General features: G+C 41.9%; 3 protein-coding genes across 5 annotated transcripts in view; 1 reads left to right on the top strand and 2 right to left on the bottom strand.

Annotated features, from left to right (window-relative positions):
- The window catches only part of KIF3A (kinesin family member 3A), a 20,888-nt gene extending 1,038 nt beyond the window's left edge, over window positions 1-19,850 (top strand). Inside the window, exons 2-19 of one of the 2 annotated variants that reach the window (XM_062587325.1) lie at window positions 197-479; window positions 1,858-2,002; window positions 2,242-2,326; window positions 2,831-2,936; window positions 3,737-3,876; window positions 3,992-4,189; window positions 4,578-4,752; window positions 6,044-6,151; window positions 7,780-7,851; window positions 9,781-9,789; window positions 12,054-12,210; window positions 13,104-13,284; window positions 13,619-13,729; window positions 14,513-14,638; window positions 15,816-15,869; window positions 16,013-16,081; window positions 16,277-16,401; window positions 16,915-19,850. In XM_062587325.1, the coding sequence (XP_062443309.1) occupies window positions 197-479; window positions 1,858-2,002; window positions 2,242-2,326; window positions 2,831-2,936; window positions 3,737-3,876; window positions 3,992-4,189; window positions 4,578-4,752; window positions 6,044-6,151; window positions 7,780-7,851; window positions 9,781-9,789; window positions 12,054-12,210; window positions 13,104-13,284; window positions 13,619-13,729; window positions 14,513-14,638; window positions 15,816-15,869; window positions 16,013-16,081; window positions 16,277-16,401; window positions 16,915-16,963 (2,193 nt within the window). In that variant the 3' untranslated portion in view covers window positions 16,964-19,850. The remainder of the gene's footprint in view (window positions 1-196; window positions 480-1,857; window positions 2,003-2,241; window positions 2,327-2,830; window positions 2,937-3,736; window positions 3,877-3,991; window positions 4,190-4,577; window positions 4,753-6,043; window positions 6,152-7,779; window positions 7,852-9,780; window positions 9,790-12,053; window positions 12,211-13,103; window positions 13,285-13,618; window positions 13,730-14,512; window positions 14,639-15,815; window positions 15,870-16,012; window positions 16,082-16,276; window positions 16,402-16,914) is intronic. The other variant, XM_062587324.1, reaches the window with a different exon arrangement.
- Window positions 19,851-22,099: 2,249 nt separating this feature from the next.
- IL4 (interleukin 4) lies at window positions 22,100-25,676 on the bottom strand. Its single transcript, XM_062587733.1, has 4 exons — window positions 25,542-25,676; window positions 25,218-25,265; window positions 22,641-22,772; window positions 22,100-22,201 (listed from the first exon to the last, which is right to left on the bottom strand). The coding sequence occupies exons 1-4, from the start codon at window positions 25,674-25,676 to the stop codon at window positions 22,100-22,102; spliced, it is 417 nt and encodes a 138-aa protein (XP_062443717.1).
- An 18,555-nt stretch (window positions 25,677-44,231) lies between these two features.
- On the bottom strand, window positions 44,232-69,202 carry RAD50 (RAD50 double strand break repair protein). 2 transcript variants are annotated; one of them, XM_062587442.1, is made up of 27 exons: window positions 69,184-69,202; window positions 68,379-68,452; window positions 67,634-67,817; window positions 67,159-67,242; window positions 66,778-66,929; window positions 65,901-66,086; window positions 65,543-65,747; window positions 64,998-65,126; window positions 64,067-64,232; window positions 62,132-62,325; window positions 61,344-61,550; window positions 59,703-59,885; window positions 59,345-59,502; window positions 58,070-58,245; window positions 57,125-57,362; window positions 55,489-55,678; window positions 54,397-54,523; window positions 53,955-54,148; window positions 53,554-53,664; window positions 52,944-53,036; window positions 52,753-52,866; window positions 51,830-51,957; window positions 50,797-51,021; window positions 47,564-47,649; window positions 46,996-47,138; window positions 45,032-45,165; window positions 44,232-44,701 (listed from the first exon to the last, which is right to left on the bottom strand). In XM_062587442.1, exons 3-27 carry the CDS (start codon window positions 67,760-67,762, stop codon window positions 44,515-44,517), a joined length of 3,939 nt encoding a protein of 1,312 aa, XP_062443426.1. In that variant the 5' UTR covers window positions 67,763-67,817; window positions 68,379-68,452; window positions 69,184-69,202; the 3' UTR covers window positions 44,232-44,514. The 2 variants fall into 2 exon arrangements, with proteins under 2 accessions (XP_062443426.1, XP_062443427.1); XM_062587443.1 differs by lacking the exon at window positions 69,184-69,202 and adding an exon at window positions 68,748-68,768.
- Between the last annotated feature and the right edge of the window lie 880 nt (window positions 69,203-70,082).

Here is a 70,082-nt window from a genome sequence, read left to right as displayed (position 1 = left end):
AAATGAATAAATACATGCTATTCCCTCTGATTTAATTATAAACCAGTTCTAAGTCCCTGCATTCATGATTTTTTGGGGAGATGTGCATGTCTATTTAAGTTGACACAAGTGTGCATGCATGAACACATACATAAGTCGAATGCAGTGCCAGGTATGACAGTCTGTGTGTGCATGTGTGTGTGTTTAATAATTGTAGATCAACAAGCCTGAGAAGCTGGACAAGCCGGAGAGCTGTGATAATGTGAAGGTTGTTGTCCGGTGCCGGCCTCTGAATGAACGAGAAAAAACTACAGGCTACAAAATGGCAGTCAACGTAGATGAAATGAGAGGAACTATAACGGTTCATAAAACAGACTCATCCAATGAGCCTCCCAAGACGTTCACATTTGACACGGTTTTTGGACCAGAGAGTAAACAGCTGGATGTCTATAATTTAACTGCAAGACCTATTATTGACTCTGTCCTAGAAGGATACAATGGTAAGTCCTGTGTAGTTTTAAGTCAAGGATCCCATCTTGTATTCTTTCTATTGTTAGAGTTCCTGCTGATCTTACTGGAAACTTCCCCAAGTGAAGGCTGTAGGCCCTGTGTTGTTTCTGTTGCAGCCTTAACTTAAAATAGCCTGACTGCTGAAGGTACTTGCAGGTCTCCACCCACAATGGTTGTGCATACTATAATTGTTAAAAGTGGGAGATCAGTGATGAGCGAGACTCAGCTAAGGTTGGTTAGCTATGTTTTTTCATTTTTTTTAATCCACTTGAATCTTTGCAAAAGATACGTTTTGTTTCATTATGGGAATTATTGAGGGCATTTAAGTTTCAGTAGCCAAGCAGCTGCTGTGGTCCTGCAATAACAAGGTGTACGTACCAGACTTGTGCATATATAATAACTGCGTTTTCTTCTCTAAGCTTTGCTGTCTCTGGCTAAGATGACTAGTTAGATAAATCTGCTCTACCTCACAAATAATCGGTTGCTTATCACCACTGGGAAGAGTGTGACCACTGCGTGTGTGTGTGTTGTCTGTCTGTTATGCATGTACAAGTAAATGTACTTTGTAAGGGAAAGCAGATGGTGGTAAGGAAGTAAATTACTACTTTTCATAACAGTATGCTGTGAGCAATGATAAGTTACAAAGTTTTAAAAGGTTTGTGTAAGATGCATAATCTGCTCTTAATATGCTCATAATATGCTCAGATTTCAGCTGATTTAGAATTCAACTTCTTTGAATCATAGATGCATGTGCTTCATGAGCTGTGCATAGATTTGCCAATCAAAAGAAAAGTCTGCTTGGAGTTTTCAGCAGTGCAAGGCCAAGTTTAAGAAGCAGTGTATTTCTGGAGTACTGGAATCTCAGATTTTCTTGATGTCTTCCTATGCAGACTGACTATCTGGTCTGAGTTGTAGCTGCACCAGCAGGTTTAGAACTGGGCTTGTATTGGGGCCTGCATTATAGAAGCCTCACTTTGTTTCCACTGTGGCTTAGTATGCTAGAAATAGTTGAGTTTTGCATTTGGTGCATAATTCCTCTAATTGAGTGTTATTAATTGGTCTTGTCTTAATTATTTATGTGTGAAACCTAAGTGTACTTGCACTCTGTTTTTTAATCACTCTGCACAGTTTTAAAATGAGCAGACTTTGTTTTGTAGATATCTTGCAGGCTGGATAAAGCAGTGGCTCAACTCTGCTTGCTGTGGTTGTCCAGCATTTTTTATTTCTCGTAGGCTTTGTACAATATCTCCTAGAGAAGCTGCCAGGTTTTAACTCTAATACGAGAGGTTTAAGTGGTATCAGGCAAAGAAGTGATGAGGTACAACAGCAAAGTTAGCAGCTTCTAAGTTTTACTTTTCTGTACTTCAGGCACTATTTTTGCATATGGGCAGACTGGAACAGGCAAAACTTTCACCATGGAAGGGGTCCGAGCAGTTCCTGAGCTTAGAGGAATTATTCCCAATTCTTTTGCCCATATATTTGGTCACATTGCCAAGGCAGAGGGGGATACGAGGTAAATATTATCTCTTTATTGCTTCTGTCTTTTTGTTCATGCGCTTGTGGTAGAATCCCTGAGCATGGCAACAGCAACTGAAATGCTCCTCTGCCCTAGCTGAAAGACTCTTACTTCAGCAATTCTTATCTGATTAGCAGCACTGCATCAGTATACTGCTGCTTTTTCTTTGCACTGTGTTTGTGTGCGTTCGGCTTCAACAAATGCTGAAGGTCTCTAACCCACCTATTCATCTTCAGGTTTTTGGTTCGTGTGTCTTACCTGGAAATTTACAATGAAGAAGTGCGAGATCTGCTAGGAAAAGACCAGACACAGAGGTTAGAGGTGAGCCTGCTGCTGTCAGCCTCTGATGCTTGTCTGTTTTAAATCAGTGAGTGATCTTACATCTTTTTTTTTTAAGATCAGAGACACTCCTTGAAGGGGGAGTGGAAGGCGGAGCTCCTCAGCACATCAGCACTTTTTTAGATATACAGTTGTTGGATCTGTAAAAGTCAAGTCTCTTGACTTCTCTGAATCCTTTCCCTTTGGTCAGTTGTGCAGCGAGAAACTGTCTCTCATTTGAGCACATGCAGTTCCAACTCAGATGTCCCTGGCAATATTTCTAGAAATTAGAGGGTGTGATTTGAAGTCACTGTTCCCCACCAGGGGGAAACTGGTGGAATACTGTCCTGCATGATTCTTCCTTAGCCACTCTGATTCAGAGCACTGGAGTATTTTATGTCTAAACAAGAACCTGGAGGAGTAAATTACTGTATTGTTACAGTGCCATTGAAAACCACTATTCAGGGCTCTCCTAGGGATGCTCCATCTAAACTATTTCTCTCTTAGGTTAAAGAGAGACCTGATGTGGGAGTTTATATCAAAGACCTATCAGCCTATGTCGTAAACAATGCAGATGATATGGACAGAATCATGACTCTGGGCCACAAAAACCGTACGTAGCATTGCTGTGGGCAGGGTTTTAGCTCCACTGTGTCAGATTGCATTACAGGGTGAGGAGTTGGTTGTGAGACTCCAGTAAGAAGTTTTGTTCCTAATCCTAATACAGGAAAGCTTTCTCAGCTGAGCAGAACAAGACGGATCTCTTGCTGAACTCTTTCTGTTCAGGGATAGGTAAAGAAGGCTGAGGTCTCCCACATCAGCCAGCCCCAGTGGGGGCATGGCGAAGACGATTGCCTGCCATACAGTGATGTTAGTGAGCAGTGCTGGGCTGATAGCGTCTTGGCTCTTTTCCTCTTCCAGCTCTGATCAAGATGAGCAACAGCTAGCCTAGTGTTGTGCTGTGATTAGGAAGTGGTTTGTGTTTTCTTGAAGACTTCTTAGTTAAGCCCAAATCCTTTTATAGACTAAAGCTCTGACTTACTGTTGCTCCTGGCATGAATTGCTTTGTCTCAATTTTCTCAAAATACAATTGTTCCGAGGGATCAGCTGGGAATCCCTTAGGCTGTTGGTCTTTGCAGTTTAAAAAAGAAAAACAAACAGGAACTCCCACTGCTTTTGTTATGGGAGCTTGCTGTATGCCTGAAGCTACAGCAAGTAACAATGCTGCTAACCCAGACTGGAGATGTGCTACAACTTCAAAGCCCACATACAGTTTGCTGCTGAGTCTGAGCATCCCTTTTCAGTCCTCTGAAAAACGGGGTTGAGCAGAGATATGCAAGTGACTGACAGCAGGAATGTTAGGGAAGTGTGTGATTCTGCAGGCATCATTGCTCTTTTTCTTCCTCTCAAAAGGTTCTGTTGGTGCCACAAACATGAATGAGCACAGCTCCCGTTCACATGCTATCTTCACAATCACCATTGAGTGCAGTGAGAAAGGGGTTGATGGAAACATGCATGTTCGCATGGGCAAACTACACCTTGTTGATCTTGCTGTAAGTAGGAGCAGCCAGATCTGCCATAAGTGTCTAGTGTGACTAGGGCTTTTCCTAATGGGTTAAGGTATCTATTGCATTTTTCTTCATCTGCTTTCTGTTACTCCCATTCCAGGGTTCTGAAAGGCAGGCAAAAACTGGAGCCACAGGACAGCGATTGAAAGAAGCTACTAAGATCAATCTTTCTCTTTCCACCCTGGGAAATGTCATCTCTGCACTCGTGGATGGCAAGAGCACTCACGTACCCTACCGTAACTCCAAACTTACACGGCTCCTTCAGGATTCTCTTGGGGGCAACTCCAAAACCATGATGGTAAGCTGAAATGCCTCTACCATTGTCAGCTGTCAAGCTGTGTTCTTACAGGGAGAATAAGACTAATTTGTCATGAAAACAGCCTGGCATTCACCTGTTTTTTTCAGAGCTCTTCATAGTTTAAAAAACCTTGTATATGCTTTTCCTGTCCTTTTTCTTTGCCTGGGTACAGAAGGGGCTGTTAGCATTGTGCAAATTAATGCATGTGCATGTGATTGAATGGAAACTCTGCTTGGGCAGGCGACAGCAACCTTAGTATGGAGGCAAGTTTGGGGAAAAAATGGCATTGAGACTTGCAGAGCTAAGGATAGGTCCTTCTGAAATTACTTGTTCTGGGCTCTGACATTCGTGTTGTTTAACAGTATCCTCTAACTCCTGTGTGTGACAGTGTGCAAACATTGGTCCAGCAGACTACAATTATGATGAGACTATCAGCACTCTCAGATACGCAAACAGAGCCAAGAACATCAAGAACAAGGCCAGGATTAACGAAGATCCCAAGGATGCTTTACTCCGCCAGTTTCAAAAAGAAATTGAGGAGCTTAAAAAAAAATTGGAAGAAGGTGAGATTCCCCTTGCTCCTAGTGTTTTGTAGCTGGTAGAGGTCACTCTCCTGACTTCTGTTTTGTGACTCTTCTCCGGAAGAGGTGTTCCTGTAGCTGAAGAACAGCTTCGAGGGGGCGAGTGTGGCTTAGTCCCAGCGGAGCCCCAGGTTTGCCCGCTAGATGGCACTTGGCACTAGGGTAAGGTCATGGCTTCTGGGGTAGTTTAGGTGTGCCTGGGCTTTGCCTTGTGAGCAGGAGGGGTCTAGGCACAGCTGCACACTGTATAGGGTTTTAAAAAGCACAATAATAAAAGGTCAAATGTCTTGTTTGAGGAGGAGAGATGCAGTTTTCAGGAGGAAAAAATGAATCAGGTTTGTGGAGCTGGATGTTTGAAGCACGGCACAGAGGAATAAGAGGGTGCTTTAAGCCCTGGAACTCAGTGGACTTGTGAGACTATTAATCCATCAGCATGCAAAGGCTCTGAGAGAGTTTTTCCTAAACAATGTCCTTGGCACATCACCTCTGTCTGGATTTTACCTCTTTCCTCCAAAAGCTTTCCCTCCCTGCCAACAGTACAGAATAGCTGTAGCAGGAACTCCATATTGATTGCTGCTTAGAATCTCCCCCATTCAGGAGAAGCAGGAAATTATTGGTAACTCTTTATTGTTGGTTAGGAGCTTGGTATAGCAATTTCTATCCTTGGCAGGGGGAGGGTGACTTGTTAATTTTAGATTTCAAACTATAGAACAGACAGCCTAATGTTTGTTAATGACACTGGGAGGCCTGGGTGTTAACTGCTGGACTTTGCTCTGTTTGGCTTCCAAATTCAGCCTGAAACATCTCAGCATCATGTCTGCAGTAGCAACAATGATAAACAATGGTGAAACTGGTCTGTTTCTCAGTTAGCAGCTGTACAGCTTCATGTATGCAGCTGTATGTTTAAGTAGCAAGTCTGAGTGAACTTTGCTCATCTGAGCATTTTCTCTTGCATCTCAGACTGAAATGAAGATATTGGGAGATCTTACTAGGAAGACTTTAGGTCAACCCTTCAGTAGTCCAAGGATGCTTTATTTCCAGCTAAAACTGCCCATTTGAGCTTTCACATAGATATATGCTGACTTCACAGCATTATGTGGCTTGTCTTTTCCTGAGTCATCACAAGCCCTGTGTCCTCAGCAGTTAGTGACTTCTGCAGCTGCTCAACAGCTAATATCAAACTCTGCTGACTTTGGACAAATGCGGCTGTCATAATACTGAGCTGATATATGGTGAAATAAACTGCATCAAAAAACACACTGTTTTGTTTTAGGGGAAGAGATTTCTGGCTCTGAGACCAGTGATTCTGAAGAGGAGGAGGAGGAGGAGGATGATGATGGGGAAATTGGAGAGGATGGGGAAAAGCGGAAGAAACGACGAGGTAAGGCAGTAAACTCCTGGCAGCTCTTGGTGCCGCCAAGCTTCTCTTACCCAGCAGCTGGTGTCAGAAATGGCAGTCAGAGCCAAAGGGACAAAAGTGCAGTTGGAGGGCTGCCCTAGTGCCGCTGCAATTATCATGCCTCTTCTAGAAACGAAGCTATCTGCTGTCACTGTAGATGGGCAGCTCCAAGTCTGCATAGTATCTGCTTCCACTTGGGTAATTGTGCTTGCGGCAGCATCCTCTTACGTGGTGATTCCCTGGTTGCTGCAGGGTGGCTGTGTATGGCTTGTTACTTTGATTTCAAACACTTGTATTATGGAACCTGCCATGCTCACAGAGGTGAGAGGAGGAAGACAGCAAAGACCAATGGTAGGTAGATGCGGTTTTAGTAACTGTGGGAATGGTTGGAGGGGAATTCTAGCTATGGTTTAGGCAAGGGATTCGTTTGTCTCATGGATGCAACTGAGTCTTCATTCTAGAGCAATATTTCATATTGCTAGGGGAAAAACATGACTTTGGAGTGTCTATGTCCTAGCTTAAAAGCCATATGGGAGCTTCATGTACATCTCTTGGGAGCACTCTGAATGTTCCCATGGGAAAGTTTGCTTTGTCCTGCAAGTCCTACCACTGCATAGTGTGTAGACCACAAGGAGTACTGCTGAACGTAGAGCTGCAGATCACTGTGACATGAAAATCTAGGAGAAGCTGTGGCTTCCAGGGAGCCTGCTCTGCCCCTGAAACCTCTGTGGTTTCTCTTTACAGGTGGCAGAGAAGTTGTGCTCAGTGCTAGACCTCAACTTCCAGCTTCTTTAGTATGTTAACTTCAATAAATTGCCTTTCTATCCTGAAACACCTACATTTGTTTAAATAGCATTGCTGTATTAAATGCACTTTCTTCATTTTGATATCTGTCCAAGCAGAGTCTTAAATGACCTCTGTCAGAGGGTCCTTTGCTGGCCACTGCCTTTGGTATAAGCTGTAACACAACTTTTACTATTTCCCTGCCCTCTGTATTTTCTAGTGGCAAGAAGGTTGACCCTTCTCTCCATCAAGAAAACCCACTACCCAGTCCTCCCAAGAGCATCCTCAAAGTGGTACTTGAAATGAGTAGAGGACTGATAGCTCTGACTTACTCAACTTTCAAAAGCTTTTGTAGTTAAGTTTCCCAAGTAAGGGTACTATTCAGCAGAATTGTGCTCAGTAAGTGTTCTTTTGTAAGCTGATTCTGCCTTCTAGAGGGAGAAGTGCATATTGCCATGTATGTAGGACTGGAAAGGACTACAGGTCACCAAATCCTCTGCTGCTGATGTCTGTGGCCTTTTCCAGTATGATTTTGGTTTTCTGTGCTGTTGCTTACAATGCAAACAGCCTTGGCATGTTGTTTTAAGTTATAGGCTGGATAAGAGGGGTTTTAACTGAACTGTCTGAGCATGCTATTTTGTGCTGGTAAATGGTGGCTTTGCAAGCTGAGTCTGGGAGGGATTCTAGCAAATGCTTCCTTATGGAAACATGTGCCTTTTAAAACCAGTTTGCTGCCTTTCTGGGTTTCTTTCCTTTAGAACTAACTTCCATCTGCATGTTTCTTCTTCTCTGGGGGTTTTTCTGTGGGGCTCGTCTCTGTTTTCCAGGCAGTAGCAGCAGCAGTAGTTCAGACTCTACATGCTCTGTCATAGAGAAACCTCTGGATAAATCCTTCACTAGTGAGTGGGAGCTCTTAAGTCCTTTAAGCTTTGGTCTTTTCATAATCTGCACACTCCATTTTGTAATGCCACACTCTTCCCTGCTGTGTCTATTGGAAGGATAAACCTGAATTTATAACTTGGCTAAAGCATGCTTTTCCTTTGCTGCTTCCATGCTTGAAACAATTTAACATGTATATTGTTAGCTAAACACTTGAGAGAATATGAAACAATTTTGGTATGTTGCTTGAACAAGATCTAAAGAAAATTAGGGAAAAGTATGTTTAAAAACAAAAACAATGCACACTGCTTGTAACTGCTGAGTTCTAAACATTCCCTCGTTTAAAATGTCAGGAAAGAAGCCTGAGTGAACTCTTTCAAGGCAGATACTACAATATGAGCACATAAGAAAACACAGCGCATTCTGTATGTCCAGCTGTCAAAGTTGTTAGACTGTTTTCCCAGTTAGATGTGGAAAGAGTAGAACAGTTGACAACAACACTACATTAGCTTTGTTTATGCAAGAAAAACTCAAACATTTTTTTGGTTGGCTTTACTTTGGCAGACTTACCAAAGGAAAAAAAAGTTTAACTGCTCCAGTATATTAAGTGCTTAGCTATTGTCAGGCTTAGTTCACAAGGTCACAAGGAACTGGGATTCTGGGCTGCCTGTGAGGGAAGCCTAGACTGCTTCTCACAGATGAGACCTTGTCCCTTTAAAAGCCCTACAACTGATTAAGGGTGGCTTTTGGAGAGGAGGGAAAAAAAAGGTAAATCAAATCCCAGGCTGTGGCTTGTAGGAACTTAGCCACTGTTGTACTTTCCTTGTATAGGAACTTGTATATTACTGTCCACCCTCTTCACTTTGCTAGATGTGGAGAATCTGGAAAGTCTTGCTATGTAGTTATACTTCTGTTGAAGTTATACTGGCCTCATTAGTGGAAAGTGTGAGCTAAGAGAAAGTATCATAGTAGTCAAGAAGGTTCAGAGCTTTAGGGAGACCTTTGGTGGGTCATATTATTGTAGGCTTGGAATCTTGCTTGCTTCAAACTTGTTATTTCTAAGTTTGCTTGAAACCTGAATATTTGGATGAGGACAGTTAATAGCAAACTGCTGGCCGCTGTGGCACTGGTAGATCAGTCCATCTCTCGTATGCTAAAGTGAGCTCCATTGTGGAAATTGCACTGGGCTCTTGATTAGGAGAAGTATGGCTGTCTTAATGTGCTTTGGGATATTAACTGTCCTCTCGTGTGCCTTTTTTGCATGTGATGTCTTTCATTCTTTCCCTGTCCCTACTGTGTCACTGCACTTGCTTAAATAATGAAAACTTGCTATATACCTCTATGGAAGCATCAGTTACTGCAAATTAACCTACTAATATCCTCCTGTATAATTAAATAGAGAAATCTTGTGCTGAGACTGTGTGTGCAATTGTCATAACTTGTAAAGAATTGGCTCGGAAACTTGGTTGAAACTTAGAACAAGTTCTGTGTATGCTAAGATTTTACAGATAATCTAACAGAATTGGCTACATTGGAAAAAATCCGAAGTCTCCTATTCAAGAAGAAATCTACCATCTTTGATTGTTTCTTAGGGCATGATTGTTGCGGCAGGCTCGAAATGTTACATTTAGGTTCTGCATTGCATTGAATGGACAGGAGAATGCAGGAGTGAACTGAAGATTATCCTGGATATGCAAAGCGTTTTTCTTTAGTGCGGAAAACCTCCCTGCTTGAGCATAGAATCATGATGCATTGTTTGCTGTAATGGACATTTCCTAGTGATGATGATTCTGTGTTTTCTACTCTAGAAATAAGCATATAAGGTAATGCTGTTCTGATGCTGATGATCTTTGTTCAAAGTGATCAAGCAATAACATATTTTCTTTCCTCCCCTTTTCATACATATGCTGCCTCTCTGCGATTTGCTTTCTACTTCCTCTTAATGCAAGATCAAGCAGGTTAGTGTAACCGATTTCCATCTCCATATAATATAGCTACAGAACTTGTTAAAGGGTCTTACAACTATATCTAGTTTACTTTTTCTCTCCCAAAATTGAGAATATATAGGGCTGTGTGCTGACATGTAAGAAGCCTTCATCTAGCTTATCTTTTCATGTGAGAATCTCTGTACAGCTCTTTCTCAGAAAGCAAAGACTTTAGAAGCTTCTTGACCAAAGATGAACTGGTGAGATCTTTGCCACAGATCAAATACACTTTAAGCATGCTGGATGTTTCACTGTGAAAAACAGCCCCTTCATAATAAATGATTTCTCTTAGCTTCTAGACACTTGGATAATATGGGGTGTTTCTTTCATCTGGGAAAGAACAAAACAAACGATTTCTCTCTTTGTAGTGAGTAAAGGGGAATCTGAGAAATCCATATAAGCTGTGCTCTCTTACCCAAAGTAGTCCCCAACGAGCTCTGTGTTCACCTGCCCTGGGGACTTTTGCCATTACAGTAAAAGCTGATTTGAGACTTGTGGGATGATTTCTGAGAGAGGCTGCTTCAATCTTTGTTCCAAAATCCCCATTTGTTTGGAAGCAGTCCTTCAGGCTGATAGGTTCAGTGAGTTGCTCTGGCTGCTTCCACTGTAACTTCTGAGATGTGCTTGATTTGCTTTAATGGTAGTTATCTTTTAAAGACTCAGCTGATAAGTCACAGCAAGTCTCACTACTTTCAAATCTGGGTAGTCACTGTTAAATAGATCAGACACCATCCAAAAGCTTTCTCCTATTGCTTGTCATTTTATAGGGCTGCTCTGAATTTTCCTGGTGTCTGTAATATCACAGTAATATGTTCTTAGAATACCTGCTTTCTGACTGTCCTCCTTACGGGGTTATCTTGCACAATGAGCAAGAGGGGAAGAAAAATGCTTACCTGAAATTTGGAAAGTAACTCTTGCTAGCCTAAATTTTTGTACATGTAACTAAAGGCGATACTCTTTTTTCCTTTCTAAGGAAAAAAGTTTCCATAGTTCTAAACTAGATTAGAACACTTGAGTTTCAAACTCAGGCTTATTTTTAGGCAGACTTCTTTGTAGGCAGTGTTCCTTCTCCACTAGAGTTTGTTCTTCATGTGGCAGTTCTTGGGGTTTCATTTATAGATTTCTGTGTGTGTGTGTGTATATATATATATATAAAAAACTATATATATTATAATATATATGTAAAACTATATTATAATATATATATTTGACCATGAGCCAACAGTGTGCCCTTGTGGCTGAGAAAGCCAATGGTATCCTGGGGTGCATTAGGAAGAGTGTTGCCAGCAGGTTGAGGGAGGTGATCCTGCCTTTTTACTCAGCCCTGGTGAGGCCTCATCTCGAGTACTGCGTCCAGTTCTGGACTCCTCAGTACAAGAGAGACATGGAGCTACTGGAGAGAGTCCAGCGTAGAGCTACAAAGATGATCAGAGGGCTGGAGCATCTGCCCTACGAGGAACAGCTGTGAGAGCTGGGCCTCTTCAGCCTGGGGAAGAGCAGACTGAGGGGGGATCTGATCAATGTGTACAAGTCCCTGAAGGGAGGGTGTCAAGGGGACGGGGACAAGCACTTTTCAGTTGCCCCGTGTGACAGGACGAGAGGCAATGGGCAGAAATTGAAGCACAGGAAGTTCTACTTGAACGTGAGGGGGAATTTCTTCCCTGTGAGAGTGATGGAGCACTGGACCAGGTTGTCCAGAGAGGTGGTGGAGTCTTCCTCTCTGGAGATCTTCAAGGCCTGCCTGGATGCAACCCTGTGTACCATGCTCTAGGTGACCTTGCAGAGCAGGGAGGTTGGACTGGATGATCTCCAGAGGTCCCTTCCAACCTTACTGATTCTACGATACATATATATATATATATATGTGTGTGTGTGTGTATATATATGTGTGTGTGTGTATATATATATATATAATTTCTATTACTAATTAGATTACTTTCTAGTTATTGTTTTATGTGAAATCAATATATAACTTTCTGCTATATAATAATTTTGTATGTTTATATATTAATGTATAAAAGTTATATACTGTTACTCTTGTATAGGAACTGGTGTCAATTGGGCAGAGTTATAAAGGCATTTGAAAAACGTGGGGGCTCCAAGCTGGGCATAACTCTTGAGTCCTGACAACTGAATTGTTGTTAAATATAGTTATCAACTGAGGAATAAAAGAAAAGTTACTGTGATGCAGAGACTGTTTTTATCTGTGAAATTTATTTTCCCTGTCTCTTTCAAAGGCAAAAAGAAAGTTTCCCCTGATAAGATGGTAGAGATGCAAGCAAAGATTGAAGAGGAGAGAAAAGCTCTTGAAACCAAACTTGATATGGAAGAAGAAGAAAGAAATAAAGCCAGAGCTGAACTGGAGAAGAGAGAAAAAGATTTGCTTAAAGCTCAGTGAGTATCTTGCTGTGAGCAGTTTGTGCAGCACTGTGGATTTTTTCCTTAATCTACAACTTAGCTGTGGATATGGGGAGATGCCTGTAATAAATAGTTCTTATAAACTGAACATCAACACTTGCTGTTATCGGAGTGAAAGAAGGGTTTCCTTTTTGCTTTCAGAGGTTAGAGCAGATGTGAAAGACAAACTTTATTCTTCTACTACAGACTTCATCTAGTAGAGAGAAATGGCCTAGAAACTTAAATGAACCCCTTTAACTCTGGAGACTTGGAAAGAGTAGCGAGTTTTATTGCTCGATTAATGGACAGCAGCTCTGTAGCTAGTCAGTGTGCTTCCAGCAGCACTCTTGCAAGAGGAGATTTGTTTTGTATGTAGGAGTTCTCCACACTGAAGCTGAAAAGGTGCTGAGATCCTGCTGTGACCCATGCAGATGGGGCAGTCCTGTCGAGAGAAGTTCCTCAAACAACAGCCAGCATTCCTGCCCTGACCCCTTCTTGCTTGCTTCCCTGCTACTAAGTCCTGATGGAGCCTGTGCTCCTGCCTCTGGGCTTTACTGTGCTGGCTGGGCCCTGGCAGAAGAAGTCTTGGGGAGGAGGCACCCTAGGTATCCTGACAGTAATGCTGGTGCCTGGTAGTTCCTCACAGAGGGGAATTACTGCAGGAGAGACTTGTCTGCTAACCTGGCTCCATAGAAGTGATGGGAGCTGGAGCTCAGGGAGCTTCCTGCACTTGCTTGCACTGCATTGTTCCACTTAAACCCTTAGCATTCACAGGGCTGGAAAAGCTTGTCTTGTTGCCATCTCCAGTGTAAAATTGATTTGGGCCTGGCTGTCTTGGAAGCACCATAGAACAGGATACGTTTGGCTTTAACATACCTTTCTCTCTCCAGACAAGAGCACCAGTCCCTGTTGGAGAAACTGTCTGCATTGGAGAAGAAGGTGATTGTAGGAGGTGTGGACTTACTGGCAAAAGCAGAGGAACAAGAGAAACTTCTAGAAGAATCAAATATGGAGCTGGAAGAACGACGGAAGAGAGCAGAGCAGCTTCGCAGGGAGCTTGAGGAAAAGGAGGTGGGATGAATACTGTAGCTGTTTAGAAACAGCAATGATGGCAGGGCATGCCACCTTGTGTCAGCATTTTTTCATATGGGCAAACATGGCTCTGCTCTGCAAGCGTAGCAGAAGCTAACCACTTTGGAGGGCACAGACGTCTGGGAGGGCATTGGCAGCGCTCACATGTAGGTCAGTGACTTGTAGCAGTGAGATTGCTGTGGGTGTGAACCAGCCTGGCTAAGCCTGGTCTCCCTGCTTTGGCAAAGGCTTTTTCTCCTCCTGTTTATACTATTGCGTATAGCTTCTTAGATTATGTTAATGTGTGGATGTCTGTGCTAAATCTTGCACACAGCAAGAACGCTTGGACATAGAGGAGAAGTACACCAGCCTCCAGGAAGAAGCACAAGGGAAAACTAAAAAGCTGAAGAAAGTTTGGACCATGCTTATGGCTGCAAAATCAGAGGTCAGTATCTGAAGTGCTCAGCTCATGCTGACCTGTGACTGAAATGGGGAAGAGTTAAGCCCTTGGCTTTGTAACTCTTTTGCAGAGTTTCAGGTTTAGAAGTGTCTCTGCTTTCTCTTTAGTTTATGTAATTCAAAAAGGGCTAATTGAGCCTAATAACAGAGCTGTACTGGGGCACATTGTGGAGCTTTTCTCCCTGCCATGCTGATGCAGGGGGTAGTATGTGGGAGGCCGTGAGACATCCAGAACTTCAGGGAGAAACACTGGTTATTTCTGAACAAAGCAAATTGTCTGCTGGCAGCCTGATCTCCTCTGTGCAACTGCCCAAATGCTCCTCTGCTCTTAGCTCTCCTTCCTTTCTGCCTATTGCCTTCTTTCTCTCTTTCTTTATGACAATGTCCTTTGGCTGGTATCTAGTATCCATGTTTTTACCAAAAACAAAACACACTTTGTAGTATCAGAGAAGTCTTCCTTGATCTTGCGAAGGACATAACTTGTCTGCACATTCTTGATCTGTTCTTAGCTGGTGCAGAGCATGGATTGGCAGAAGACCGATTTATTTTTAATGAAACCAAAAACTTTATGCCATTTTTAAACTTTCTCATCTGGAATGTTTCAGGTGTTTTTTTTTTCAGAGATAAGTATTCTTGTACTTATAGCCAAATTCTGCTTTTATTTCACAAAATATTTCACAAAAAGCAAAAGACTCATGCAAGCAAAAGACTTTTCATCCTGTTGCTATATCTTAAGCTAGCTCTTAAAGACTTGGTTTGTTGTTTGCAGATGGCAGATTTGCAGCAAGAGCATCAGAGAGAAATTGAAGGATTACTGGAGAATATTCGGCAGCTGAGCAGAGAGCTTCGTCTTCAGATGCTTATCATAGACAACTTCATTCCTCAGGACTACCAGGTAAAGATGGAGAATATATGGCTTTGATGTAGGCTTGTGCTGTGTGTACTGAACCCTCTGGCTTTAAATCTGTTGCCCAAAAATGGAATGAGTCAGCTTCCTTCCTCTTCCTTGAGGTACTGACAGAGAACTGAGTCTTAAGTTTTGTAGCCCACAAAATGAGTTGGAGTGAGCCTGAGCCTTCATTTGCTATGGCTCAGCTGAGCAGGTGCAACTGTTAAGCAGCAGGAGCTTGATTGCTTTGTCTGTGTTCATGCTGTTTGGTTTATTAGTCCTGCATGATGTTAAAGTAACAGAAGGTGTGTTTGTCAAGTGTCTTTTCTAAGATCTGGCAGATCTATAATTAAAGTTCAAATGGAAGATGATCAGAGTTAATGAATGCATTTGGCTCAAACTCCCATGATTATGTGAATAATGAATGCAGGATGGCCTGTCATATTTCTCACAGAAAATGAGAAATATTTTTTGATAACTCTGGCTGTTATGATTCCATGATTGTAGAACCTGCTTTACTGAAATATACATCGTGTGTAAGGGCTCTATAACTAGAGTGATATACTAATTCCTGTTCTCTACTGAATATTCCTCTGATTTAAAAAACCTAATTAAATACAGTGAAAATGTAAATGGTATGTTCACTGTGCCCTTGCTCTGGATCAAAACTTGTTCAAAAATTTGAGTTCAAAAACTTCAAAAACTTGTTCAAAACTTGTGGGCTTTTTCACTTTTTAATTTTTACTGTGCTTGAAGCTGTGATTGCTAATGTCTGATATTAGTACAAAGTAGATTTCTTGTTTTCTTTAGTCTTACATATCCAAAGTCTGTAAAATCCATGATGTGCTAAAACACAATGCGTATTATTAGAAATTGTAAAAGCTATATCCCTTAATTTTTGTTTTTACATATTATAGCACTTGTATCCTGATGGTATTGGCGTAACTGGAAACCCACGCTTCAGTGGGAACTCCCAACACACACTATTTGAGTAGTGTTTTCTCTTCTGTTGTCTTGAGAACACATGCAGGATTTTTTGAACACAGTATAGTTAAAAGCAACCTGGAGTGGTCAAATCTGTTCTTGAACAGTTTGTCCAGGCTTTTGGGTTTAATGGTTTGGGAGATGCATCTGGAGTGTAGGTAATGCAAGTCTGACAATTACTCTTCTAACTTCTTCCTAGGAAATGATTGAAAACTATGTTCACTGGAATGAAGACATTGGAGAATGGCAGCTGGTAAGCTGACTGAATCATGTGCAAGTTAATGTGAGCCCAAACTCCTGAGGAATTTAACTGAGGCCAAAAATACCTTCATACAGCTGTGCACAGATTTGTAATATATGTAAAGGATTTTAATTATGGGTCTTTCTTTCTTCAAGAAATGTGTTGCATATACAGGAAACAACATGAGGAAACAGACTCCTGTCCTGGATAAAAAGGAAAAAGATGTAAGTGACTATACCTAAACATGTATTGAACTGTGGAGATCTAAGTTCTATCAGTTAGGCCTATTTAAATAACTATGCCTATTTACAGGAAACTTGTCTAATTTCAATTTTTCTTGTTTGAGATGAGTGTTTTCTAGTGTTAAGGAAGAACTGTTGTTTGCAGTGTATAAAGTGTTTCTAATTTTCTTTTCTTAGCCCTTTGAAGTGGACCTTTCCCATGTTTACCTAGCTTACACAGAAGAAAGTCTGAGACAGTCTTTGATGAAGCTAGAGAGACCGAGGACTTCAAAAGGAAGATCCAGGCCCAAAACTGGTAGAAGGTGAAGAACTTTGGAGTATCAGTATGTAATGGGGGATTTACACTGGGGATAGCTGAAGTTTATACACAGACTTAACAAGCAAGTGTTTGAAGGCGTTTGATTAATGAGAAGACAAAATGTTAAAATGATGCATTGTATGAAGTTTACTAATGCCAAGTATAACAGAACTGAGCAGAGATGCCTTTACTGAGGTAAAATCATGTCCAGAAAGACTTGTCTGTGGGAAGTCTTCTGATGTCCTTTGCCATGTTCCCCTTTTCTGGCTGCTTGTACTCTGGATTAGTTTAGTAAGTGATACATTGGCAGTGTATATACAGTAATTATTGGAGAGTAATATGCTGTTGGAGATTTCAACATGGGCTTTTTAGTTTTGTTTTTGCTTAGTGCTTATTTAAAAGTTAATGCTATGTAGTTTTTATCGGAATCTGTCTAGTTGCTGTCTTTCCGGGACAGCCTGGTAATGTTTATGGCTTCCCCCACACACACCTTCTTTCTTTTCTGCTCTCCAAACAGAAAACGTTCTGCAAAGCCAGGAGCTGTCATTGACTCTCTGCTGCAATAGGTTTGACGGATTCAGAACTGCTATAAAAATCAGTGAGTGTATAATGCTTGGCCACAATATGAAACCCAAAAGAGTAGGCACAGTTTGACAAAGTGGTTGCGAAATCCATACCGTATTGGTATGGACCTTTATTGAAAAAAACATTTTTTCCTTAGTTGCCCATATATTGTATGTTATATTAACATAATGTTAAACTGGTATATATGGTGGTTGTGAAATTCTATGTTAAACAATTGTGTTGTGCAGGGAAACTATTGTTGGCAATCTTAAAGTGTATAGAAAGCAAGGTTCTAGATGTGTGTTTAAGTGCTAGACGTGCTAGCCCAAAGTGGTTGGTTAAAATTTAAAGCTGATAAATCTGACTTATGTTCTGCTTTGCACATAGAAACTGGCGGCTTTCACTTTTTTTTTCTGTTGCACTGTTCTATGTGTTTGAATGTGGTTGCTGCAAACCTATGAGTTAAAAGGGTTTGATGCTCAAATCAAGTTATTTTAAATATTCCTCATTATATCTATGAACTTATTTTATATGAGATACATGTCACATTTTATCCCTTTATTTGCAGTCTTACTATACAGAGTAGTTGTCAGACTTCTGGGAAGGCACAGTATTCTGTTTCAGTGCAACAAGTATGTAAAGTTGTGCTTTTTTTTTTCTACTTGTGTGTAATCTCCTTGCACTGCAGAGATTGGCCTTTGAGGCAAAGGCAAGAAAATACATTTTGTTTTCCTCCTCTTTTTAAGACTGTGTTGGAGCATTGCTCTAGTTGTTTCTCATGCTTCTGACTGAGCTGGTAAATTATTAATTTATATGAATTGTTTTATTGTAATCTTGACAGCAGAGATTATTTAAAGAGAATGTTCTGTTGCTAAAGTCTAGATTCGTCTTGCAGACACTGAGCATTACAATTCCATTTTCTCGTCCCTGCTGCAAAGAGCACTGAACCAGTGCTCTATAAACTGAAGATGAATTTGACTCTCCTGTTAAAATGGGCATGAACTGCCCCTTTTTCCTAGAACAGTAACATCCTCTAAAGTAGTTGATGCTGTCCTTCTCTGTGTAGACTGTATCATCTGTTTCTGGCTATGCTTTGAGAAAATAATTCTGGTCTTTGTTAATAACCATCTATTTGTGGTGGCTGCTCATATTCTTATTTTATATTTATGCTGCTAATACAGATAACACTTTAATATATTACTCTTCTGTCATGGAGAAAATTAATCTCCTTTGGACTGTTACATAACTAATGCTAGAACATATCAGTTGCAGGTATCCTAACAGTTCCTATGCCAGTGTGGTGTTAATTGGCTATAATTTCCATATAGTCTTACTGTTACCCAGAGTTTAAAAAGCTGATATTGACAGGAAAAAATGAGTCCGTAAGTATGACATGATGAAAAACAAGACAAGTCCTTGGGTGTGCTTAGTTTTTGCTAGTACCTGCATCTACAGTTACTAGAACACTCTTGTGAAGTACTTACAGTAGTTAAAGTAGTCCATATCCCCTTCTTACTATTGTGATGCTTAATGGAGTGTACTGTGTAGATCTATGACAGGTGTGAGTTGTCATTTGATGAGTAAAGCTGTTCTTTTAATAGCATGTTTCATACAGGAGAATTTTGGTCTGCATCAGTTCTCAGAACCAGGGATGGTAGTTGTATTTCATTGTGTTACGTTTCCTGTGTAAAGATAACTTGCTGAAGGATCCCTTTTTAAAGGGGTTTCTCCTGACCTGTGCTTTCAAAACCAAGTAAAAGGACAATTTACTATAGACATTCTTGTTTAAGATCATCACTGACTTAGATGTCACTGTGAACCATGACACTGAGTTCAGAATATTTAAATATTCTGAAGGTATATGCTGATCTCTTAGATTTAGTTCATGTTACAGTCTTGCTGCTGAAAACAGTAGTACTTTAGGTATAACTGAGAGAGTCTTAGGGCAGGGGAAATGTGCTTAAAGAAAAGTGTTTGCACATACTTTGAAGAGACTGGCTAGGATTTCATATTAGAAATTAGTTTTCAAAAGCACATCACTTGCTCCTGCAAGAATCTTAAGTAGGACACTACCATGACCATGCTGAAGATGATCGGTTTTGGCTTATCTTTTAACTGTGTTGGGCTCTGTGTCGGTTTCTTTTTTTCTTTTTCTTTCTTTCTTTCTTTTTTTTTCTTTTTTTTTTCCTCCCCTAGAAATTTTTTTTAATTCAGAGAGCCTGGCTTGAAGGTTTACTATATGGGCCTCTCTGTATCCATGGATAATCTGTGAATGTATAATGTACCCATAACCTGTTTTAAAAAGGAATGGCTTTGGTTTGTTTGGGTTTTTTAATTACTTGGCCAATAAAGGTTGTGGTGTTTTCAGCTCAGTAGCTGCTCTATAGTATATCTTAATATCATAAACTAACTTTATATATACCCACACACACACACACACATATATATATATATATATATATATCCACACATATGATGTTTACCCACCTTCCCATCTTGCTACTAGAAGTTCCCTTTCATTCAAGAACATCAACCTTAACATGGAATTTTTCTGCATTCATGTTATTTAGTATTGTTCTAAATGAATTATTTCCTATTTAACTTGTTTCTGATTCTTTAAGAGGGGAAAATTCTCCTTAGTGCCTTTCACTAACTTTCATTGTCTGCGCATGTCCTGATTTTCACCTTTCTCAACAGCTCTATTTAGCTGGTTCTGTATAAAGGGTAAACTCCTAGTCTGTTTATATAATTTGTCTTCCTATTTATTGGCTTTCTAACTGTTTGTTTCTGATTATTCTTAGTTTTCTGATAAATTCATTATACTGTATATTATCAGTATTGTGTCGTTGGAGCATGTTCATACCATAAAATAAAATTCTTGATTCCTAATTCTTTCTATCTTCATGTTTTTTTTCTATTTTATGCATCTAACCCACTGAAAGCTGGGAGAAACGTTAAGAAGGGTGGCTAAAATTGTCTGTGTAGCTCTAACATAGCACTTATTGGAGAAGTTCAGAGAAGTGTAGTTACCCTCATCTAACCATCAGAATGTTTTCCAGATATTAGTGGAGCTGGTTGCCACTGGAGAGAAGACAGAATAAGTCTGTATTTTTACAGATGCAAATTCAGCTATCCCACTTGTGTAGTTTGAAGTACCATATGAACTTCATCTGGTAGTTGTCACTTCGAGTTTAACTCCCGACTGTGATTCCTCTCCAGGTCAGGCGTCTCACACACTGCTGGAACAAAACCATTGTTGTCAGCTAGGTGAGTTTGGGGAGTGTATGGGACCCCATTGCCAAGCCCTGGGGCAGAGGGGATCCTGTGCCCCGACTAGGTGCCCCGTCATAGGTGGGATAGAGGTAGGCTGGGCAGCACAGGAGTGGGTTTTTACAGAACTCAAAGGTCAGCGGGTGAGGCCAGGAGAGAGGTTAGTTGGAGCTGATGTGCCCTTTGTTCAAGCTCTGTCGTGCACCAGGCTTGTTCTGAGCAAGCCTTGGGGAAGAGCATGCAAACTTGCAGAGACGATTTAGCTTGAGAGAGCCCAAGGGAGCCAGAGCACTGAGAACAGCTTCTTGTCCACTGAAATGCAGCCAGAGCTGCACATATTCTTGCTTACGTATGTGCACTGCATAGGTGGGTATTGCCAATGGGGAGAGGACTTCTACACAAGTTTGTTTTTTAATTGTCTTCGTGGCAGGTCTGTCACATCCTGTATTAGTGCAGATGGTATGAAGTTAGCTGAGGTGATTAGAGATGCTCAGCTCTGTTTCCTCTGCTGCATAACCTGTATTGATCTGCATTGCATTTATTCCTTTAGAAGAAATCTCTCAGCCTACTCATTCAGTAGGTAACAGGTTTTTTTGTGGTCTACACATAATTTTGCGGCTCCCTTGAGTACTCTGACTCAGTTGATGCACTAATCACACCCTGCACAGTTCTGGGACTTTCCAAAACCCTCTCCCACGCTATGCCAAAATAAGTTGCAAACTGATAGACACCTCAATACCTGTAAGACTCCAGTCACCTATTGCTGGAGACAGAATTAAACCACAACCCAACTCTGCTGAAGGCAGGAGATGTCTCTTCAAACAGGCAGCTTTGCTCCCTGTCACTATTTCTCTTAAACTCCTATTATTGCTGGAGCCTCTTTACTCCTGGGCTGGGAAATGCTGTGCCAGACTGTAAATCAAGGGTGTACTGAGGGCCTGATTAGCTAAGAACTTCCTAAACCCGGTGCTAATTGCAGCTTGTCAGAATTAGCATCTTTCCTCTCAGCGTTAGCACACATTTCTGAGTAGATACTGTGAGAAAGTAGGTCCTAGTCTTGGGCCCTGTTTGTGGCTGGCCTTCTCGGATGACCAGAGCTGGCTTCTCTTGCGCTTTCTCTATGCTTAGTCCTGTGGTGGTATAAGCTAGCTTACAAGCATGACAGATCCTTCCTGCTGCTTGGGGCTCCTTCCTTCACCCAGGCCATTCACATTTCTTGCAACTTCTATCACAAAATAACAAAATCTTGTGAGCTTTCTTTTCTACTTTCATAATTTAAAAACTCCTAGCTTTTAAGGCCCTGGTTGTCCTGTATCTGTAGGAAATTATGGTTGCTCAGTTTTCTGGTGCCAGTACAGATTCTATGCATCATGGTTTCAAATTTGTCCCTATCCACCAAAGTGGATAGAAAATGCCTATCCTTTCTTCCCTGCCCTGTGGTTTAGCTCTTCTGCAGTCACCGTGTCTCCACTGGTTCTGGACAGGCCTCAGTCCTAGCTTTGGCTACCTTCCTTTTAGACCCTTAGCAACTCCCTGGCTCTGTATGAGGCCTCCAGATGTGCAGCTTTCCCAAGTTCCACAAGAGATGTGATGGGGGGGCGGGGAGGGAGGTGAGAGAGGGCAGAGAAAGTGTCCCAGAGAAGCCAGGGGCTCCTTGGCTCTCTGGGGCTACTGTCTGCCAGCTCTTGCTGTGAGCTCCATTTGACATCTTTGAACTCATGAAGGCACTCATGCAGTACAGATGCTGGCCAAGAAATATTGTACGCAATGTTAGAAAACTTAGTCCAAAAATACATTTATTTAAAAATAGATATAAATAATCTTTGAAAATACAGTGTCATTACAGTAGGAAACAAGATGTTTTCACTTCAGATTCCATGGTCTTTTGCTAATCGTTGGAGGACTCTGTTTAGGTCCAGTAGAAAATCCTTCAGTGAAGTAGTGTTACCTACTGCCACTGGACAGGGTGCCTGTAATAGGGGGGAAAAAAAACAGTAGGACTCTTAATAGGCTTGCTGAGAGATTTGATTTACTAGCATGGTCTTGATTGCGAACTAATGGCAAGGTAGAGACTTTTATAGAACCACTGTGAAGAGAACCGAGTGGTGTAAAGCTGTGAAATGCTGAGTAATTCACTGAAAAAGCAATGTGCTCAAAATAGAGAGTTGTTGAAAAGTAGCAGAGTCCGAGCAAGTAGCAGAGTCTGAGCAAATAGCAAAATGCCTGCCTGAGGTGTGTGTGTGAAACTCCCGTGAAAGTGAAAATGGTGACAGAGGGAAAAGTTAGATGTGCAGGAAGGTATGAAACACCAGAGCTATATGGCCTGGTTTGGTTTCTATCGCAATAGAAGATCTAATCTGAGATCCTGTGGGACTAATGCTGCAGATGCTGCGCGGCAGAGTGCCTTACCTTGAAGACTGGGCTTGTCTGTGTTACAAGACGGAGTAAGTTAAGGGAAATGCCATTTAACTGTTTGTAGCATCTTTGGCCCTCCAAAGCGACTGTTGCGGCTTTGCATAAGATCTCAACTTCGTTTTCTCTCTGGAAGAAGATAAATGTGGCTTTTATAGACACTTCTCAGGAAATAAGACTACCTGTCCATATAGTACAGCACAACTTCATTAGCAGTAGATTAAAACAGTGCAAATCATCTATTCTGAATGGCAGGTGGAAAGTACAGCCCTTGATGTCAAAACCTGGCCTAAAACTTTCTAGGTGTGTGTGTGTGTGCACATGTAGGTTGCTCCTGTCTGCTGGCCTGCAATTCCTGGGTTCCAGAGCCGAGGAGGGCACTGCCATGCATTGGCTGCTGTGGAGAAAGTCGAGACAAAGTTCAGTGCCAGAGGTGAGCATCCGTGTGTTTTGTTGCAGGCGCTGCAGGACCGAATGTCCTCCCTGGCACCTGGGGGAGCCGGGAACTGCAGAAGCAGACTCTGCTGTGAGAAACTTCTTTCCTTTGAGGTCTTAGACAGATAATACTTCTTGTTTGAGATAAAACTCACTGGGTATTCAGATATAAGGCCTGGCTTTGTGCAGCTTGTAGCTGCAGGTGCAGCTCTGTGCGGCTGGCTAGAGTGACTACATGTGCTGCCCCACAGTGAGTATCCCGTCCACTGGTGTGAGTGCAAATGGGTGGTAGACCAGCAGATTTCTTTGCCTTATTTCCTATATGAGAATAATAATAAAAAAAAAAAAAAATCAAAGGAAGAGTTATTTCGTTTAAGTGCTTTGAACTGATGAAGTTCCATACTAGCATTATGTCAAAGATGAGGTAATAAGTAAGTAGTGTTTATAAAAAAAGAAACACAACCCTATTCAGTTTTCTCTGCTAGGACATTTAAAATACAGTTCTCTAGAAATGAGAACTAGCAGATGATGGCAATGTGTGGTCAGATCTCTTTAGTTTTCACCCAAATGACACCTTTAAGTGATTTGCCAGTCTTTTCTCCCTGCAGCTCTTGCTAGCTACTTTGTTCCTTAGTCTAGCTGCTCGTCTGCCCCTCGGGGCCACGCGTGGGACTGTGGAGAGCATCTCGTGCCTCGCCATGCCGTTAGCTGCCGGAGATGGTAATTACTGAGTCTAGGGATGTGGAGTGTGTAAGTTTTCATGTCTGCTGGTGCTATCAAGCTGGATAGGAAAGAGAAGATTGGTTTGTTAGTTCGTTCCGCATCTTCAGGAGCGCGGCAGCATCTGAGGATGTCAGGTAGCATGGCAGGTTACTGGCATTTGCTACCTGAGACATCCAAGTGCTGGTCCTAGAGGAAGTAGTTATCTTATGCTACTGAAGTATAAAGGGGACTTCTCAACACAGTGCAGAGGTGCTAAGCTGAAAAGTGCAATGACTAAGTATGGGCAGACTCTAGGAAATGCGTCCCCTTTCTGCATCAGTGTTGCCTGCTGTATCCCTGCGCTGCTCTTCCTCCAGACAAAGCCTGTAGGGACCTTAGCTGTCCCCCTTTTCCCTCAGGCTCTACTCCATGTTGCTAGTCAGAAGAGCCATCCACTGCCTTCCTGATAGCCTGCCCCAGCTCAAGTTCCCGTGGCAGGGAGGCCAGCCCATGTGGGGCTGGGGCCCCTCGGCACCCCACACCTCCCTGCAGAGCATCGGCTTTCTGTGAAAACAGGAACTGTAGTGCTGGGGAGCTTGGCTTAGGCAGCAATTTTCAGAGCAGAAATAGGCTGTATTATCTGCTATTAGATCTTCTGCTAGCTAAAGAGCCTTCCTTCAGATAAGTGGGGCTAAAGAGGGATAGTATGTCTAACCAGAACTTGAGAAGCAGTGATAGGCATCTGTGGGTGTGTGAGAGACAGCGTGACACACAGCTCCAAGGCAAAGGAAGAATTTCCTCTCTTCCTTTTCTCTCTCTCTCTTCTTCTTCTTCTTTTTTTTTTTTTTTTAAAAAAAAAAAAAAAAAAGCTGTTAAATGTTTGTTCCTGCATGCTTCCCTGACCTCCATCTTCCCTGTGAGCTCGGTCAGCCGGGTTACCCCAGCAGAAGCTGCTACCAGCAGTTGGCACTAACTGCGTTTGGCTGAGGGTGGGGTGTGCCTGTAGAAAGGAGCGCTGCCACCGATCGGGGCAGCGTGGGAGCTCCCTCCGACCCTGGGGCTGGGGCGTCCTGCCGGGGCCCGACCCCAGCACGAGCAGCGGTCGCTGGCAGACAGCACTGCCTCGGCTGGGGAGAGCCTCGTGGAAGGGCGGCACAAGAGCAGGGAGGATGGGCAGCCGAACGGCCTGCTCTCAAGCTAAACTTCCCTTCAGCAAAGCAATAAGCAGGCATGTTTATTATCGTCCTTTGGGGACTGGCTATTGGGTTTTCTTCCTTTTAATCCGGTTTCCCCCAGAAGATGGGTGAGACAAGAATTCAATTCTGCATTCTTGTTGCCCCATGCTTTCCCTTGGCCCCAAGTGGAGCCTCTCCCAAATAACTATAATGACCATTTATTGCTTTTGAACAAAGATGACTGAGGTTTTTTTTTTCTTACCTTATGATCTGCAAAAATACTTGTCACGTTCATTTCGTCACAGGAAGCCTTTATCAAGGAGCAAAACAGGAGAATTAAAATAGAGAGATCGGTAACTCAGATCCACCCTGATGTGTGTTTGTGCTCCTTCCCCCCACCCAAGGCTCTCCATTCACCCTGGTGCATTACTGAAAGATGCAATGTGGTTTGCTAAGGCAAGCTGTTGGGATGGCACTGTTAGCTCAGCCCCTTTTTTTGACTCAGCATTGCTTTTACTGAACCTGGCAAAACAATCCGTCTCTCCCATCAGTCAGTGAAAGGCTGAACCGTGCAAATAATACATACCTTAGTCTTCATGATTTCATTCAGCATTCTGATGTTCTCCTTCAGGAAGTTTGAGGTCCTCAGTAGTGTGGCCTTGTGGCTGTGGCAGGCTAACAAGCAAAAGAAGGCTAGCAGGACTGGGAACTTAATACTCATGGCCTGGTTATGTTGAACCATCTCACTTCACAATTTCTGGATATATTGGTGATCTGTACCTGTATGTGCTTTTCTGGAAGGAACATCTCTATTTATGGCTGTAAAATTGCTGAACCCGCGGGAAAAACTTATTGTTCTTTTATCTGAACTTTCCAAAGTTGTTACTATCCAAATAGGACAACATTTTTTTTTTTGTAAAAGTCAAGATTTTCTTCTGATCTTGCATTACGTTTCAACGTAGGAAATTTCCACCCTTCAGATAACGCTGGTAGGAGTCAGGTCACATACGAAGCAAAAATATGTAAACTACCCAATTAGTCTTCTCCATTTCTCTGTATTCCAAGACTTTTTCTAAAATGTGAGGTTAAAGTGTATCAAGTCCAAATTAGGACCATGGATTTGATGGCACTTAAATAACGGCGCTTCACTTTGTCTCTAAATACCCTGTGAGTTCTTCTGTTGTTCAGCTGTAATTTCATTTGAATATCTCCAAATCATGCAAAGCGCTGTTCATCTGCATACCGTTTTCTTTCTACAATGTTATCTTAACCTGCGCCCGGAGAGAGACGGAAAGCTGTGGTACAGTGCCATGGCTGGGGCCCTCACGTGCAGCACGGGCAACTGCTTTAGTAGAAATAAGTTGTCGCTCTCTCTCCTGAGCTGTGTGGATTTGTGGAAATCGGGGGTCCTTCTTGCCAAATGGGCTTCCTGAGATGATGTAAAACTGCTTTTGTGAATCCTGCAGGGAATTAGGTGTGAGGCATTGGGAAGCTCGGAGTGCCCTGTGCACACCCAGCCGTGCAGCGGAGATCAGGTACTTGTACAGCGCAATGGAGTTGTATGACTCTATGTTTCACCATTGGGTGTCTCAAGGATCTGGAGGCCGCCCTGATCCTTCCTGCCTGATTTGTGAAAGAGGCTAGTAGAGATGAACACAGTGGTCTCTGGCACCATCAACCAGTGTTGTCTCAGGAAATAACACTGAGAAATTAGCTGAGCTGGGAAAGTTTGGAGTTTTGTAATAACTAATAGGTATTTTTCTAACTCAAATAGCAACTTGCCATCAGATGCTTGATAAGAGTTTGAGAGTGCTTTATTAATTCAGGAGCAGCCAGACTGAGAGTAATTTTGTTTGTCTAATTATGAAATGCCCCAGATGAAGTTAGTGCCACTGACTCAGAAAGACCTTTGAAAGGGATTTGCCACCGGAATGCTGCAAGGTTTCCTACTTGCATCTTTCTTGATGGAAAGTAGATAAGTGCGTGTGTTACGGTTCAGCAGGAGACTGCTGCCGTGTCAGTGTTTCTGCTGATCACAGGCACGGGGACAGAGATGGGGCTGAGCTGTAACAACTGCTGTTTGTGGTGCTCCCAGCAGGCAGGTACAGGCAGATGGGGCTGGGCAAGCACTGTGCTGAGCTCCTCACTGTCATGCCTGAAGTGTTGTGTTTGCAAGGCAACAGGGACCTGCCCCACTGAGGCAGCACTCATGCAAATTGCAGCCCTATGGGGTGGTGCAAAGGCAGCTCAACACCCGGTGCCATGCATGCACAGGCAGTCACATTGGTGCCTTGGATGTGAGTGGGGCTGTGGGTCTCATCTGTCCTGTTAACAAAAAGGAATACCTGTCTGCCTTCCCTTGTGCCAGCTCTGGGCTGTGTCCTGCACTTGGGTTTTGCTGCTATAGCTATGCTAACTAGGAGCTTAGGCAAAATGCCCTCCCAACTCTGTGCCCTTTCCTGGATGCTGCAGTGCCTGAAATGTAGAGCTGCAGGTGATGGACCTTTGCTGGTACCCCAGGGGCTGCCTGGGCAGAATAAGCAGGGCGGATTTACTGGCAGGAGAAAGGGAAGCTGCCGCCCACCTGGTCGGGTGCTGGGGAAGCCCTTATTCAGCTGCAGAATTGTGCTCCCCACCAAGGCTCAGCAGGGTCCATGCATGTTCCTGAGCTGTATCTAAGGAGCAGGCTCAGCCCTGGGAGGCAAGAGACCAAAGCTCAGTTAGTGGGGTACAGGAGGGGATGGATTGTTTCTTTGGGGAGCTGGAGAGTCTGTCCTGAGATGGCTCGTAGAAAAAGGGTCCGTGTCTCAAATGGATGAAATCAGAAAGGAGCCTGAGGTGCTGGAGCTTCCAGTGCTGGGCTGTGTGGCACAGGCCAATTGGCACTCTGCAAGTAGTGAGCACCTGGTGCACGCACAATTTCCCTGGTGATTGCAGTGGAAAGCTCTGAAATTGGAATGTACATCTCTGCTAAATTAACAGAAAAATGTAACCTTTAAACTAGTCAAGTTGAATCACAGTTGGAAATTGCATCACTTGTACGGTAACAGTCATGGGTGAAAAAGTAATTCCCATGTTCTTTCCTGCCAGTCGGATGCAGCAGATGAGACTGACTGCTGAGAGCTGCGTCCCCCAGGTGCAGTCTCGTTTCTACCCATACGCTTGTGGTGCTGCCAGGCCTTGAACCACCGCGTGTCCCAGCACAGTGCAGTTTCATTTCTAGGCTGGGGCACTAACAGGCAACCACAGCACTGAGCTCCACTACAAGCCCAGAGTGGGAAGGAACCGCTGCCTCACCCTTGCCCTGCTGTTACAGGTAATCGCATACAGTATGTGCCCCTTAATGAATTAATTGAGCTCCCTTAAACCCAGTGATTTCCCATCCTGCTACTGCAATGGCAGTCTGATCCAGCCCCTTCATCCTACCCAGGCCTCCCTCCCGGGTGTCCAAGGCCCTTCTAGTTATCAGTCTGTATTTATTCATGGCAATTTATACACGTTTGTGGTAATACCACCCTTTAACATAAATTAGTTTTCATCTCTCTTGTAAATACTTCCTCTTCCTTCATTTTCCTCCTCTGAGTAGTGAGAGCAGGAGCTATGCTCTTTCTCAGCCTTTATTTTGCTGGGATAAATATGCTGGATTTTTTATCTCTCTGTATAAGATAGGCAGAGAGGAGCTGTGTGGCCTCTGCTGTTTCATGGTGCAGCTCACCTCTCCGGGCTTTGAAAAACCTGTGTCCCCCAGTCAGGCTAATTCATTGCATAAAATCTTAATGGCATTAACCTTCCTCCTTTTTACTGGAAGCCCTTCATCTGAAATGTCAGGAGGTGCATGACACTTTTTTACAGCTCCACCGAAGAGTGCAAAAAGCACTCTTTCCCTCTATTCTTACTCCAGCTGATAAATGTACTTTGTAAAACATGACAGCACCACCTCCCAGGAGGGAGCTGAACTGCATGTGAAAGCAGCACACTCCTGTGTTTTATGAAAGAGTTAATATTTCAAAGAGGAATAGTCCTAGCACCCGCAGTCAAAAAAAGTGCAAGCCTGAGACAGTGCTGCCCCTTTCACACTCCTTTTCCTCTGTGCTTGAGGAGTAGCCCTCTTGTAGTCCTCCAAGCAGTTCTCATCCCGGTGTCAGGGAGATGGGAGTTGCAGTGAGAGCTTCAACCAGGAGAACTGGGCTGAGGTGTCACAGGTTTCCTCCTCCTGAAAAGCTGTCTTACTGGAAGAAGGTACTTGATTCATAAATGTGCCTTGGTTTTTTTTCAGTTGCCCTTTTTCCGCTTGTGTCCCCAAGCACAGCTGGGTGTTGAGTAGCTGCTACCTGGGGGCTGCAGCCCAGCTCCGCTGTGCACATCAGGGCAGGGTAGGTGGCTGAGAACAAGATGGCCCGAGGCCAACTGGTTGCCTTGTTGGCTGTAGTTAGCTGATGTGAGGATGAAGGGTGAGCCTTGCACAGTGACATGTCCTTAGAGCTGTGCAACGGCCTTGAGCTGGCTTCACATGGGCTCCTCCAGCCTGATGGAAATGCTGGCATGGACTCTGGAGCCTCCCTGACTGCACAGCCCACCACACTGCTCCCTGCCTGAGCTGCCCCCTGGGTGCTGACTTGAGAATCTCTTTCCTGGGCTTGGCTGTTTGTTCCTGCCCTGGGCACCAAGAACAGAAGTCATGGCATGTTGTCTCCTGGAGGTGAGCTTAGCCTGTATTTCCATCCTTTAAACTTGAAAGCTTACTGCACAGGGCAGCTGCACCAGATGTTACAGGCCCAGGTTGCAACTCCACCATAGCCTTCCTTGGAACAAGGATTTGAAACCAGATTTGTGTGTTTCAAAGCACATGTGCCTGCACCACCGCTGACAGAACAGACTTCTTGCTGGCATCGGCTGGCCCCTGGATGCGGATTCTCTGCAGCCGGCACTGGGCCAGGGCTCCCAGGGAAAGCTGCAGCCGCTGCCCTATGGCAGGGCCATGGGCTCAGCCATCTCAGGCTGGCTTTGGCCAAAATGGAAACTCAAGGACAGCAGCTGAGAAAGATCTGAAAGTCGTTGTCTCAACGTTGTCCAAGGCCTAGGCAGGGTGGTACGGCGGAGGGGAGGTAGGAAGCATTCAGTTTCCCACGAGGAGTTTGGATAAGCTTTCAGCATTGTGTGAGTTAACTCCCCCCGGCTCTGCACCACGGAGGCAGAGGTGGGCTTGGTGGGGGCTGTTCATCGCACTTAGGGAGAAGGGAGAGCACTATAGGTGTAACAAACCGCCCAAAGTAAATTTAAGCTGGAAATGGGTGAAAGTATCTGGCAATTTTAGGGTGATGCTCTGAAGTTTTCATTGAATCAGAGGGGGGGTCTTTGTGTTACTTGCCCCATCTGATATTGCTGCCAATGGTGCCTTGCAATTATCCAGAATAAATTCAAAGGCTGGGATTAATATCCCATTACTTATATTTGTAAAAGCCAATTTCCTGCATGTGTAAGTGCTACTGCCTGTGTCTGAAGGGGTGCTTATCCCGTGAGCTGGTCTCTGCCACATCCCTAACATCACCCATCTGCTCAACACACCTCCCCTTGGAGCAACTGCAGCTTTTCTGCCCTCTGCCTGTGTCCCCGTTTTCTTGACTCAAGTTACTGTCTTCCATCCTTCTCTCGTGCTCCTCTTTCACTCCCAGGATTGCCCCAAACTACAGTCTGTTCCCTGTGTCGCTTTCCTTCGTGATGGCCTCACTGCACAAGACCATTTTCCTTAATGAGGATTCTCATCCAACCTCTTCTTACTATTCCCTTCGCCTCCTATTTTCCCAGCTCCAGGTTCCCTAACCCTGTATTTTTTTTCCTAACCCTCCAAATTTCTGTAATCTCCTCTTCTCCTTTCTTAAAAAACTGGCACCGTGGCAGAGGTAGGACTGCTGACGTCTCCAGCCACTGGAAGTCACCTTGTGCCGCCCCGCGGGTCGCGTTGCAAGCCCAGGGCCCTCGCTGGGCCTGTGCGGAGCTCCAGCGCCTTAGACGCCTTCGCAGCACCAGCCGTCGCGCTCAGGAGAGCTGTGCTAGCTTAGCTGGTGCCTTCCGTTTTCTTGAAAACTAGTCCTCGTAGAGGACTTTGTATTTCTTGGTGTAACATATAGCAAATGTACTATATCTTTTTGGTTTCCCCCTTGTCTCATAACAACAGAACAAGGAGACAGGACCTTGATGTTTTTAATTAGCTTCTCAAAATAAGAAAAGGGGAATCAACAGCATAAACTATTGACTCAGAGAACACATCATTCATAGTTTATTGCTTAAGCCCGGAGACAGTTTTATAATATCAGTGCAAATTTGAAATGAAAAAAAAAATACTAAAATATCCAAATACACAATAATTTGAATAATTTAACTTTTGTAATACAAATATTTTAAATATATGGAAGAAAAATAAATTATGAGTCAGCACACGTTCATTCGTTGTCTGGGAAAGGTAATTAAGCAATAACATTTCCCTAAGAACGAGGTAGCAGTATTTTAAATATAGACTACACTTCACAGAATTACTATTATGTAAGTTAAAAATAAAACACATTCTGGATGCTGGCATTGTCTTTTTGTTCGATCCCAATTGAAGAAAAGCATATTTTTGCCAATGCTTTCTACAGTTAGGACTTTTTGGTTTTGAATCTTTAGATTATGCAATATAACAATAAGTTACTTAAATAAAATACAATAATAAATAAACTCTAGCAGTAAGATGCCATGGAGCAGCTATTAGATCAAAAGTTACCCTGCAAACTCTCAATTGATTTACTCAGTCCTAGTCTTCACTATTAATAATTTAAAAACCCACTGACAATATAGAAGACATTAAAAGTTAAGTTAAAAGTTAGATATGACAGATATGAAATCTTCTTCCCCTCTTCTTTCCCCTGCTCTTCCCCCGCCCCCCCTCAGCCCCCCCAGCTTGCTCTTTTATTCAGCTGTTGCATTTCCTCAGCTTGGAGAACAAAGCTTGGATCATCTCCTCTCTAATCGATTGCACTGTCCAAGTCAAGTCGAGTCAGGTTTCCCAGTGCGCCCGGCTTCGGGTGGGCAGCAGAAACGCAAGCTCGGTGCTGCACTGCAGCTGAGTTCTTGCGTGCCAGCACCTGCCAGTTATCTTCGTGGGCTGCTATTGTAAGTAAGTCATTGGTGAAAATACTTCATTTCAGCCTAGATTTTGATCTCTTTAGGAAGAGAAGATAATTATGAAGAAATCTCACTTCATTAAAAAGGAACAGGAAGCAGATAATTTGCTTTTGCTTTTGTTAATCTCTGCATCGGAAGGTGAGTGAGGAAAAATGCAGCGGTGTTCACGGTAGCACGGTTTCAGGAAACTATGTAAGCATGTAATCAAACGTTCTTCCATATAGCAATGGTTTGGGGAAAGTGGGTTTGGTTTGTTATATAGCCTGATCTCTCAGGGCAATTTGGCTTGCCCTGATAGCTGATATTGCAGCAAAGATAGGTACTTTTCTGCAATAGTGATGCATGAAGGTGATGCTGAACTCTTCTGTCTGACTGCTCAAGGGTTTTCACTCCGCCTTTTGTAGGCTGAAACAGAGCTAGCCAGTGGCTTGATGAGGGAGACTATGGGATCTGATGGTATAAAATCTTCTGGGCAAGCGAGATGCCAGCACCTGCCAATCCGCTGCTCCTACCATAGTTTCCCATACAAGACTTCTCAGGCAGAGACTGAAGGTGTCACAAAATAAACCCTTGGGCTTTAGGCTTGGACTGTGCTACCTTCCTGCAAGCAGAAGGACACTGCGTATTGCACAGGACAGCCAGGTTTAGTGCAGTGGTCTGAAGTCTCCCCACTACATCACATACCTGGTTGGGTTTGCAAGCAGGTGAAGTTAGGAGGACTGTCAAAGCTGAGGAAGTGCACGCAACGATGAGCTCAGTAACTCTACAAAACATATTTTAAGAACTACTAGTACTAGGATCTGATGTTTCGAAAGTGCCAGCTGCGTTTTTTACTGGGAGGAACGCTCTTCCCATTTTGCAGGTGATGTGGAGAGTCGTCTGTACATTCCCTGGGTGAAGTTCCCCAGCTCCGGCAAGAAATTCTTCAGGTAGATCTCGTTCTCATTGGTCAGGGAGCAGCTCTGAGGAAGGGGAAACGAACTGTGTTAGAGCTCATAGCAATATTTAAAAGCTTTTTTTTTAAAAAAAAAAAAACAGCTAGTCCACGAACCAACCAGAGCAGATGTTTTGTTTCCGTTGCGTTTGTCTCCCAAACTTAATCATTATGCAAACTCAATTCTATGAAATACCATCACGCAGACAGAAGTGCCAATGAACTGATCTCACCCTGCTGTAGCATCTGCCTGAGCGTAAGATTATTTGCTGTCTGCAGTGCATTGTATGCAATTAATATTGCCAGAGAGTTATCTTCAGTTAAGTGTCATGAGGCTGCTGACCCCTGAGGCTGGGAATTTTTTGTTTTTTGGAGAAGATTCTTGGGAAAAATACCCAGCAGTGATACCAGCCTTGCGAGCAGCGGTCGCCTTACAGTTGTTGCTGACCAAGCTCAGTGGGCTTGAGTCCGAACGGGTGGCCACGAGCTGGCACCAAGCCGGGGGCTGGGACCTGGGGCGAGGGCAGAGCGTGCTGGTCGGGCGCTCCCAGTGGCGGGGGGTTATCGCGGGGTGCCGGGCAGCTCTGTGAAGCTGCCTGCACCGCTCTAGCCCTCAGGGAAAATAATTGGAATCGCTAGAGCAGCCTGAGTAGCTCTGTTCCTGCGTCTGGGGCTCTGACTTTAAAGCTGGGACGAGTTCAATGCGCAAGAGTCTCGCGGCAAAGTTAAGCGAGACTGGTCTAAAGCGTCGCTTTGGCCCTTTGCGAGCAGAGACGCAAGGGGGAGCGCGAGCAGGGAGGCGCAGCCCCCCGGCCGCTCACCGTCTGGCTGTGCAGGCTCTGCAGGTTGGCAATGAACGGCTCGTAGTCCTTCTTGCACTTAGTGACTTTGATGAGAGCTGTTGCAGCTTGGCACAGTAACTCCTGCTCGGACAGCTGTTAAACACCAAGGCGACATGAAAAATTATTAGAACCATGTAGTTGTTTTAAATTGATGTTAGTAGTCTGGTTTCTTGGGATTGATGGGAGATTTCACATTGACTTCCTAAACTCTTATCGTCTTACTTGCCCTTCCTTCAGTCTTTTAATCTTAGCCGTATTAAGTGACTCAATCCCATTGCTATGCACAGAAGTTAATACGTTATATAACTGGAGAGCAGTTGCAGTGTGACAAAGTCACAAACACTGGTTGTCCCCAAAAATACTGGTAGGTTGTTGCATGACAAGAAGACCGACGAAAGTGGAAAAGACTGGCGTAAGCACATTGTACACACTGTTTACCTTCCGATCCGTGAAGGCGACCTGTGCCACCCGGGTGTCGTTGCAGGGAATCTGGAGAAGCAAGACAAGAGAGACCCGTCATTGCGAGAACTTCCCCGCCGGGGAGATTCAGAACAAAACCGAGCTGTGGGCAGCTTTCGTCGAAGCAGGGTCAACACGGCCTTTCGGGGGAGCAGACAAACCTTCGCTCGCCGGTCCCTTAACCCCCTCCGTCCCTGTTAAACGGGACCTGCCTGGCCGTGTCCCGCTCCGGGAGCGGGAGGCAGCGCGGAGCAGCCCCCGGCGCTGGCGGATACTGCCGGGTCTGCGGAGCCAGCAATGCAAACCAGATTTCAGCAAACTGTCTTGAAATTGGGCTCTGACTTCACACATCCGGCCACGGAGGGGGGCTGCCACCACAGCCCAGCCCTCTGCTCAACACCTGCCTCCTGCCCCCTCCCAACCATTCCTGCAGCGCGTAGACACGACTGTGACTGGTCTTGAGCACCAAAGGAAAAGAAGGACAAAACCCACGAAACCCCAGGCTCTATTCACCAAAAATAACGGGAGCTGGGAAAGAGGCAGCACCCTGTGGGCCATTGGCCGTGTGTCCCCGTGCACGAGAACAGCAGCCCGGCACAGGCCAGCCCCCGGCCACCTAGGGCTCGCTTACAGGTGATGCCCCGTGAAGAAAAAAGGATGCTGGAACCAGGGCCAGAATTGTGTGTCATTGACTTCCAGCTGCTAGAAATCATTAATCATGTTCCTCTAAGCTATAAGTAATGAAAAATGGCAGATGTGTTGATATTTACCTGTGCTCCTGCGTTGAACTGTTGGATGCGATGGGTGATCTCCGACAGCTTTAATTTGGGAGAGGTGGTTGCTGATGGTCTGGAAGAAATGAAATCTATCAGATAGAAAAGAGCAAAAATAGTCTTCAGAGGGGAGAACATCCTGTCTCCTGGTGAGAACTCGCTAGTGCCCAGTAAGACTTGGTAGTAAAGTCCTCACTGGGTCTGAGCTTGGCAGAGCATTATTTTTATAGTGCAGACAAGGAAAGACATTGCCATTGACTACCAAATATAGGTTTCTTCCTGTCTGATCTGGCGATACAGCTAGAAGTGGCATTCTCCCCAAAGAAGGTCATTATGTAATGATAATTGCAAAGTCTTTCCCCCCTTAACGAACCTTATCTTTTACTTGCCTACCCAGCAGATCCTAATCATCTAATTGATAGATTAAGAGGTATTGAAATGAAAAATGTAGGGTTATGGCATGTTTACGATTGACTATGTTTATGATGTGCCCTATATGGAATACCATACGTGGCCTGGCCAAGCAAAGCACATTGCCGGTGTAGACTCCAGCGATAACGCGCCGTGCAGAAGAGAAACGGCTCCTCGTCCCAGTGGTGGGGCAGGAGGACACAGCTGGAAGCGCTGCCTGGGGTGGGGGCGTCCCGCGGTGAGGGCAGCGTGGCCGCAGCACCCAGTCCTTGCACTCGGGGACGTTCACAAAGGTGTGCAGGGCCCTGCCGGCCTCGCGGCTGCCGCAGGAATAGCCCAACCACACGCAAGGGAAGATTCACATCATTTGACTGTAAAGGCAGCAAGCTCAAGCGTGCTGAAGTAGCCAAAATCAGATTCGAGAGAAATGAACCTCAGCGTTTTTATCAAGATCTTAAACATCTGCAAAGAAGCAACAAAAAAGAAAATGCTCTTGCACATAAGGGAAGAAATAGCAGAGGGGATTTTCTGGGGTGTGGGTGTTTGGTTAAGCAGGTCTCGCGCTCCTCGGCAGCACGTACCCCCGGGCCGGCTGCTCGGCGCGCTGGCAGGACGCGCCGCCGCGGCCGGGCAGCTCACGCCGAGGCAGCCCCGGGCGAAGCAGCCGCGGCGAGTGTGGCGGTGGCTTCTGCCACTCCCAAACTTCGCTTTTAGGGGGGGGATTTTTTTGGGCGGGAAAATTCAGCATGCTAAGATTGCTTCTTTCCTCCTCAAATTCCTCAATGCATCTTTCCAACGCTGCCCCAGGAGCCCTGGCTCCGCAGCAGCGGCTCCCTGCGGCTCGGCTCCCGTGCGGTGCTGCGGCCCCAGCGAGCGCTGGCACCGCCACTGCCCGGCCCATTTGCAGAACACTTACTTTATTTTAAAAATTGTAGGAAAGTTCAGTTCTGACTAATCTCTATTTGACTTTCTTTTTTTAATGTCAGTAAAGCGAGGGTGTTGCATAGTTTGAACAAGCATTGCATTTTGCATTTCAAATAAACATCTCATTTGAATTATTTTTATATTAGAAAATATAAAATATAAAAGATAAACATGGCAGAAAAGGGCTGAGGTGTTCTGATATTATTGACATCAGTTGCTTTTATAAGCCTGAAAACACCGTTTTCTTGGCAGCTCAAGAAAGATGGTAGCAAAGCCCAATCACTGGATTTTCCGCAAAGTAGCGATGCTAGATCAGAGCTGGGTGGGGTGGGGGGTGTCCTGTGAGTTTTCCATGAAAATCGTTGGGAGGAAAGTGCAGGAGCTGGAGTGTTTGCAGGATATGCCTCTGCCTGGCACTAAGGGGAGCTGGGATGGGAAAAGCTGACGTGTGTGAGCGGGTCGTGTGATGGGGGGGCTCCCAAGGCCGCAGCAGAAAGGTGGCCAAAGGCGGCTGCCGTGCAGGGAAGGGTCTTGCGTGGCAGAGCCGCTTCCTGCGCCGTGGCAGCATCTGCATCTCGGCCAGCGACGCGACCCAGCAGCGGCACTGGAGCATCCCTGTACCGGAGCATCCCTGTACCGGAGCATCCCTGTACCAGAGCATCCCTGCGCTGGAGCATCCCTGTTCGGGAGCATCCCCGTGCCATGGCCAGCAGTGACAGCAGGGCACAAACCCAGGCGTGACCAGGCTTGGTGGCATCTGCTGCCCATGAAAGAGCCTGTTTTGCTGTGAGGATGATGACAGGTGAGAGATGCTCAGTGTCTGCGCGGGCTCGGGCGGCGATGCCGATCGGGTACCAGAGAAACCAGCCCCAGTGTCAGGAAAACGCTAGTGTCGGAAGAGAGGTGCAGGGAGCGCGGCTGCCGCTGCGCTTGGCTTCGAAGCAAATCCAGGCAACAGGGCAGGGCCGCCCATCTCGGGGCTCGGGATTTTCCCGCTGCCGCGGGCCGGCTCCAGGCGCCGCTGGCGAGGCAGCGCCGAGCTGGGCGCTGCGGGGCTGCGGCCGCCGGTCCAGCGGGGCTGAGTTTGCGCCTTCCCGGGGAAATCGTCTCGCTAGCAGCCGTTCGCATTGCGTCGTGCACAAACCACTGCCGACGGCTCTGGGCACCCTGCTGTAACCCCCCCTCGCCGGCAGTCCTGCACCGACGTCTCGTCTTCGCAGCGGCCCGGCCGGCCGCCGGCTCCGTCCCTGCGCAGCCCGCAGGGAGTAGGAGCGGCGCCGCGGTCCGGGAGGGCCAGCGGCCGGCGTAACTGGGACCGTGCGCCGCTTCTGTGCTTTCCGAGCGCTCGATTTTTGACAGCCCTGGTAACCACCTGCTTGTTTCCGATGCTTTCACAACAATTCTAAAGAAATCCTCAGCAAGAAGCCCCCCCCCCCAAAAATGCCTTTTTCTAGGCTGCTTCCTCAGGGGTGCTGGTCCTTGCAGCAGTTAAATAAAACATTTTATAACATGAAAAAAGCCCAAATGTGGGTCAGCCTGTAACGCCTCGCATCAGCACATGCAGTATCTCTTGAATCAGCGGCTGGTTCGCAAACTGGCTGCGTTTCAGAGCGCGGATTGGAGAGGCGGCAGCCCCGGCCTCTCCCGGCGCCGCCGGCCCCTCCGAGCCTGGCGCGCGTCTTACGGACGCACCAAAAGCAAACCAGATTACATGTATATACACACACACACGCATGTATTTCCTTTTTTTTCTCTGCATAAGTCAAGTTACACAGAATAGGGCGAAGCAGGATTGGGGAGAATTTGCATCACATTTCCCGATGCTGTAATCTTGCAATAGAGGCGAAGACGCGCTGGCTGCTGGCAGCCTCCCAGCGGGTAGTAAACAAACTGTCATACTGAAATAGATGAGAAGCGATAGCTAGTGTGACATTTAGATGCTAACAAAGTTGCATGGAGACATAAATGATTAAGCTTTTGAAAGCATCCTCTGTATTTATTGGTTTAGTCTGTGGTATTTATTTGTAGATAATCACATCACTTCTTTTTTTTCTAATTATTTTTATTTTTTAGGGCATGCAAAAGCTTTTTACCTACAACTATGCATGCAGGAAGAAAAAGGACCTTCCACATTAGAAGCTTTGGCAAACGTTTGCTCATAGATGAAACACGGTCATTCCGTAAGTCGCTGTTTTATTTCAGGCAAGTCAGAAAATAATTTTGGGAGCAAAGAAGAATTTTCATCCTTTCTGAATTTTTAAACACACAAAGTGCTTTGGGCAAAGCTGTTTCCTTTGCAGCATTCTCTGAGCACCCGCCACATTATTTGTACACCGTAACTCACATCAAAGCTGTCAGAACTTCAAAATTTTGCTTTTCTGCCATTAGTGTAAGTAAGGTCCACATAGAAACGTGACTTGGTTTCCCTGTTCAGACATGAGTGTGTTCAAGGCCGTTTCTTATGTTAAAGGGTTTGGCACCTTGCTGCCCAAGTGCAGATAATTATAACAAAAATAGTTTATGATGTTGTTGAAGACAGAAATGAAGGGCAATGATGGGCAAGGGAAATGATGTTTTGGTTCATCTTCCCATATGAAATCATTTATAAACGCCTTAGCTTCTCAGCACTCTGAGCAGTTGAAGCACCAAGAAGGCTGCTTAGTGCTCTCCACTCTTCCTCCCCACCTGGTCCAAGTTACCATATTTTTAAACCACACTGTGATCACAGAACGGTTAAGGTAGGGAGGGACCTCTGGAGCTCATCCAGTCCAACCTCCCTGCTCTGCAAGGTCACCTAGAGCATGGTACACAGGGTTGCATCCAGGCGAGCCTTGAAGATCTCCAGAGAAGGAGACTCCACAACCTCTCTGGGCAACCTGGTCCAGTGCTCCATCACTCTCACAGTGAAGAAATTCCTCCTCACGTTCAGGCGGAACCTCCTGTGCTTCAATTTCTGCCCATTGCCTCTCGTCCTGTCACACAGGACAACTGAAAAGAGTTTGTCCCCGTCCCCTTGACACCCTCCCTTCAGGGACTTGTACACATTGATCAGATCCCCCCTCAGTCTGCTCTTCCCCAGGCTGAAGAGGCCCAGCTCTCGCAGCCGTTCCTCATAGGGCAGGTGCTCCAGCCCTCTGATCATCTTCATAGCCCTACGCTGGACTCTCTCCAGTAGCTCCATGTCTCTCTTGTACTGGGGAGCCCAGAACTGGACACAGTACTTGAGATGAGGCCTCAGCAGGGCTGAGTAGAGGGGCAGGATATCACCTCTCTCGATCTGCTGGCAACACTCTCTTCCTAATGCACCCCAGGAGACCATTGGCCATCCTGGCCACAAGGGCACATTGCTGGCTCATGGTCAGCTTGCAATCCACCAGCACGCCCAGGTCCTTCTCTGCAGAGCTGCTCTCCAGCAGGTCAGCCCCCAGCTTGTACTGGTGCCTATGGTTATTTTTCCCTAGGTGCAGGACTCTGCACTTGCCCTTGTTGAACTTCATGAGGTTCCTCTACTCCCAGCTCTCCAGCCTGTCTAGGTCTCTCTGAATGGCAGCACAGCCCTCAGGTGTGTCATCCACTCCTCCCAGCTTGGTATCATCAGCAAACTTGCTGAGGAGGCACTCTCTGTCCCCTCATCCAGGTCATATTGATTTATTGACTCATACAACACTGGATCAGGTACTGACCCTTGGGGGACACTGCTAGCTACAGGCCTCCAACTAGACTCTGAACCAGTGATCACAACCCTCTGAGCTCTGCCTTTCAGCCGATTTCAATCCACCTCACTGTCTGCTCGGCTATCTCATACTTCCTCAGTTTGCCTATGAGACTGCAACGGGAGACAGAATCAAAAGCCTTGCTGAAGCCAAGGTAGATGATAACATCCTTCACTCTTCCCTCATATACCCAGCCAGTCATTCCATCACAGAAGGCTATCAGATTGGTTAAGCATGATTTTTCCCTTGGTGAATCCATGCTGACTATGCCTCATCACCTTCTTTTCCTCCACATGCTTAGAGATGACATCCAGCTGTTCTATCAGCTTTCCAGGGATGAAGTGAGGCTGACTGGCCTGTAACTTCCTGGGTGCTCCTTCTCACCTCTTTGAAGATAGGAGTGACATCATCATTGGATTTCTTCCAGGCCCCTCTCCTGGTCTCTGTGACCTTTCCAAGATGATGGGGAGCAGCCCAGCAATAACATCCACCAGCTCCCTTAGCTCTCATGACTGCATCCCATCAGGGCCCGTGTCTTTCTTTGTAGATGCCCGGTTTGCCTAAATGATCGCTAACCTTCTCCTCCTGCACCAAGGGCCCATCTTCCTTTCTCTAGACTTTTTCGCTATGGTCTCTAAGGTCTGGGATGCCTGAGGGCTGGTCTTAACAGCAAAGAAGGCGTTCAGTATCTCTGCATGGTTCGTCACCCAGGCCCCTGCACCATTCAGTAGCATCGTCTTGAACAGGAGCTATTCCTCGGTAGTTATTGCTAGCAAAAAGAGAGGAATGAGACAGTTCACATTTTTTGTTTAACCTACTCTTGATTCCACTGGCATCATTCTTGCATCTCTGGGCATTTCTGGTCACCTGATGTAGCCCGAGGAACCAGCATGTAGCACACGGTGGTGGGTGCCAGCTTGCGCAGTGCTGCCTGAAGCAGCAGGTTCATCTTGCCCATAAGCTGTGATGGACACTAAGGAACCTAGTCCATTATTTTGTTTAGTCTTGTTTAAAACCTATTCCTAATTTTCCCCCTGGGATTAGCTTTTTAATTCATGTTTTTTTTTTTCTTTTGAGCGGGGCAGGGGAGCTGTGGCAGTGCAGGACATTACTGCTGGAGAAGAGCAGAGGAATCACCTGCGTGCGTCTGGGGGGACTGGAGCAGGGCTGCACCACACTCAGGGGCATTTGCAAGGAAGCCCGCTGCCGGGGCCTCTCCCAGAAGCCGGGCTCCCGTGAGTAGCTCCCAGGGTATTTTCCGCGCCGGTCTGACCGCGGCCAGTGTGGCTGAGGTGCTGCCGCTCGTCTTTGCACCCTCGGGTTTTTGTCCTCCGCCGGCAGCAACGCGCCGGAGCCGGCCCCATCGCGCCGCGGGGCAGGAAATCGCCGGCAGCGCCGGGATCCCCTTGACGCAGCGCCGGGGGTGGCTGAGTGCGCCGATCGCTAACAGCGCCCGTTTCCTGTGGGTAGCGCGGAGGAAAGAGGCAGAACCGGCAGCGCTGGAGCGCGGCGACCTCCCACCCCAGCCCGGCCACCGCAAGCCGTGTCTGAGCGCTGCCGCGCTCGGCGCACATCAGCATCCCACCGGGGGGGGGGGGGGGGGGGGCTTTGGACCCAGTTTCACCCTCTCCCCAAGGTGCCCACGAGCGGCGGAAGCTTGGGGAAGGATTTCTGATTTCTCCTATGCTTGAGTCACTGGAGACATGACCGTAGCTATTCCCACCCTGCCGCTGCCCAGACCCAGGGCTGTCCAGGGCAAGTCTCTTTTCCATGCATTAGCTATAAAACGGGACTCTGGAATGATGCGTAATGATCCCTCTTCCCCCACTTGTGTGCGGGAAGAGGGATTATTCCCATGGAAGTTGTGCAGAAAAACCATGATGTGGATCTGTTTTATTTAAATACTGACAGTTTACCTGTGCAAGGTAACAGTTTCCCACTGGACTTTATTTCTTTTTTTTTTTTTTTCCCATGTTTTGCCAAAAAGTTTAATTCTCAGGGTTAGGGTTGGCAATAAACCTCTTTGCAGTCAGTGAAGGGAGCAGAAGGGCTGACTTGGGCGAAAATACACCTGCAGGGTTTTACGGAGGACTTTCGAACCATGGCTCTATTTTTTTTTTTTTTTTTGGAAAAAAAAAATAATGCATGGAATTCATGTGGATATAGGAGTTGAGTCTGAAGATAATATAATTCTTCGTGAACTCAGATATATGTGTCGTGTTAAGATTAACAGGTAGCATAGGAAATTTTGAAAATTCAAAGTCTATTTCTTCTGTTGATTATATCTTTAAGAAAATTCCCCTTCAGGAAGTACTACTAGAGTCAGTGAAGCTTTTTCATTAAAACTGCAAACGTAATGCATGTTAGTAGCATTTTCCTCTGTCTTCGCGCGTCCCCTCCCCCAGTTTGGCTCTAATTGCTTTGCAGGAGTTTGGTGAAAGGGCGCAATAGCTACGGAGCCCCATTCGTTCACTCATCTTTGAGCAGTTCACCTTGTGACTGATGCGACTTTGATCCCTTGCATTTTTTAGCAGATTCAGGTGGAAATAGTTACTTCAAGTAGTTTCTAGCATTACCCTTTAAGATACCTACTCCCAGGCCTACATACTACTCCGGTCGCATACTAGGGTCGGGAACGTTAGCCATAAAGTTGAAGAATTAGACCTGGGGGGGGGGCGGTTCCTGCCTTCATTTTTTTAACACCATTCGCGTTTTTGGTTGGTGCAGATTTTTTTCCAGACGCTTTAAACAGGTGGAGCCTATGGCATAAATCGGCAAAGTGAAGAGCTCTACGGCGGCAGGAAGGAGCCGCAGCAGAGCTCCCTGCGGCTCTAGAAAGCCAAGCGAAGGCCTTGGCACATGTTGCGGCTGCCGGACTCGGGCCAGGCCCTGTCCATGGTGCTAATCCCACCGCCACCCGCCGGAGCCCGCCTGGGCCTCGCCCTCGCCACCACGGCGGCTTTACCAACAGTCCCACTGCTGTCCTGTGACCATGACCTGGCTTGTGTTTGGAAACTGCCCTTAGTCACTGGGGAAGAGCATGAAAAACAGATTCTCACGTTCCAATGCAAAAGGAAGGCAGAGTGCAACGTTCTCAAGCTCCTTCCTTTATTTTGCAAAGAAAAATGTTCTGAAGTTACTTTTTTTCACAGTGGTTTAAGGATTTCTCCTTAGGCATCAAGCTTTCATAATAGATTGCCTGCTATGACATAAAGAGCCATAAGACCAACTCCTGTTTGTGGACTTGCATCTACAACTCAAGGTAGAACAGTGGCCCCCATATTTCATTACCAAGTAACGTAAACCCACAAACTGCAGCTACCAGGGTTTACCTAACTTCAGAGGTGGCGTGTTGCCGAGATCCCAGGACTTGTGATGACCAGATCCTCTGCATTTTGAAGTGCGCCATCCCTGTCAGCTCTCTGCTGCAATTCTATTTGAGTGGCTGGTTCCCTTTGCTCTGCAGGGACATGAGGTGTTGCTGTGCCACGGGAAATAATTCATAAAGAACTGTAAGCGGCATAAGCTGTTCAGCAAGCATTATCACAGCTCCTTATCTGACATACAAATTAAGACTCCAAGGTATTTTCTGTATCATTTTTACAGAACTTGATTATCTCATGTAGGACAAAAATACGACTTCAAGTACTCTAGATTTTGATACAACTCCCATAAACGTCATCACCTTGAAGTGACAGATAAGTAGGTGACATTTCTGCTCCCTTTCAGCAGGCAGACTTGCCCTTGTCTCTGGTTAAAATATGCTTCTGTCATCTATTCATTCATTCATTCATCTAATCAGAGCCAAGACTTCTTTACTGTCAAGGAAATTGTTACACTATGCTTGCATTTTTTGTGAAGGTTTTATCTTTGAAAGTCAGACTCCGGAAAGTCAGAAAACCTTTCAGAGGCGGTAATAAAATTCCTTTTTGAATCTTGTGAAGTTTGTGCAGACGAGATGGATAGCTGCATACAAGCCCTGACTAGACAGATGCCAACCAGTTCTGAACACGCCATAATGAAGGGACGGAGTTCACCTGAGTTCACCCCAGTACATACTCAAAGTAAATCATAACTTTATTTTCACTTGAAAGCATAAACTACATCTAAACGTTAACTCCTTTGTAGTCAGGTACATTTTTCCAAAGTACAGCAATTTTTAAACACATGCACAGAAATATGTGCAAAGATACAAAATTTAAAAATTAATAGCTTCAGACTCTAGCTAAAATTGCTACAAATCTCCACAACGGTACACAACATGATACTTCCAACTGCTTTCATTCCAACTCTATTAAGTAATGCAACTAAGCCAGTCCATAAAACCTAACTACTTGAAATTCTAATGAACGTATGAACCTAAGGAGCTGACACTGCACTTCATAATTTCAGAACACTGGTCAATGTTCTTCTTTATCCTGTAGAATGTTTCCACGTATTCAGAACGGCCCAGAAGTTCAACAAAATCTTCATCATGAGTTATCACCAAAAGTTGAAAATTGCGCTGCTGTGATCGGCTTTTTATTATCCTACAAAAAAGAGTTGCTGGTTAGTACACCTTTACCTAAATCACATTCTAGCTTTACAGAACTTGTAAATATATGGTGCAAAAGTAGTTAACTATGACACAAATAACATGAACTGTCAAGCAATCTAATGTAGATTAGTATCTCTTTTTCCCTTCATTAAAAAAGAGAACTATATACTTTTCCTTTTACAGAAAAAAAGAGGGTATCTAAAGCTACTGCTTTGTGCATATAATAGTATACATCAACAGAGATACACAGCTTAAAACAAACTTCGCTTCTGCTGATTTGAAAAATACCCATCTTTAAGCTTCACGAGAAGAGATCACTTACTCCACCAGGGCATGTGCAAGAGACTCTATGTTTTCTCTATCGAGATTGGTAGTAGGCTCATCTAGTGCCAGGATGCCACAGTTGAGACAGAATGTTTCTGCTAGAGCAAGACGAATAATAAGAGAAGCAAGCACCTAAGGAAACAGAATAAACAAAATCTCACTCTTCAAAGTGTTTAGATAGAAAGAATATGTGTAATGTGTTATTTTTAATGCCATTACAAACTATAATACTGAGTAAAGCTTACAAAGACAATTCATTGATACTTCGCGAAATGTCATTAATTGGCTACCTTTCAGCTGAAAAAAAAGTATTCAAATTTCAAGTTTGAAATGAAAGATCCATTCTACAAAATACTGTTGGAAAAATATTAAAGTGAAATACTCAAAATTCAGGAAATACTGGATATAGGAATATTTACTACATTGTCATTTGCATCATCACTGTACTTTTTTCAGGCCTCATCCTACTGCAACACAGAGGGTGGAAATTTATACCACTTGGTTTAGATTACTGAACTCCTGTCTATTTACTAAAACTGAAGTCAGCAGGATTTACTACCTTACATATTAGTTCTATACTGATCTGCCTAATGATGTATATTTTTGACCTCATGAATTAATGAAAAGTCACAGAACACTTGATGGAAACTTTAGGAGAACACACTACGAAAGAATACTTTCCAATGATCATGACTGCTGGCATCATAGTTTACGATCAAAGAATAATTCTCGGAATATAAGCTAAGAAACTGTGAATAAGTTTCACTCTCATTTACATAGGACTCTAACCTAACACCTTAGACTACTATAGGAGAAGATACATTTTTTGATTACACTGCTGTTTTATAAGAAGTTTTGGTTTTCCCCCACGAGTATGGAATTTTCAAAGTAAGTACACATCCACATTCAGGTGGGAATTAATTTGACAGCATTTCTCATACTTGAGTAACAACACAGTAGGCATCTTTTCATGGAATACCTTTTAATAATTCCATTGCTATATGTAGTTTAAAATGCATTTTGTTCTATTCCTTAATTGCATTTTTCTTCTACTATTGTCAGTATCATCTGGTCATGGAAAAGTGAAGAGGGCTGCTGATGAAACACTGACCTAGTAGGCTACACAGTGGAACTGCTAATCTGGAAGCAAGCAGTTAGCTACTTCAGATGATGGCAATGCTTTCTCAGCATCCAGGAGATGCAAGTCTGTTGCCCTGGTAGCCCTTCCAGCTGTTGCAGAAGGAGGGAGCCAGAAAGCCAAGTTCCAGCTCCCACTGCAGAAGAGGAAGGAGAAAGTATCTCCTTCATAAGGTTTCAATATCCTCAGGCTAGGCTGTCATTTGCACTTTGGGTATAGGCAACAGACTCCCAGAGCCTCAACGGTGAGAGACAGCTCTCCAGGTCTTCTGTTTACAAAGGATGGGCAAAAAGTGTTCCCGCAGGGAGGAAGTAAGACCAGCCCTGGCTGCATGTTTATCCCTTTCTACTACCACTGTATTTAGAAGGACCACTCATTCCAGTGCAAATGTTTAATCTAAGAAAGAGGATATCCTTGCTGTAATACTGCAGGTAGCTTTGGCTGCCTAAGGGCATAACCAATCCAGCAGGTGTCAAATGGCCATCAGTAGGGCTGGTGACTCTGGAAGCAGCGGAGCAAGGCAGGTGGGGAGTTCTTTTCTCTTACCTTTGATTAGTTCAGATGCTGTGTCACAATGTAACAGACAAGTGGAAGCAACATCTCTCAAGCCTCAATACATGAAAGAGATGTGGCTATCTAGGACGAATCTCTGGATATTGCTTACTCCCAGCAAAATCCAGGCAATAAAGATGTGCAGAATTATAGATTAGAGTTGGAGCCAGCTCTTCTTCAGGACCACTTCAGAATGTGTGGGTTTTTTGCATTCACCTGTATCAGTTCTCAGAATCCCATTTACTCTCTACTGAAAATAAAATGCCATATACCTTCTGCCCAGCACTACATCTTCCTCGCATATCCAGTGCGGTATCTCCTTTTATCATTACTACTCTATAGTTGTAGCTTCTTCTTTTATCAGATGCTGAAACACTCTCATCTGCATCAGAACGAATTTCTATATATTCGATATCTGAAAATGTGAAGGAAACATTTTTTCCATTATCAAAAGTGTTTATAAATACGATAGAATTAAACAGACTTCAGGAGTTATAATACACATTATAACACAAAAATTTTATTCAGAATTCCCTCTGATAGATACATCTTGAAACCATTTTTTTCAAAAACTGAAGAAAATGAACTGGTGCAGTTCCCCTATCTCAAGGAAAATTTAACTTCAGAAAATTGGAACAGGGAAAATTACTTCTTTTTATCATATAACTACATAACTTGTAATAAAAAGGTGATTAAAATAGTGACCAGCAGATATAGCCTTTAGAATACAACTGTCTATTTCCAGAACCTGGATTTTCAGTATTTTGAGCAAGTTATTTTCTGTACACAATGCTCAATATAAAATCAATATATATGAGAAACACTAAACAAATTATATACCTTGTCCTCTGTAGGTGCTTCGCCAAAGATCACGAATTATTTTGTTGATTTCTTCCATTTTCATGCTATGAAATGTCATTATTGCTCTAGAGGGGGTAAAAAAACCGAAAGAATTCAAGCTGTTATAGATGCAGCCAGGGACTGCTACACATTACAGGGAACTTTAAGGAAGGCAACAGCTCCCTTCTTGTTTTCTAAATATTTCCTCTAAAAATATAACATTCAGTAGTTTATTACTTTGAATGCAGAAGTGTATAAAGACTAAACACGCTGTATTACGTAAGTACTTCTACTCTCATGAACAGTCCCCCTGCACCCTGCAATGCAGATCACTGAGTTTCCAAAGAAAAGGAGAGCCTATAAAGTATCCTCAGAGTACAGAATTCTCTATCAAGAAAATTATTCACAATTACCCAAATGGACATTATGACTGGAGCTACCTTTCTCTTTAGCAGTAACAGGATGTCATTAATATTTTTTTGTTTCTCTGCTTAATATATAATACATGTCTTTACTGTTCAATACGAGATATTTTGTATAAAGTCATATAAGAAAGGAAATGATGCTACATTTCTAACTTGTCTTTTTAAACAAAAGTGCTCTGCTATCAAAAAATTGATTGCCCAAATTACAATGTCTTCTTTCAAAAAGATATATCCTGGAAGTTAAATACATGTCTGCAAGGGACTTTTCACATGTACTTTTCCCACATTCCCTCCTTTAAGAATTCTTTCCACCTTTTCTGGGGCAAAAAAGAAAGAAGAATGTGTTTTCAATTATTAACTCAATTAAACATACAAATGCCTTACACATCAAATGCCTTACACATCAATATTTATCACAAACTTTCAAATATTAAATCAATAAAGATCAACTGATTGCACAGAAGAACATTCAAAATGTTGGTTTTCCCAGCCTACATATACAGTTTTCAATCTCTGGCCATTAGAGGTAACATTTCATCTCACTGATTTTTCAAGATGATTACCAATAAGTGATGCTTATCTATTTTTCTTGAAATTACACAACTGATTTCCTGCTTTGCCTTAAATAGAAACAATAGATGATTCGATATCATATACAAAGATTCTGAAGTCTAAAAGGGAAATCCTTAGAGTGCATTTCCATTTAATGCTGCGAAGCAAAGAATGATACATGCTCTTAGCAATGTAAGTCTTCATAAAACAAATGTTGGATTACATTCAAACATTATACATATTTTATTATTAAAATTGCTTAAAACAGAGTTCCTCTAGATCACTGTGTTTAATAGCCATTGAGACTTGTCTTCCTGAATTCAACTTATCTTTCTGAAACCATTTTATACTTTTATCCTCCAAATCTACCAGTGAGCTATGGGGTCCATTATTTTATTACGTGATGTAAGAAAAAGTACTTGTATTTCAAACTATTGCATGGTAATTTTATCATCATTCCCTTTTCATCTTGTCTACATCATTTAAAACGTTGATAAATATTTATCAATCTCCTTTACTCACTTCTTTTCAACTTGGAAACTCATCTTAGTTTCTCCTTATGATTATCATGCTTACCTCCAACCACAATACTGCTCTTCTGTGCAACTTTTTCCAGTTCTACTATACTTAATCCAGGAGACCAAAATTCCAGTGTATTCAAGACATGGGTGTACTGTGAATTTATACAGTGGAACCAAAACGTTCTTTTCTCTTTCATTCTCTATCTTGTTCCTAATGTTCAATTTACCATCTTAACTGCCACTGAGCATCAGCCTCTGGCTTCCTGAAACATACCCACAAGATCCTTCCCCATGTTCCTCCAAGTTGCAATAGGATATTTGTAATTCCATCATTGTATATGAACACAGAGGATTTTCCTAGGAGGGCTGTTTGTGTTACTTTGCCTTTGCTTACAATGCTCAAGATCCTATTTTTGGCCAGTCAGTCCAAGACTATAAAACAAGCTTCCAGAAGAAGCAGAAACAAACATTTACTACAGTTCTCATCAAATGCAAGACATGCTTCTTTTGAGCTTGTCTTCTCTAATATAAACGTAAGAACAGCCACACTGGAAAAAAGAAGAAAAACACCTCTATATTGCAGCATTCTTTACTGAAGACAGTTATTTACTTGAAGAGAAGATGATGGAGAAGAAGAAATCCACATGACAGATCTTATTCCTGTTAAAGTATAATTAGACAATGCTAAAATATACCACTATAGAAATAAAAGAGGCTATGCAAGAAAGGCTGGGTTTAACAACCAAATATTTAAACAGAGATTTCCCCTTTCTTAAATTGGTACAGTGAATTCATGCACTTTGGGGCAACACCTGAGACAGACTTTTAAGATGAACGTTCTCCTAATTATCCATTGTATACCCTAGAACTGTTCCTTCTACCTCCCTCCAAAATGAAAATTACAAGAAATCTGCCTCTTGGAGGGGGAAAAAAAAAGGTGGGAAGGAGAGGGAAGGAAAACCATCAGCAGCTTTGGGAGAAACATTTACCAAAGCTTCCTACACCTTCAAGTAGAAAAGAAACAGAGGAACATGGCCATGTGTACAGAGACTGTTGTCGCTCCACACAAGCTTTGATTCTTCTACCTGTTTTCATTTGAAAAATAAAGTCGAATGTATCTGTTGTCTGGACATTCTCTCACCACCGCAAGCAACACAGCAAATTCACAGCATGTAAAAAATTCAGCACACAAGTTAAAGATAGATGATGTATTGGGTTCACCGTTATCTCCCTGAACTTGAATTGCTGCATTGCAAATATAAGTCCTAACGTGTACAACCAGAACTCAAAAAGGTTCCTACAGAGAGCTGGGAACAAAATGATGATGCCCACTGGACTTATCTACAGCTATGTTAAACTCCAACTATAACTATCAATGCAGTTATTATATGTACGTTATATATCTTAACTCTGTATAAGCTGCTGCATATTTTCATTAATCCACTTTGCTTTTAGGAACTAGCTTTCTTCTGGAGTTAAAAAAAAAAGTTACTGGAATTGTTTTTTTTAGGATATAAAAACAGTTGAAATGAAAAGTTGTATTTGGCTATATTATCTTAACATTTAAATGACTGATTTTATGAAGAGAAAAAAATTACACATCTCACATAATTATATTCACTTACTATTTCTAATTTATCCTAGAAAGCTGGAAATTAAAAGCTGCTTTTGTACCAAGAATGTCAATAGTAATTAAGCCTAAAACATTAAATTACCACCATATGACAGTACTTACTTATCAAGAGCCTTATAATAAATGTCCAGATCTTTGTTCACCAGCTCTGTTGTTCTCATAACAATCATCATTTCCCTGTATTTCTCCTCTGCATCTTTAAACTGTGACTCTCGAAGTTCCTTTTTAAAACGAACAATCTCTTCCTCAAATCCACGCTGCCGGCCTAGCGCAACATGATGGTTTCTTTTCAGTTCTTCTATTTTCTCCTCTAAACGTTTTTGCTCACTGTCAAGATGTGACATAAAAATCTTTTGTATTTACTACTTCATAGTTCTTTAATCAAGGTTTTAATTTTGAGTTTATGCTAGACAGTAGCTTCTTGTAGCTATTAAGTTAGCAGTAGCTAATATTATAGTACTAGTATCCTCAGAACTAAAACACAGTTAGAAAAAAAATATTTTAGAATTTGCTAAAAATATATTCAAATCTTTATTCTAGCTAGCAGAAGCAAGTTATCAAGCTTGAAGACCAAAGTAAAAATATATAAAATAGTTTGATAGCAGGAATTAAATTATTTAGAGGCTGAGCAAAAGTTAAGATAAATAACTGGATAACTTGTAGGAAGTTAAATAAACAGCTGATGTAAAAACGAGTAGAGAGATAAATCTTGTTCAAAAGTGTCATCTAAGCAATTAATACCGAACTACTGAAATAAATACGAATTTTTCTGCTGAGATATATATTAACAGACTGAACATGAAAATAAAATATTCTTATCCAGAGAAAGGAGTTATATCTGAGAATCGAGAAGTGAAAGTCATTAAAATGAAAGGATTAAACTAGAATAAGTATATGCACATGTGCACATATACATACTTTTAGCTAGAAGCACTATATAATTTCACTAAGTCATGTTGCTATTGTCATAGGGATATTACACAAACATGAGTTTGAAGGAGGAAGTGGTCTACATGAATGGGAAGAAAGGTGGGCCAGAAAACACATAATATATAATGAATATTACATTCAGATATTTACAGAATTCTTGTGCAAAATATGCTGTTTTGTTCTGAAGATCTTATAATGCGCTTACTTTTTCATCTGCAGAACTTTCATTTCTCCCATCTCCTTTGTAAGTTGTTTTATATCATCTTCAACTTCTTTTAGCTCTTCACTTCTTTTCCTCAAAGTAAGATTATCCTGTAGCCATCTCTCTTGTATCTAACTCCACAGATAGTAAGAAGTTGTATAATGGGCTACTAAGCTTTATTAATTCCACGTTTCAGTATGAATGCAGACTTTCAAAGACAAAGTATGAATTCTCCACAACTCTAAAACATGCTACAAGTATAATATAATTGATAGCACTGAGAATTGTCACACATATTTTAGGAACTTATTTTAGCTAGAAATAGGGTATAATACTTACAAAATTGGTTGTCATAGTTCACCTGTGCGTGAAATTTTAATCAATGCTTCAAATTGGGCAAGTCATTTGAGATGAGATTTATCAGAAGTCTCCCATCTCAATTCTACAGTAAGTGCTGGGATAGAAAGGGGAACCTTGCCCTTCCCGTAAAGAGCGTAAACAATATTTGAATAATACAGACACGAATTTAAAGTACATGACAAAATCTGAAGTCACTAGCAACTCCTGGTTCTTGCAATCAGATACACCTTACAGCAGTCATCTTTCAGAAGGCAGGTGTTCTCCACACAAAGCTAGTTTTAGAAAATATTGGCCATTATCAAAATAGACTTACCCTATTTGCAAATACCACAAGATGATAATCAGAGATAAAAACCTTCAAACAGGCATCTACTTTTGCATATCTAAATTTCAAGACTTTAAGCCTAATGCACGTACAGCAGCTATTCTGACCAACAACTAATTAACTAGAAATCAGTCAACAAGAGAAGAACTTTACGCCAGTATGAACCTATGCAGACTTAAGTCAACACCAGGAATAATTTAAACTATGCAAAAAATACTTCACTATAAGATAATGCATCTACCTTTTGGGTATCAATATCTTGTCGTATCATTTCCATCTCTTTACTTATCTTTTCCTTCTGTTCCTCACAGGCAGCTAACTGAGAATTTACTTCCTCGAGTTCAGACTCCTTTTGCTAAAGAAATAAATTGGTGTTAGTTAAACATAGAAAGCCGACATTAAAGTCACTTTTATGCCTGTTTTTTAGGTTACCTTTTTATAGTCTTCTTTTCCATGTAGAATATAGTTTTCAATTTCTTTCATGTAGTTGTTTATATTTTTAACTTTCTCTTTTATATCATTTATCTGCAAGGAAGAGATTTCTAGTGAAATACAATCTTCTGTCCAAGAATTGACATTCTATATATCAAATATTAGGTATTACATTAACATATTTTCAAAGTACAATTCTTATCTTCCTTTGATGTAATAATGAAAGCCTTTAGCTTTTGCAATTATGAAAATGTTTTCCTAAACAAATGGCAAATCACTCATTCATGTTCACACAAGAGGGCCACTTCACCTAAGAAAGAGAGTTTTGCCTCTTGGCAAGAACAGGTTCCATTCATCCTTGCTGCTCCTCTTGTATCTATTAGGAAGGATTTTTAACATCATTGGCCATTAAATATTGCCAAATGTACCTATAAGACCCTTGACAAGACTGCCAGTACCCTGACTTAGTTACATTTCCTTTATTCTCTAGAAGTTCTAGAAATAGAAATCATTAAAGTCATTGTTATTTCCTAAAAGGCAGACTCATCGCCATGGCCCTCCTTCCATGTCTGAAAATCTTATCTCCCAACTATGTCAAAAGCAAACTTACCTTCTCTTGTGTTTCCTTATTACTCGCAGTCTTTTTATTAATTAAATCCTCCTTCTCCTGCTGCAATTTTTCTAAAGTTGCATCCAGAGGGAAAACCTGTTCTTTTGCTTCCTGGAAAGCAGATGGGAGAAAAAAGTCTTTTTTTTCCCCTTGCTATATGAAAGATCAACAATTTTTCAATTTTCAAGGCGGCATGCAGGTATTTCATTATTTTCAGTGTTAAAAACACATATTAAGCTGCTGGAAGTTCCCAAAGATATACAAAATAGGACAAATATTTAAAAATGTAACAATTTCACATTACGGACTATGTTAAATACAACACAATTTTTCTCCAATTTGTATTTTTTCCAACAAAAATACAACAAAGCTAAGGGTTAATGATTAAGAGTATTTCTTACCTTGATCTCTCTGTATAAGGACTGAACCTCAGTGGTTAATTCCACTGTTTGTTCCTCCAGTTGTTGACGACGTTGCATACCGCTGGCAATCTGAAGTTTCTCTGCTTTAAGCTCATTAACTGTACTCTTAAGCTGCTGGATCTGATTTTGCTGGTCTTGCTTAAGTTTTTGATTTAGCTCAATTTTACCAGTAACTGCGTATGAAAAGAAACCCACAGTGAGAGGATTAATCTGTCATTAATAACATTCATTGTCTTCCTTATGAAAAATCTAACTGTAAATTAAGCTATTATAACCAAAAACTCTAACCAAACAAAAACTACAATACTGTTATCTTAAAACGTGTAATAAGTAAACTAAAAAGCTGACATTTTTATGACAGCAAGTTTTGAACATTTTTCTATATATAAATGAAATACATTACCAGTTCTATAGGGCCTACCTGTATCCCACAAATGCTTTTTTTCTTGTTTTTCTTGGCTTACTTGTAGAATAGTTCTACTTAAATCAACTCCTAGTAGCTTAGCAGCCTGCTGAGCAATTTTTCTTTCAACGTCCCTAATATCAGTCTGAAAATAAGAGTAAAAGTACTATTCTTATTATTATACTGTTTAACAACATATTTATTATTAGCTTTGGCACAGGGAACAAGCTTGGGGCTTGAAGCACATAAGACTCAGGAGACCTCCAAATTTATCTCCTCTGCTGGAGCAATGTCACATCAGTAGTAGTAAAGTTATGTTAGCCCACAGGCTGCTAGAACCTGGAATTTCTAATTATGAGAGGAAATAAGCTGATACGCACTGGCTTCTGACATCTCTAGAACAGTTATGTGACCATCTGTCTCTGCAACAACAGAGCTTTTGGAGCCTCAGGAGCTGTTGCTACCTCTCACTTGTGAAACAGTCTCAGCTTCCCCAAGCTTCCTGAGTCTCCTTTTGACCCTCAGCTGAGCAAAGATTTTGCTATATTAGCAATAAAGGTGCAAAGGCTGTTCAAAAAAGTCTCCTACTTCAGAATAATAATAAAAAAAAAATCAAATAAAGAGAGCATATCCATCCTGCTTTACCATATGTTCAGATGGCCCAGAAAAAGGGAACACAGGTGACAAGACTTAAAAAAGTTTATCAGTGTACATGCAGAGAATATGCTGAAGAAGAAGAACAGATAGCTGGACCACGCGAACTGAGAAACAATGCACTGTCATTGCTTTCCTGTGTAAATTCTGGATTATACCTGTTTTCCTAGTTACTACAGTACAGAATTAAGTCAGAACTTGAGAAACACTGTGATCCTCAGAAGCAGAAATCATTATATGAAACTTTATTATATGAAACATATAATAACATGAAACATTTTATTAGTAACAAGATCATCTATGTTACACTGGCTTTTTTTTAAATGTTCTTACCAGCTTTGAAAAGTCTTAGGACTTCAAAAGCTTCCCGTTATTATTAAAAAAACCCACATATTTAGGAGGTAGCAAAGAAGCATCATCATTTTACATATATTGAAAAAAATTACCGAAACATACCTGGTACCTTTCCATAAGTGTTATATCCTGTAAACATGCCTTGGCACTCTCCTCTTCAGACAGATCTGTGTGCAAGAGTGTTTCTTGTTCTTCTATCTCATTTTTTAGGTCTGTAAAATCCCTGTTTACAGCCTGTAGCTTGTTCTTCAAGTCTGGTATGTCCTTTTCTTGGAGTTCAATTATGGTTTGCCTTAAAAAAACAAACAAGCAAACAAACCAAATCCATGAAACTTTCTTTGTCAAAGAAAGCAGTATAAGTTAAAGACATTTAATATCACAAAATCTGTGATAGGATTTAATAGTGGAAGACTAGATTTAGACAAAAATAGTATTCCCTTAACCTTGTTCATGTTTAAGTTTATCTTATTTCCCCCAACTAAGATAACATAACCCTTGTTTTAGACAGGTGAGAGAAGTTCAAATCCAGAAGAGTTTATAAAGTATAGCAAATGCTTATGAGAAGGCTGAAAAATCTGCTATACAAGACTGCCCTCTTGCGAAAGAAAGGTGTATTCTTTAATATACATTTTCTCTCTCTTGCAATGTAAGTCCCAAGTAACATTAGCCAAGCCAAATTCTCTCCAAACAATGGTCTGCAAACTTCTTGGGAATAGAGCGTCTTTACCTACACACAAGGACCTGCATTCTCTACTCTCACTCCAAATCCAGTTTGTATGATTAAAAAAAATCCTCCAGATTCTGGCAGAAATTCGTTAGGGTTATTGTTATTTGTTTTTGTTTCAAAGAGAGATGATAGAAATAGCAAAGGGAGATAACAACAAAACAGGCTGCCTGAAATTTTCATAGCTTAAAAAAATACAGGCAAATTCAGCCTATTGGAGATTACTTGAGATACCTTTTCTGAATTTGTTAATATTGCCCATACTTTTTATAATCTTCTAAGTTCCACCCCCCCCCAAAAAAAAGAACTGCAACAAAAAGTATCCTAAATAACTAAAAAAAGGATTAAATTCAGTCTTATCTAATATGGGTTAAAAGAGTCAGAGACTGTGATGTATTCCAAAATGATGGAATTGCACATGACCGTATCTAAGAAACATAGATGGCATTGGGGATCCACTAGAAAAATCGAGAGATCCCTTTCTAGAAGATCATAATTCATATAAAATTCCCAGCAACAGGAAAAGACTGTTAATGGACTTACAAACTAGGATTAGATTGAAATGTTCAGCATAAATTCAGTACCCATTCTGTCAATGCAGCTGCCATTTTAGCATTTCTAAGAAACATATTAATGCAATGTGGTATGAAAACACTTCAGTAACAACAAAAACAACCTGTCCATTTTAAATTACAATGATAAAAAACAAGGAGCAAGCTATTCTTGTATGGTGCAAATAATCAGTAGAAGTAGCAGCATACAGCCACTTTTTCTGCCCCACTTTCATGAGAAGCCTAAAAGGACCAGAAATACCAAAAACATAAAATAGTTTAATATTGAAGTCTAAATGAGCAGAGAACAAATGCTTGCAAAATATTAATCTTGAGGATTATACTTTTGAAGGAATTATCTAGTTCTAAAATAAAATTTCCTCGATTTCACATACTTTTTAATAATCAGGAAACCATCTGAAAGAAAACAGCTTGCAACAAAATGGTTTGGTCAGTACTTTACCTAATTGGTTTAAGCCCTATCATTTCATCCCGTTTCTTCTCTCTTCTTTTAAGCTCAGACTCTGTTGACTTCAGTTTGTCTGGAGCAAGACGCAACTTAGACTGCAGATCACTAATCACATCTTGCAGTTCTGCCTCTGTTTGAAAAACCCTTTGACAAACTGGACAACATGACTGGTTCTCCTCTGTCAGTTGTGTAATGAACTGGGAGTAAACTGCTGTGGCTCCAGCAAGAACAGCTGGATTATAAAAAAATTAAAAAAAAAATATGTTAACTAAACAGTGTATAACCAGATCTAAGAGATGTTATTATCATAAACAAGACAAAATTATAACCTACAAAATCATTAAGACAGGAAACCGAAACAGCTTTGAAGAAGCTGGTACGAATTCAACGCTGACCCTGCTTTCAGCAGTTTGGCCTAGATGACTTCCTAAGGTCCCCTCTCACCTGAATTATTCTATGAATCTATTTCATTAAACTATGCTCCTTCTATAATTCACTGTGCAAGAAAGTACTTCCTTCACAAATTGCTTGCTTTCTGCTATTATAAGGCCTTATATACAAGAACTATACTACACTGTTGGCTGTGTACTTGTCTTTACATCTGGCAGATCTATGCACCCAAACATTTCACTAGTTTTGAAAAGACTCTGATCTACACATACATCATATAAAAGTAGACTATTTATACATAATAAAAGAGTTAACTGAAAGAATTAAAAAGACTGATCCTGACTAAATGTAAAATACAAACAGCAGCAGAGATAAAGAAGACTCATTACAAATATTCATTAATAACATTACTTCTGTAAGTTTCTAGGTTGATTGTCCTACAGTATAAAAACCCACGAGCAACATGTCTTGATACCTGTAATTTACATTTAAAAAAATCTCTACAGAAAAGAAAAAAAAGAAAAAAAAAAGAGACATAGATATATTTACCTCGTTGTTTTGAACTCTTTTCAATTTCATCTTGAAGTTTGTTCAGATCACTATCAAAATCCTGGCTTCCACAAACATCAAAAAGTTTTGTTTCATAACTAGACAACTGTTCTTCTTTTTTCCTTAGTTCAATGCCGATATAATTTTTACGTTGTTCTGCTGAAGCTAGTTGTTTGCTGAAACATCAATGCAGAAACTCTTATATTACAGAAAAGCAAAAAAAGATTTCAAACTAAGTAAAGTAAGTAAAAACAAAAACCTGAGACATTAGTCTAAAGTTGACATTACAGAGCTAACCATCAGTTTTTCTTTAACGATTTACAATGAAATCTGCAGGGTAAACATTCATCTAAAGATTACATAAAGTGTTACTTCTAATTTCCCTTTGATCCTATAGATTTTTGTTTTCTGGATGTTTAATTAAACTCATTTCCAAAAATCAATCCATACAAAAGAATTTCTAGAATAATACAGTCTCAATTCTTTGTTCCCCTCTATTTATCACAGCATTTATGAGGTACCACTGAGCTACTTAAGCACAGAACATTAGCATCAATCCACCATGTTCCACATTTCTGAACTATGCAATATTTTCAGGCTCCAAATTTTGTAATCAGAGCTACATGAAAGTAGGCCGATGCTTACTAACAGCTCTTGTAAGTGGCACCCACAATACATTATCCTCAACAAATGTGACCAAGCACTTGGAAATGGAAAGAGGACCTGACTTACATAAAAGGAAAAAAACCAAACTTATCCCAAACCATTAATGCTGGAAGAAAAAAAAGAGATTTTCACCTAAGACATGTAGGGTTTTTCGCTGAGCTGAATGTGTATCACTAACTCTTTCTAACAAACTATTTTATATATTATCAAATGAAATCTGGGATATTTAATCACCCATGGACTCATGACACTTTTACTAACCATTTTGTGACTTGTAAGAAAGCCAGAAGGTCATCTGCTTCCTCCCAAAGCAGATTTATTCAGCTAGGATTAGTATCAAAGAATTAAAGATGTTTGAGAACAGTATTTTGCAACCTATTTTTTCGGCTGCCTTTGATACACTACAAACGTAACTGATTTTTTGACTGGCACAAAATATATTGGTTATACATTACATAAACTTTGCAGCATGCATTTTTTCACTCTGTAGATACCTAAATAAACCAAAATGGATTAAAATATCAATGGAAGCACATTAAACATTCTAATATTGAAATTAATAATTTTTAAAATACTTCTGGAGATATCATCAATTAATTTAATACCTACTTAAGCTTGGCAAGTCTATCCCTTGTCTGATTAATCTCTTTGTTTTTATCATGAAGCCAGTCTTCAAGTTGTTTTTTATTTGGAAAGTATCCCAGCAGTGATGTCAGCTCATCAGAATGTCTTGATTTTACTTTTCTAATTTGCTCCTCTTTGTCTGCCTTGGGAAACAAATAATTTTAATTTAATATTTTCATATGCCCAAGTTTATTTCACTCTATGCATTCAAGGGGTTAAAATGTTTTTTTATGAAGTCAGATAGAAGCTTTACATACTATTGTTGAAAAACATAAAAAAAAAATACAAGAATGGGATTAATTTCACGTCTCTTTCTTATGAGATAATGACAGCAGTAAATTACTTTGTCTCTCTTCAGCATCTCCATTTGGGTTATTGTTGTGGTGTGTAGGTTTAGCTGTTCCATCTCCTGATCCAGCTTCCGAAGTACTTTGTCCAGGTTTGTTTTCTCACGTTGTAGACTTTGTATTTCTAGTTCGAGTGCTTCTACGTTACTGTTCTTCTCAGCCTTCTCCAGGTCACGTTCCTAAACAAAACAACACAACACAACAGTAACAACAAAAAGCTTAAATAATTACAGTAACAATAATGTTCTAACTAAAGCAGACAAAAGAAAGATTTTAAACTGCCCAGCAGTAGTATCATTAACTGATACAGGAATGGTAACTACAAGATTTGTAAACAGTACATACAAAAGGACAAAGGCTGTGATGCTGGGATAAGTAAAGTAGGTGGATATTCAGATGCAGAATTCCAAAATATAGCACTGGCCCAAGTTGCTCATCCTTTTAACATAAGCCATAGCCACATAATTTAGCTTCAAAAAGCTCGCTCATATTTTATTTAATTCTTTGCATTAAGCATCTACTGTACATTATATACTGGAATTATCCCAGTGAGAAGGCTAAAAGAAGCACTCTCAAGCACTGATTTCTTACACTGCAAACAAATAAATATATTTATCTACAAGGGCATAATCAATTCTTCAACAGGGAAATAAGATGTTTATAACCTTGGAACGCTTTATAGGATAAGAAGTTAATCACCTACTAGCCCATTTTATAGACAAGTTATTTGGAAAATGGAGCTAGCATAGCACTTCAAGCCATAATTTTTTCTGGTCCAGTAATTTAAGACTAACCAATCTTATGACATGATATTCTCAGCCATGCTTATTATACTATTTATAAGAGACCAAGCAGAAATACTATGTTCTATGTATGCATGTACAGAAAACAAGTAGTGAGCAGTGTCTTCCCCAAAGAGCCTATCATCTAAAAAGAAAGACATAGGGAAGGCATTAAAAGGGCAAAAATACAGCAGAGATTTGAACTTCCTTTTGGAGTAAACATCAACCTTTTTGATAAAATGAAAGTTTTCCTTCTCAACTTAGAATTATAGAATCAGTAAGGTTGGCAGGGACCTCTGGAGATCTAGTCCAACCTCCCTGCTCAGCAGGGTCACCTAGAGCATGTCAGACAGGGTTGCATCCAGGCGGGCCTTGAAGATCTCCAGAGAAGGAGACTCCACAACCTCTCTGGGCAACCTGGTCCAGTGCTCTGTCACTCTCTCAGAGAAGAAATTGCCCCGCACGTTTAGGCAGAACCTCCTGTGCTTCAATTTCTGCATATGGCCTCTTGTCCTGTCACACGGGACAACTGAAAAGAGTTTGGCCCCGTCCCCTTGACACCCTCCCTTCAGGGACTTGTACACATTGATCAGATCCCCCCTCAGTCTTCTATGAGGGGGCTCGGCCCTCACAGGGCAGATGCTCCAGCCCTGTGATCATCTTCGTAGCCCTACGCTGGACTCTACTCCAGTAGCTCCATGTCTCTCTTGTACTGGGGAGCCCAGAACTGGACACAGTACTCGAGATGAGGCCTCAGCAGGGCTGAGTTAGAGAGGCAGGACCACCTCCCTTGACCTGCTGGCAACAGTCTTGCTAATGTACCCTTATTTAAATTTTTCAGTTACACGAACTTACTGCCTTGACAAGCTCCTGGTCCAACTCCAGAATTCTGTCTGAAGACCCCTCCAACTGCTGCAATTCGTATTTTACATTCTTCAGTTCAACTTGCTTCTTGTTCTGAATGTCTGATTTCAGGTCAATGGTTCTTTCTAATCCGGTTTTCTTATCCCTTATTTCATCTATCTGTTTTTGCTTCATTGCTTCTTTTTGTGCAAAGCCTCTCTGAAAGAAGTCAGGAATAATATATTCATTTAGTGATCAACTACAGTTACATTTTTAATAGGAAAGCTTGCAAACATTCACCATTGTAATGCAAGACATTGGTATATTTAGATTATTTAGATTATTAGAACTTGTCAAAAATTTTCTGCTGAAATGTTTCCATTAGAAAATGCAAACTCATTATACCACCAGCATTTTGGGAGAGCAACTCACTTTTGAGGATTCTTTCAGTAAAAAAGGATGTTTATTCTTCCAGCAGTTGGCCATTCTGATTTTTCCTCAGGCCTTTTACCTTCCCTGTGACCCACCTGCTCAAGAGTGAGAGCTACTGAGAAAAAACTGCTTGCAAAATTGCCTGTTAAGTAACTTTGGCAATTCAAATCACCTGATCATCACTCTCTGTTCCAAACTTGTTTTCCCAGGAAAAGGCCAGACAATCCATAGAGAATACTAAAAAAAACAAAACCAAAAGCAACCCAAAACCTTCATTTTTTCTCTCAATTTTCTTCTTCTTCCGTGTAGCACCATTAAGACACCTGTGAACTACTAACAGCACACTAGCAACATGACCAAATCCTTACCATTATTTGATTGGCAGCTTCTATGTCTCTTTCCTGTCTCTCCTTCAACAACCTGTGAAAACTGGTAATCTGTCTTTCATTAAAAGGTGCTCGCTCAAAACCATCTAATTCCAGCTGTGATGCCAAAGACTGAATTAATGAATCCCTCATTGTTATGTGTTCTTGGTGACGATCTGCTTGCAGCTGAAGGCGACCTACACAAAAAGAAAAGAAAATGTGACACAAATCCACAAAAAAATGATATGTGCCTGATTCAAAAATAGATAGCAACTATTTTCTTGAAGACTTCTAAATTGATGCATTTATGAGCAATCCAAAAATAAAATACATAAAATAAAAACATCTATGCTGTAGCTTGAGAAACTATTTTCGGTAATGAAATTTTTATTAAATCAATCTATTAATCAAGGATTTCAAAATATTACTCTGGTAAATATAAACAAACCTAAGCCCAAACAAATTTCATGTAGGCAGGTGTTCTGTGTCTGAATTACAACTATACTGAAATTTATATCATGCCTATTTTAAGAGACTTTAACATTTTCCTCCTTTTAAACCCAGTCTTACAGTAAGACTTTCATTTGGATGGTACACAGAAGATTTTGTCCTATTAAATTTCAGCACAGGATTATGGCCATTACTGCCTTGCTAAGAAACCCAATACAGAAATGTTAGCCTGCATTTTGCATAGATTTATATAAACTTCAAGAATGTTGTCTTGACTTGTCTTTAACTTCACAAATGACGTGACACTAAGGCAAAGGGAAGTAACTGTTCATCAACATATGAAATGTCCTCTTTCAAGTTTGTATGCAGGACTCTTAAGTCCAAAGTCATACATGCAATATTTCAACAATTAAACATATGTAATTATTATGGCACAAACTGACAATCCAACTTATTTTCCTTAAATCTACAAAAAGTTTAAAGTAAAGCATTAAAACTGTTCAGATTGAAAAAAAAAAAAAAAAAAAAAAAAAAAAAAAAAAAAAACTTGTCTCTCAGGCTGCTACTTTCAGGTGTTTCTCCTTTGGCTGTAACATGCCTGAGTTTTTTTCTACATGATAATATTAAGAGAACTGTGGCACATGTGTATCAAGTTATATAGCTTTATTAAGTAACAGAAGTGATCAGTCAGGCTAGCACAGACACCAAGTTATTTGCCCCAGTACTGAAGCTGAATCTTTATTAAATAACAGTTGTGCTGCTTCCAAACAATTCTCTCTTATTTTTTAAGTCCCCAAATGCCACTGCTTTCCAGAACTTCCAATATAATTACCACTACATTTCATTCCTATTACTATTTAATTATAGGACCCATTGAAAAATGCATAATTCATGTATCATAGTATACCATCAACAGTCCATCTAAAACAGAATGTGCAACATAAGGAAGAACATTATCCTAAAGCCTTCTGATTAGCCCCAGCCCCCACCTGAGACTCTGAGGATGCTGAGCATTCCTGCTTTCATGATCTTCTTGGCTAAAATACAATTATACCAGCACATCTTCATAACTTAGAGAAAGTAAAAACTCAGACTCAGTGAAGAATTGTGTCGTAAACTGCTAGATTGACATTGTTCTAAGTCACCAGACTCATCTATTTTGAGTATTTCTATAAAGCACAGTCCATTTAAGAACAAGTTTGTTATACACTGTAATTATGGCTCAAAACAAGATGCACACATTAGAAATTACAGGGAAAGAACCTTAGATTTGATTACCTGTGAGATTCCCACACTATGATCTCCAGAGGTCCCTTCCAACCTTACCAGTTCTATGATTCTATGATTCTATACTTGCACAGATGACGTCAAACTAATACGCATTTCAAGGTTGTTGACCAGTTCAAGTCACTTCAATTCTTATCAGTATTTCCATCTCACATCTTTATTACATTAAAAATAAAAAGTTAGATATCAAGTCCGAAATACCTCGTTCAATAAGTAGTTCCGACTTTTCACTGTTAAATCTCTGGCACTCTTTAGAGGCTCTATCTAGTTCACGCTTACAATCTAATAATCTCTTCTCCTTCTCCTTCACTGTTCTCTGGTGGTTCTGATATCTATCCCTGAGTTGTTCATCTGTTCCTTGAAAAATCTGGAAATCAAATAAAACAGGCAATAAAGTTAGCTTTTAAATTAAGTTTAAAAGCCACTTTTATGATTTTTTAAAAGGTATAGTTTTTACTATAACGGAATTCAAGAAATAAGAACTTTCTATACTGAAATTGTATACAAAGTCACATATTAAAAAAACACATTCCAAACAATTGCCCGAACAAAAAGTATTGTTTTTCTTAAGTTGAAACAAAATAATCAAAATTTCTACCACTATCCTACAGAAGTTTTTTTCCAGCTGTCAAAATAGTTTTAGATGTCTCAGCACAAACACAACAGAAGACTAGCAACTGTTATTTTAGGAAGAAGAAATAAAAAAGCTCCAAGGAGATTAACAATATTAACATCAGGACGCCTACTGTACTGAACAGAACAAGCGCTGGCTATAACCAAATTATTGTGAGATTTAGATACTTTCATGTTGCACATTGCAGGACATTATTACCAGAAACTATCACTTTTATGAAAAATTGTGTCTGTATTTCATTTCCTGGCAAGCTATTCTATTGTGGAGGGATCAGTTACAAAATGCAATTTAATCCTTACATCCAAATTACACAGAAATTAATACCTCTTTATGAAACCATATTTATAATTGACATTATCCAGACAGCTACTTGGGCTGTAAAGATATTCTTCACCAACATCTGTTTCATAATAAAATATATACTTAGTTCACTGGTGGTAAAAGATAGACTTTGATTTTTCAGAAGAAAGAATGGCAGCATGAAATTTAAAAGGCAACCTTTTCCATTTTCTGTTGCAGATCTTGATTATCTTTTTCCATCTGCTTCTTCCTGCTCTCCAGAGCTTTTATATCATTGTCTAGCCTCATCACTTTCATGAGATTCTGTTCAATTGCTGCCAGAGAACTCTGCAAAGGAAAGAGACCAAAAGTAAAAGATCTCATTAGCTTATGAATCCCATAATCAAATTTTCTATACAAAATAGTACTCTAAAGGCAGAATCTTCAGCTTTACGAGAACTTTTCGACAAAAAAGGCTAGCAGCTATATTTGAGAAAGGGAGAATTTAGATTAAAATACAATAAAACAATACTACTACAAGAATTCACAGAGTACATTCTTAAACTTCCAAGGATTATCTACAGATCAGAGTAGCAGCTGTTAAGTATGTCCAGGTACACTTGATTCAGTTTCAGAGCAGAGGAATACGTAATACAACATAAAAGTTCAAGATTTTAATCAATGAGTTGCTCCAGCTTTTATTTTTTCTTTGTTCTTATATACTGTTTCATACGGAATTTTAACATAATGATCATGTAAATTACCGTTAGAGGATCAAGTTGACTTTCAATAGATTTTACATTCTCCTTAGAAGCAGCCAGCTGAGCCTCTCTATTGCTAAGATGATCCTGGATTTCACGTGCTTTTTCTTTATTCTGTTTTAGGTATTTCAGTTCTGTCTGACATTCTTTTACTTTCAAGCTTTGTTTCAGTCGTACCTGACGGAGAGTTTCTAGCGCTTTAATATACCTTAAAAAAAAAAAAAAAGCATAAAAACAAATTTCAAATCCTACTGGCAATATAACAGTATCAATGATTGAAACAATGCTTTAAACACTTTCATGAACATCTGTGTTATTAAAGATTTCTTTTCTTATTTAATTACTGTAAAGACATAAAAACCTTGTTGCTGAAAAGATCTCATCAAATTTTTGTTTCAGAGCTTTCCCTTCACTTAAGGGCCAGTTGGATTCTTCTTGGTGGCAGAAAATGACATTGTTAATCACCGACTTGGAAACACCAAGGGCGCTGATCATCTCCCGGTCGATTTCTGCACACTTGGAACTCAGACTGACCTTCTCTCCGTGCCTATGCAATGCAGATAAAGAAAATGCACATTAAAGTTACTAACAAATTATTTTTAAAAATGAACTCCTGCATATTTCAATAGTATAAACTTATTCTAATGTACTGACCTAAAACTTAGCAAGAGTAACAAATAATTTTTTATGAATAAGTTTTTCATCCCTCCTGATCTTTCCTTTACCCTATCTTTAATTGTTAAGCATAAAATTACCATTTTCAGTAAGTGCATTTAACACAGTAAATATTCTTTTGTCAAGACCACTACCTGTTAAAATGTCATAGAGAACCACTAGAGGAAGCAAAAACGATCTAGAATAAAAGAGTATTCAATAACTTTAAATATTGGAGGTGGGAATTAAACATGGATTTAGAATAATCTGAAACTTAAAATGGTGCTAAAGAAATTAGAACTTACATATTGCATAGAACACTACTTTCAAATCATACTGTTAGTAAAAGATTTTCAATTATACTTAAATCAATAGATACAAGTAACTTTTAAAACAGTGGCTATCAAATCTAGGATTTCTGAGTCAAATAATAGATTAAGTGATGAAACTACATAGCTTTAACCTAAGAGTATATGTAGCAACTTCCACAAATACATTATCAAGTTTTCTTGGCTTATACATAAAGATATATATTTAACCCCCCCCGACATTCATGCCAAAGTAAGAAAAAAATGACAACTTACTTTGTTCTAGTAATGACACCTTCAAGTGTTTTAAATTCTGTTTTCTTGCCTTTCTGGGTACAAACCATGGATCGCTGGACAGCCACGAGCTCTCCATTAACATCTCGAAACTGCAATCGAATCTGAGCTCTAACATCTGTTTCATTGGCCACCTTCAGAAGAAACAAAAAAATGCCTGAATAAAGGAAATTCTTCTTGACATCCAAATGGACATGCACATTCCAAGCTGCAGGTGATCTTCTAATCTCCCCTATTTCTCTGTTTTTCCTGGAAAAATAATGTCAACGAATGTCTGTCTAGTACTTTAGTATCCCTACTTTCATCACATCCCTGAGTTAAGTATTTTACTTAACAGTAAACACTAGTCACTATGGCTTTTACCTTTGGGTCATGAACAAATGAACTTCCTTTCGTGCCAGGAGGAAAATCTCCAGTGGATATATATTTAAGGCATTCAATGATAGTCTAAGAAAACAGAAATAAGTATACAGTAATAATGACAATTTAGAGTAAACAATATAGGCTACAGCAGAACACAATAACAGTCCATACATATTTGCAAATAACTGTAAGAGAATAATTAAAAAATGACATTTTTAAGTATCATGGGAACAAAATACTTCGTAAGAACAGTTTTAATCAGCACCTGGATCACTTTCCTAAAAGAAATTATCAACCAGTGCTTTGCAAAATCTAGGCTTGAAAGCAGGTATCTCATAATGCAATGCATCACAATATGTACAGTAAACTGCAAGATTTTTATGTTTTTAATACCTTTCTCTAGAGATCATTCTTTGTATTATGAGGGTTTTCAAAGCTATTTATAGTATAAAACCAAACATTTAGCAAGTCTTACCGTTTTTCCTGCACCATTTGGTCCCACCAAAATAGTTAATGGATTAAAGAAAGTGATAATTTGTTTGTCTTTATCTTCCACCCCAAAACTCCTCACTCCGAGGATACTCATTTTCTCAATCTTTGACATTTTTGCAGAATATTTTTCTTCCTTTCCAAAGCCAGAAGCTTAAATGTCATCAACTCTACAAAATAAAGCTTAGTGAAAAACCTAGATAGCAAAACTGTATCGTATCACTGAAACCTGACAACATATATAAATAAGCACGTAGTATTATCTGTGTTTTCAAAAACAGCAAAGGTTCTTCAACTATGGCTGAAGGTGCAGAACATACTAAAACAAAACAGATGTTTTATACTAAGAAGCCAATCAGCTCAAAGTTAACAGACCGGCCACAGTATTTATCACTGAATCAAAATAATAGCAAAAATTAAAATTTGTAATGTTTATAAGATGAATATACTTAACTACACTTAACAAAAACTATGTACATGCTTTCAGAATGCTCTGAGCAGAACAAAAGTACTAGCACTTCTTTTCTCTTTAAATAATTTTGCTGCTGGACTGCAATACCCAAAATTGAGCAAGCTTTTCTACTGTGTATATTTTTTGTAATGCCACGTTCAAATTTATATAGGACATCTATCTTTGCACTGATATGGGAATTAAAAAAAAAGAGTATGACATTTTATAGACCAAACTCCACAAGGATGCAGGCAGCCTTGCAGTCCTTCCATCAACAGACCTTTGCACGCACGCCGGGCCTGCTCCGCTGCTGCTGCTGCAGGATCGGGGTGGTTCATAAAAGCAATTCCTAGCCTAATGTGCGATGAATATTGTTAGCTATACATACTTCATACGCATATTTAAGACATGTATGTTTAACAAAAGCATGTGAGAACACAATAAAACAGCCCAGAAATGAGGAGTCTGCAGGGGAATTCCATAAACAGCTGTCAATGACCAAATCTGCCAGGGCAGCGTACGAAGTTATTGCCCGCTCTGGTCCCCTGCTCCCGCTCTGGTCCCCGTCACCGTTCCCCACACCAGTCCCCATCTCCCACACCGGTTGCTGTCACCTGCACCAGTCCCCATCACCTGAATCGGTCCCCACCTCCCACACTGGTCCCAGTCGCCGGCACTGGTCCCCCCGCTCTCCACGCCGCTCTCCCCCGCTCCGCACGCCCGTCCCCGTCGTTCCCCCCGCCTTCCTCCCGCCCTCTCCGGGATCCCCCGCGCTGCCCCACCGCGGCCGGCCCAGCCCCCGCCGGCAGCCCGGGGCCGCGGCCGCTGCTGCCGCCGCGGCGAGGCGAGGCCCGGCGAGGCCCGGCGGGCTGGGCCGCGGCGGCGGGCGGCGGCGGGCGCGGGAGGCATTTCCTGGAGAAACCCCGCGGCCGCGGCGGGGGTGGGGGTGGGCAGCGGGAGTTCCCCCCGAAGAGCCCCGCGCCGCGGCGGGGGTGCACATTTTCCAAGGACACGCGGCCGCGGGCAGAGGCGGCGGCGGCGCCCCCCGAGCCCGCCGCTACCTCCCCGCTCCCCGGCCCCGTCACCTCGGCTCCGCGCCGCGCCGCGCCGCCCGGCAGCCCCCGCGGCCGCCGCCCCGCCCCGGCCCGGCCCGGCCCGGCCCGGCAGCGCCGCCCTCGTCCCGCCGCCTGTGGCGCCGCGGGAAGCGGCGCGGAGGCCGCGGCCGCTCGCTGAGGCCTTTCCGAGGCAGCGTTAAAAACAAAACCAGACATTTTCTTTTTATTTTCTTTTTTCTTTCTATTTTTTTTCGCACAAACACCCCAGCCGTTTTTGCTCCTGGCGTTTTTGCGCCTTTCTGCGGAGTGTCCCTGTCTGCGGCAGCGGCGCCGCGGTGGAAGGCCGGGCGAGCGGAGCTGGCGCTCCGAGCGGGGAGCGGGTTTCCCTTCAAATCCCTGTGGAAAACGGCCAGGGCGGGAGCGACTGGACTCGGTGGTGTCAGATACTTCCAAAGCTGAAATCTTAGCGGGATCTGAAAAAGCGTCGGCGTTCGGACAAGTGCTATTAGGCGGAATATTTACGAGCCTTCCATCGCAATAACGCCACCTTCCCTTAGACAAGATAAACAGTTTTAGCCACTAAACCTCCTACTTCCCCTTTCTGTTTCAGATATTTAATACAGATGTCTGTAATCGTTGAAGTACCGCTGCAACACGGGCGGCGTGAAGCCCAGACGGGCAGCCTTCGCTGAGTAGAAACGTTGTACGCTCAGACTACAGTGTTTTTTTTTCACATTTTACACCTGCCTATAAAAACGTGATCCGTGGTTAGACATGTAGTATAAGCCATTGGTGAAGAAACAATGTGATCTCCATTAGCAATCCCACTTCTTACCCGCAAATATCTGAAAGTCTTCCTTGCGGGTCGACGTTGGTCCTGTGCAAAGGTGGATTGTCAGAATGTGAAAATCTATTGCAACAACTTTTTG

The sequence above is a fragment of the Rhea pennata genome, chromosome 14 (assembly GCF_028389875.1).
Source record: "Rhea pennata isolate bPtePen1 chromosome 14, bPtePen1.pri, whole genome shotgun sequence".
In the NCBI taxonomy this organism is placed as follows: domain Eukaryota; kingdom Metazoa; phylum Chordata; class Aves; order Rheiformes; family Rheidae; genus Rhea; species Rhea pennata.
The sequence above is the reverse complement of the archived record's forward strand: the minus strand, read 5'-3'. Positions and strand labels throughout refer to the sequence as shown.

What these genes read in the sequence shown, in the direction of transcription:
- RAD50 (XM_062587442.1), bottom strand. Translation starts at nt 67,762, where the DNA reads ATGTCAAAGATTGAGAAAATGAGTATCCTCGGAGTGAGGAGTTTTGGG. An exon ending in TGCAACAGAAAATGGAAAAG is followed by an intron (nt 64,233 to 64,997) that starts GTTGCCTTTTAA and finishes TTTGATTTCCAG; the next exon opens with ATTTTTCAAGGAACAGATGA. An exon ending in GATAGACTTGCCAAGCTTAA is followed by an intron (nt 58,246 to 59,344) that starts GTAGGTATTAAA and finishes TTGATGTTTCAG; the next exon opens with CAAACAACTAGCTTCAGCAG.
- IL4 (XM_062587733.1), bottom strand. Translation starts at nt 25,676, where the DNA reads ATGAGTATTAAGTTCCCAGTCCTGCTAGCCTTCTTTTGCTTGTTAGCC. An exon ending in GTATTTTTGCAGATCATAAG is followed by an intron (nt 22,773 to 25,217) that starts GTAAGAAAAAAA and finishes ATCTTCTTCCAG; the next exon opens with AGAGAAAACGAAGTTGAGAT. An exon ending in AGACAAGCCCAGTCTTCAAG is followed by an intron (nt 22,202 to 22,640) that starts GTAAGGCACTCT and finishes CCCCTATTACAG; the next exon opens with GCACCCTGTCCAGTGGCAGT.